General features: G+C 33.5%; 3 protein-coding genes, 1 long non-coding RNA gene and 2 pseudogenes across 10 annotated transcripts in view; 1 reads left to right on the forward strand and 5 right to left on the reverse strand.

Annotated features, from left to right (window-relative positions):
- Positions 1 to 2,199: 2,199 nt before the first annotated feature.
- Positions 2,200 to 39,070, forward strand: LOC134261475 (unconventional myosin-VI-like). 7 transcript variants are annotated; one of them, XM_062743909.1, is made up of 34 exons: positions 2,200 to 2,271; positions 5,561 to 5,693; positions 6,377 to 6,446; positions 6,955 to 7,028; positions 7,294 to 7,423; positions 7,984 to 8,148; positions 8,656 to 8,753; positions 9,120 to 9,146; positions 11,780 to 11,944; positions 12,498 to 12,578; positions 13,083 to 13,266; positions 18,328 to 18,472; positions 27,213 to 27,370; positions 27,671 to 27,762; positions 28,904 to 28,976; positions 29,239 to 29,366; positions 30,445 to 30,540; positions 30,764 to 30,955; positions 31,168 to 31,261; positions 31,459 to 31,589; positions 31,875 to 32,082; positions 32,326 to 32,416; positions 32,629 to 32,779; positions 32,998 to 33,138; positions 33,308 to 33,384; positions 33,728 to 33,806; positions 34,042 to 34,091; positions 34,209 to 34,281; positions 34,388 to 34,419; positions 35,672 to 35,689; positions 36,219 to 36,322; positions 36,451 to 36,585; positions 36,832 to 37,044; positions 37,261 to 39,070. In XM_062743909.1, the coding sequence occupies exons 2-34, from the start codon at positions 5,577 to 5,579 to the stop codon at positions 37,452 to 37,454; spliced, it is 3,786 nt and encodes a 1,261-aa protein (XP_062599893.1). In that variant the 5' UTR covers positions 2,200 to 2,271; positions 5,561 to 5,576; the 3' UTR covers positions 37,455 to 39,070. The 7 variants fall into 7 exon arrangements, with proteins under 7 accessions (XP_062599893.1, XP_062599892.1, XP_062599896.1 ...); XM_062743908.1 differs by lacking the exon at positions 34,388 to 34,419 and having other exon boundaries at positions 34,209 to 34,313; XM_062743912.1 differs by lacking the exon at positions 35,672 to 35,689.
- Positions 22,071 to 23,949, reverse strand: LOC134261476 (tripartite motif-containing protein 2-like). The gene is made up of 2 exons (XM_062743916.1): positions 23,900 to 23,949; positions 22,071 to 23,767 (listed from the first exon to the last, which is right to left on the reverse strand). The coding sequence occupies exon 2, from the start codon at positions 23,740 to 23,742 to the stop codon at positions 22,075 to 22,077; it is 1,668 nt and encodes a 555-aa protein (XP_062599900.1). The 5' UTR covers positions 23,743 to 23,767; positions 23,900 to 23,949; the 3' UTR covers positions 22,071 to 22,074.
- A 1,495-nt stretch (positions 39,071 to 40,565) lies between the features above and the next one.
- On the reverse strand, positions 40,566 to 41,435 carry LOC134261477 (uncharacterized). The gene has a single exon (XM_062743917.1). It carries the CDS (start codon positions 41,412 to 41,414, stop codon positions 40,566 to 40,568), a length of 849 nt encoding a protein of 282 aa, XP_062599901.1. The 5' UTR covers positions 41,415 to 41,435.
- A 6,509-nt stretch (positions 41,436 to 47,944) lies between these two features.
- Positions 47,945 to 52,914, reverse strand: LOC134261473 (uncharacterized; annotated as a pseudogene).
- Positions 52,915 to 55,509: 2,595 nt separating this feature from the next.
- On the reverse strand, positions 55,510 to 57,283 carry LOC134261470 (uncharacterized; annotated as a pseudogene).
- A 13,102-nt stretch (positions 57,284 to 70,385) lies between these two features.
- Positions 70,386 to 72,089, reverse strand: part of LOC134261471 (uncharacterized) — a 2,501-nt gene continuing 797 nt past the window's right edge. Inside the window, exons 2-3 of the long non-coding RNA XR_009990822.1 lie at positions 72,012 to 72,089; positions 70,386 to 70,841 (exon numbers count right to left, since the gene is read on the reverse strand). The exon at positions 72,012 to 72,089 is cut by the window's right edge and continues 24 nt beyond it. This is a non-coding gene — a long non-coding RNA (uncharacterized LOC134261471). The remainder of the gene's footprint in view (positions 70,842 to 72,011) is intronic.

Below are 72,089 nucleotides of genomic sequence, written 5' to 3' on the forward strand. Positions count from 1 at the left end.
GCAATCACAAATTCAAGGAAACAAAATTCTAATTGTAACTGAACAAAAAGTCTGTGCAATGAATGAAAAGAGGTTTCCGGTTTACTAAAAAAAAAAATAATGATAATAAATTGAGATATTTTTTTAGAAACAAATTCCAAGTTTTCCCACTTTGTTATATTTTAAGGGACCATCAACAATCATTTTATGATTTTTTTTAAAAAAACAAAAATGTTTTTGGTTAAAAAAATGAATAATTAATTTGCTTAGGAAAGAAAATGCTAGCACCGTTTCCCCTGAGAACCGCATCTGATCGTCTTCTCCCTTAATTTTTGATGCTAAAATGACTTATGCGACTTGTCATCCACTGTAATTGTATACTAAGATTATATAGGCTGCAAAGCAAAACAGGTAGGGGTTATGTTGACGAATATTAATAGAATCATAATTATAGGTGAACTTTGGGGAAAATTATAGCTCTGCATTACACAGCTTTGTGAAAGAGGTGACAAAATGATTTATTTGACAGTTGACGAAGAGGAAGGTTTTTTTTTTTTAATTTACAGTCAGAACTTAATAAAAAAAAATACTGGAAGTAAACTAGTTCTGAAAACTAGAGGATAACTGGTACATATAATAATTTAATACATGACTACATAATACATTTTATAATGAGAAAGCTATTACGTACATGTTTTTGTACAAAAAAAATTGAGCTGAGGAAAAAAATGTCATGAATCTGGGATACCAGTGCATGTAAAGGCTCAGTTTAATTAAAGAAAAATCATAATCCATGATCATTTATTTTGTCTATTTCCTTCATTTTACATTGTTATCATTTGTATTCTTTTATTTATTTATTTTTTCATTTTTATTTTTAAATAATCGTAATATGTCCTTTTTTTTAAGTAACCGGTACCATACCAGACATTAATATTGTTTTAGAACTGAATTAAGATGGCAGCACAATGGAAAAAAAAATGATGGAAAAGACTTTGAAAAGCAAAAATTCTATTTCGTGCTGGAAGGGGGGGGGGGGCGAGTATCCGTATATGGGTATATATAAAACCTTCTTTTATAACTAAATTTTATAAAATGTATTTACAAGTTAGTCTTTTAAATCTTACGAATCAGTACGAATGTACAATAAAAAAAATAATAATCCATACATTCAAAATCTTCAAAAAAGTCGATTAAAGAATTTAAGGAGATAATTTTTTTTAAAATAATAATTGATTAAGTCAGGGGCGTAGCAACAGGGGGGGGGGCACTTTTTTTTACCAACCTTACTTATACTATAGGAAATGTTTATTGAAAGCCTGTTTGCCCCCCCCCCCCCAACTTTTAGTGATGCACCGAAAATGTAGTATTAGAATAATTGGTAGTGAGAGTAGTAGACACTGAGAAAAAGTCTACTTACCCCCACCCCCACCACCCACCCCCCTCCCCCCTACCCCGAAATAGGATTTTCGACTTTTGGCAATTTTTTTTTTTTTTTTTTTTTTTTTTTTTTTTTGGTTTCTTGTTTGGCTCCGCCCCGGCCCCCCCCCTTTTTTTTTTGCCCCCCCCCCCCCCCCCCCCCCCCCCCCCCCCCCCCCCCCCCACTTTCAAAAACGATGTTACGCGCCTGTAAGTTCATAAACTTTATTATAATACACATTGGAAGAGTTAAGATACATATCACGGATCCAGGAACTTTTCTTGGGGGTCAACCCAGAATTTTCTTCACATGGAAAAGAATAATAAATTCGTTCCCCAAATTAATTTGAAACCCTCTTTCAAGGAGGGGACCGCTTTTTCATGACGACTAGAGATGTAAATTCTAGGGGGTGTAGGTGGACCCCGACCCCCTCTAGATCCGCGCTTCACAGTGTTAATTTGATGCCAGGTATTCAAAGATACCTATCAGTCCTATGTGGGAGCTTGGCAAGAACAAACATTCTGAATATATGTAAAATAAATAAATAAATAAATATGATATCACTAGAAATAAGTTTAACACTAAAAATTAGACCTAATGTATTTTGTAAAAAAAAAAATATAGAGAACTCATTGCAATATTAACTGTTATATGATATTCATCTCAATGATAAATGCTATTCATCTCAATCATAAGTATTTCCCCGTAATTTCCGTTTATTAGCTTTACCCATACCTGTTCAAGTCATTCGGTGCGCAACTGACTACGCAGGTCTATTTATAGAATGTCAATTCACCGGTACCTGTAACCGGAAGTCACACCTGAGGTTGGCTTAGACCTTTGAGACGACGAAATACCGTCCCTCAGGACAGGTGAGTGATTGTTTTTATGTATTGTCAGGTAGTTTTCCAAAGTAAGTCAGTTTCTTTTCAGGAATTACTCGCAGTCTCTCCGTTTGAGCGGGAACTCTGTTTTCCCATCAGACCTTGTTGATTTTTCGTTGAAGTGCATAACTGGATCCACCTATTTTTTGAAACTTTTTTTTTCTTCAGTCGCGATAAGCGGTTATACCCGCAGGGTATATGATTTGACATGTAATGATTGCAGATTAAATCATTTTATTGTGTTTTAAATGTTACGTAACAGGGGCTGGGATTTGATAATATGGACATTCCAATCCGTTGTTTCATGTTTGATAGTTGGGGCGGATCACCGTCCTTCGTATCTTATCTGGAAACTTTCAATCTTCAGGGTTAATGAGGGAGAAAATTTGCTGCCAGGTAATCTAATGTGCAGGCTGGCATGCAATGGGCTAATCGACAGCTAGTGCCGTCAAATACACATTAACATGATTAAAAAATTAAATAAACTGAAGAAGTTGACCAGTCAGTCCAGTGCATAAATAACATTGTCAATATGTTGGTTATACACTTGTTTATAATTTCACGTTTTATAAAAGATCTGAATAAATCATGGATTAATTAATTGCATTGATGTTTGAAGAAGTATACAACTATACATGCATGTAAAAATTCTGTATTCTTCATGTATGGTATAATGATAAATATTAATTATGTTTGTCAAATTTCTGTCATGACTGGTATAGATCAGAGAAAAAAATTAAAGGGAATGAAAATTGTCATGCACCAGCCCCCCCCCCCCCCCTATAAAAGGGGGGGGGGAAGCTTCATCTTTCCAAAATTATGATAAATGTCATGATTGTATTTTATTATACAAGAACTAAAGGCACTAAATTCAGGTCATAGCTGCATGTCTTTGATAGCATAGAGAAGAATGATGAGCCACTAATATATCATGACATATTGTGCACTACTGTACATTGTATTTAAGAGAAGTAAATTCTAAATCAATAGGAAAAAATATTAGCTTTCAGCTTTGCTTTCAAAACTCAGGTAGATATTGATATTTGTTTCCATGGTAACAGCTAGGAGAGACAGGTGTGTAATATTGCTGACTATAGATAAACCTCTCTGTACCCACACCACTTTACTGCATCAATGATTTATGTGTATGTACTATCAGTTACTGAAGATTTATAGAGCAGGTTATTTCCTGTGAAAGATTTTAAAGAAGAAATCTATTGATAAATGTTATCTATATATGACTATAGTAGAATGTACAGATGTAGATTATACATGTACATATATTTTTTGTAAAATTTGTTATATTTTAGGGTGAAACTATTATGCATGCACAGTTTACAAGATTTTCAATGATTTAAATAATTTTAACCTTCAGTAACTTTATATTCTTCTACATTCAAAATATTCTACATTTTCTCTCACGAGACTTTACCAATTGAAACAGCAAATATTCATTATAATATTTAAAAGTGCACATGTAAATAATAAATATAGGCCCAACCCTTTCACAAAGAATGTACAGAATTTTTATAAAAAGATTTATTTCATAAATATTTGTTATACTTACAGTAATGTTGTACATGTAATACAAGAGATCAAAAGAAAGAGGTGAAATTATTAATTCATTGGGAGACAATTCTATTAATTACGCTCCTACATTGTAACAGTACAGATTTATTGTATTGATTTAAGTGTAGGGCAGTAGGTGACAATACTATGTGGCTATTGTAATAGGATTACTTTAATTGAATAATGCTGTCTGACAGTCAATGTATGTTTTCTGAAAACATCTCAATATATACATGATATCAAAGGACTGGCCGCCATATCATAGGCTTGACGTATGGAATAGTTTGTTTTCATTTTTCTGCCACACGAGATTGAAAGACCATTCATATGGCAAATATACTTCATCTGTGGTATTGGTTAATTGTTTCCCTTTGATATTAAAAAAAAATCTTGCTTGAGAGAGGGTCTTGGTATTTACAAACAGCATGCATTCCCATTCATCTGTAAATAATTTAATATTCAAAATATTACCTTCATTAAATTAAAAACATAATTAATTTCAAATGTTGCTCCCCCCTTTTTTATATCTTCATGAAAATTATATTTTTTCTGCCAGTAAAAGTTAATTTGATTTTAATAATTGTAACCAACTTTAATTCATGTGCAAGATATATCTTCGAGTTTTGCGACAAACTTTCAGTCACAAATGTAAATCGTTGCGATTGATTTCTACCGAAATTGTTTATTGCAGTTAACATATGATGAAACATGTATATACAACATGTACAACTGAATTAAATGGTTTTTTGGTTTATTGATAGAAAACCTCATCTATATTTCATATATAGCAAATATGGTTACAATGGCTTTCATTAGTAATCATTTATTTTGCTCACACCATATGGACTGTACCTGCTTGTAAAACTATGTGCATGCAGTATAAACTAAACAAGGAAAAAGCCAGGATGAAGCTGTGTATTCTTGTGTATCCTGGCTTCCAACATTTAATTGATTATTGAATTTAATTATTGTAGAGCCTCAGCTATGTTATCATCTAATGTTTGGTTTAATTTTCCTCCAGTCTAGACGTTATCAAAGGGAGATAATTAGCAGACGTGATATTTTCTTTATTCTTTCTCTTGATATTTTGCCATTTGATAGAAGTTGGTGTCTTTTATCTTGATTTCATTTGTGAATAATGTCCAAAATTCAACAATTTGTTTTAATTTCACACACATGTAAATGCTGAAACAAAAAGTAAATTATGTTGATAAACAGACATCATTGACATTGTTTTAGATCTACAGCCTAACACTCTGACATACTAGCAGTCTTAAATGTCTAATTAAGTTTTATTACCATGATTACCAGTGTTTTTTTTTCAATTTATTTGTGATTGTACCTCTGTATGTTTTATAGAATGGTGTTTAAACTGGTTGATTAATAATAAATTTGTTCCACAATTTTTTCTTGAAAGCTCTCATTTCCGAAAATTTTAGATTCAGTCTCATTTGTACAGAGATGTAGGTTATATAAATTATAAATTTCCCATTGCAACTACTCTTCTCTGCAAATAATTTTTAGTTTGCAGATTATTCAATAATCAATTCACAAACCTGTAGTATTTTTGGATACAAACAGAACTCGATCGACATCATTTACAAGTACCAGGAAGTTGGTACTATTTTTTGCTATTATTACACTTCACGTTTAGCCTTGATTGATTGTTGTGAACAATAATCTCTGAAGAGTGATTTTTTTTTTTCAGATCTTGGTAGCTGACCATGGACGGGGGTAAGAAGGTTTGGGTGCCCCACCCGACTGAGGGGTTCAAACTGGGGCGTATCGTGGACATCGGGAGCGACAGTATCGCCATAGAACCATTTGATGCCCCCGGCACTGTAAGTCAACCTTACTATCACAGGACATTTTTGTGCATTGATCAAAAAATGTCATTGTTTTGTCTTTGTAAGTTAGTATTACAGGACAAGTCTGTACAATCATTAAAATCCTTCATTATATTGTGATGCGCCCATACCAGGGTAATTTAATAAAAATTGTATTTTTATCAAGCTCTGATTAGATGATGATATGAAATTAAATTAGCTGAACCAATAATTTTCTAAAGAATTGATTACCAAAAAATTAGAAAAAAGAACTTACCTTTTACAAATCATTCCTGTAGTCACATTTATTTAGCATTTAGTGGTAGTATCATCAAATCAACAGTATAATTAAAAAGTAATTCAGCATTGAAAGATGATTGAAATGACAATTTCTTCTGGAGTCCCAATAAAATAAATCCTTTATTACATTGCCCCAGGGACAGGAAATAGGAAACTAGTAATTATCTCCCTTTATTCAGAGTCTCTGGAAAGTTTTGGTAAAGATGCTTGGTTTATCCAATCTGCTCCTTTTCTTACTCTGTTAGTTTTATTTTCAAGCAGACCCTATTACTTATCAGTTTGAAATGTAAGATGATTCTATGACTTACAAAGTGCATTGTTTGTTTGTCTGTTTGTATATAATCAATGCTATATTTTACTATTTACGATCTACTTAGAGTGTGTTGATTTTTTTGTAGACAATAAATGCTATTTACGATCGGACGTTTCCTGCCGAGGAATATGATAACAAAGATGTGGATGACAACTGTAAGTTCTTATTGTTTTAAAGAAGATAGATGTAAATTAAAATTGAAATTTAGACTTAATTTAATTAATATCACCTTGTAAGCCACACTACCAACTCAGCTTAAGACAAGATTTTATAGATTTCACAGAGTAACGTACCACATATACTTTTAATATGATCAATTACTGTAAACGTATTATATTTGGCTGTGTATTCTTTTTAGCGGCTTTGGCGGAACGCAGCAACAGCTAAATTAAGTACAACGCTAAATGTCTTGCACATATACACATAAATAAGAATATGATAAAATGGGCTAAATCAAATCTACGCTAACTTATTAAAAAGCTAATTTCCGCCAAATAACGAACACGCTAAATTTAATACATTTACAGTATATTCCTGTACCATAACTTTTAATGTTATTTGATATACTGTGAATGTTCTACGTCAAGTCTTTAATTTTATTAAGATTATGAAAACTTACCCTATTTTTTTTCAATATCAATAAAGGTGTCTCTTGTTTTGTAGGTGCTCTTATGTACTTAAATGAAGCCACTCTCCTGAACAACTTGAGAATTCGATACATGAAAAACCAGATCTATGTAAGTCTCTAAGGTATTTCTTGTCAAATAAAGCTCCATGTGAAAAAAAAGATAATTATCCTATCATATTCATCATGCACTGAAATTTGTTGTTTGAGATTCATAAAATAAATAAAGAAGTATTATATTAAAGACTAGTTCTAAACAAATCAATCATGATTCCCTCTCCCTCAGCAAAGTTTTGAAGTTTTACAAACAATTCTGATTTGTTTATATTTGCACATGAATGCCATTATTTTGTTTGATTATTGATCATTACTTACAGACATACACTGCCAACATCCTGATCGCCATCAACCCGTACTATGAGATTCCTGACTTGTATACCTCGGCGACCATCAAAAAGTACAAAGGGAAGTCACTGGGGACACTTCCTCCTCATGTTTACGCAATAGGTACGTGTTCACAGTCCTTTGATAACTCTTTTCTGTTACAAACAAATTTTATTATATTTATTTCAAGTGTAAAGAATTCTGTTCAACACTCATTTCTGCCATCTATTTTAATTGTATTTCAATTGGATTATTTGATGCATTTTTAAAGTTATTTTTTATTTGAAAAAAATAGTGCACATGATGTGTTTGAGGCAATAGTAGTTTTTAGCTTTCAATTCTTGATGCAGGAAAGAATCATTGAGTTCACTATTGTATTCAAAATTAATGAAGGATTCTAGTCAACAAAAAGTTATTGATAAGAGTTATCTTTCTTGGAACACGTTGCATTTTCATTGACATTTAAATCAAGAATAAATTCCGATTTTTTAAATATTAAGCATGATTTTCTTTTTATTTATTTTTGTTTTCTAATGTAAATATATCAGATAGATAAATATTTAGTAACAGAACTTCTTGTTTGTACAGCAGTTGACAGGGTGTTCTGTAATTTCTTGTCAATCTAAGTAAATATATCAAAAAGATGAGATATTTGTTAACAAGGTTTCTATTTTTATCTACAGCTGACAAGGCGTTCCGCGACATGAAGGTGAATAAGATGAGTCAGTCCATCATTGTCTCGGGAGAGTCTGGGGCCGGGAAGACAGAGTCCACCAAGTACATTCTGAAATATCTCACTGAGTCCTGGGGGGCTCACATCAATCAACTCGAACAGAGGATACTCGAGTGTAAGTCAGTGTAAAACTCGAGTGTAAGTAAGTGTAGAACAGAGGATACTGGAGTGTAAGTCTAGAACTCTAGTGTGAGTTAGTGTGGAACTCACACACAAGTCAGTGTAGAACTGGTAAGTTAGTCTGGAGATTATTTAATCTCATGACATGTTCAAATCAGTGTATAGAGATTATTTATGTCATGACATTAAGAAGTCTAACATAAGATTACCTCGTTGATTGAGTTCAGGGATGAGGGACTCAAATTTATATAGTGGAGGAGGGGTAACTCAGATGTGACTTTGTCATATCAGAGTTTTACTGAATTCATTTCTGGATGTAAATAAGAGCTCTCAGATCTAAAAAGTGATTTAAGGGAAGAAACTGTGTATTAATTTATTTAAAAATACATGTATTCATACTTCTTTAAAACTGCTAAAGTCTTGAAAATGCTCATCTTTTAATTAAATTGACCTGCTTGAAAGTTGGTGTTTATTATATTGAACTTAACCTTTCCCTTTACAGCTAACCCTTTGCTGGAGGCCTTTGGTAATGCTAAGACTGTAAGAAACAACAACAGTAGTCGATTCGGAAAATTCATCGAAATTCATTTTGACAACAAGGTATGGTATTTATATACTTTTGGTGACTGAGAGACTGTGGTCTTCTTTTTATCAAACTAAGTAGTGAGTGAGAAGGATTGTTTAGGGTTGATTTGAAAAAAAAAAATCAAGAAAAAATTTTGTTGAACTTTGAAATGTTAAAAAAATGATGATTATTTATTAAAAAAATTAACATGATTTCGTAATAGATGTAGAAATAATGTTTTGACTTCTGGGAAATTTAACTGGTGTAAAAAAGTTCTAGCATCAAACTGTAAAAAAAAAATAAATGATTTAAAAAAAAAATGTTAAATGTGCTTCAATTAATTTGTAAATATATCTAAATTAACCACTGCAGCTTTTTTAGTACTACCTGTTATTTTTCAGGCCATGAAACAACAAGTATGTATTGGTGTGAAGGCTTGAGTTTCATACTTATATACTACTTTATATATTATATTATATCTAGTCTAATCTTTGGAGTGAACATGTATTATTTCTGTATTAATATATATAGGGACATCTTTGAATAAGGTTGATTTGACCTCTCCCAACCCAGGGTACAATTAATTCTTCAGTAGTTAGGTGGGAAAATTTTTTTCTTTCCAGAAAATATTAACTTATCTGTTGACAGGATAGGAGGGGGGAGGGGTGAATTAAAAGAGTCGGGGCATTTTTAGTTAGTCGGTTTGGAGAGGGCAACCTAACAATTTTTAAAGATGACCTAGTACATCATGTAGCATTTATATAGACATCAACATTAATAATTAGAGTTAAATTTTCTGGTGAAAGTGATTTCTCTTTACTCTCCTAGCAGTTGTACAAGGGTCATTCAAAAATTACACATGGACAAGCTGAATAGCAAGGCACATTTGACAGGGATAAAACAAGTTTATGATAGTAGAAGTTTAATAATGATAACATTTTATATTTGTAAATGTTTGTGAACATTTTTTTTTCATAAGCTCTGTTGTCATTTTAAAATAAACAACAGATTCTTTAGGATTTCATATAAATGATCAAATCATCAATTTCTTAACAAATGTGATGTTTTTCAGTTTGTCCTTTTACTCCATGGTACAAAATCAAGCTCAGGGTTTTTTGCTGGTCAAAGTTTTGCTTGACATGTCAATTGTTTCCTAGTCGCCCCTCCCACTTCAATACAGATTTTATGTTCTTAGTAATTTTTGAATGTCCTTTGTGCGTTACTAAGCTCAAGAATTATTTCAGTCTGTAGAGTTCAAAATTAGCAAGACAACATACATGTATAAATCAAATGTACATTTTTCAGTCAGGAAATTTATTTGATAGCTAGCTCAATACTTCAGCATTAGATCATTCTCCATAAAGGGGAATAACTCTTACACTGCTATAGTGAAAACAAGATCATTACTGGTACACATCATAGATATGTACTTTAGAATATATAGAAATACTCAATTCTTATCAAATAGGAGAATCAAAATAAGATGTTTTAGTTTACATCTAAAGGTTTACTGATAAAGTTTATTTAGAAATTGACTTATTTTTCATGCCTGGCATCTCTTTTAATAAAGTTGGTTGTAAGACTTTATGTGAATATTTTCTAACTGATATGTGTAATAATTTTATAAACAGTCATGTAAAGATGTAAGTATAGTTAAAGGATCGATCACCACTGAGTCACAGACAGGCATGGAGTGAATATTTGTGTCTGATTAACACACAGTTTTTGTCCTTCTTTGTACAAAATAATGAGAAATTAACCGAAAGTTAGATACATGTTCTATATAATATAAAAAAAACTGATTGATTTTTGATGTTTCTAGAGGCTGAAAATATGTTATAAATGTGTTTCTTAGTGTAGTTTGTTTCAGTTCACTTAACTGTGTTTTGCGTTGATTTAGGCACTTTTAGTAATACATGTATTCACATTCCGATATTTTACAAGCTATACATGTAAAAGAGGTGCAGTATTATGGTAGTTACTTGATAGTACACTCACTTTTCTTTTTTACATACCATGACTAACTTGAATTATTTCTAGTTAGATTTCTTTCTTTTTTTTAAATAGAAAAGTATTTTACAGTGTAAGCAGAAAATTTAGTGAGGATGTTGAGGTCACGAAAATGGATATGATTACATTGTTTCAATTAATTTTATTATCATGGAGGTAAACAGAAATATAAGGTATTAGTGGCACAGTAGTTAAAGCATCTGCTCTATGGTCGCAATATAAAGAGTTGATCCTTACATCACTGGTTCGAATCCCACTGTGGGACGTGGAGACCAGTCCCTCAGATAAGACCATATAAACTGAGCTCCTGTGTCACAATTGGGGATGGCAAGAAAAAGATCTCTCCCTGCTCAATGGTCCTGAGTGCCGAGTATAGGTTGAAATTTGCAGTTCTCCACCGGCAAACAATGACGTCTCCGTATGAGTGACATATTCTTGAGAAGGACAATAAACATTAACATACAAAAAAAACAATTTTTGGGATAATGAAATTACTAGAATGCTTCTTCATAAAAGAAAATGCATATTTATGGGGACAAATAGCTAAATTTGTTTTAAAAAATTCACTTGAAATGTATGGTTATTACAAGTAGCCTATAAATGAAAAGTAGCCATTGAAGATAAATATCCATTGCTTTGATTTCAGGAGATGAAGATTGTAATGGCAACATGTAGATATTTGTTGATGTTAATTAATACAGTGCATATAACAGTTCATATTACAATAGTATGAAAGCATGGGCATGCAATATATACATACGTCTGTACATATAATAAACAGAGTCTATCTTCAAATATAGCCTGATATAGCAATCTTAATTAAAATGGTTTTATCAGTCTTATTTCAGAACAGCTATAATGCAAATGAGTCTTAGATTATAACAATGCATTGATTTTAGGTCATATAAATTTAAATTCATTTTATGGAACAAATTTAGGCATATTCGTCAGCATTTCCAAGGTATCCTAAATTTTCTTTAATGTTTAAATTTGAATTTAATGATCCAGGAAGTTCATGTTAATTTTTCTGAAACTGTTTTTTTGTTTACAGAACTTGGTAGCCGGAGGATTTATCTCCCATTATCTACTGGAGAAGTCGCGCGTGATAAGTCAGAGTCGCGAGGAGCGGAATTACCACATCTTCTACCGACTCTGTGCCGGAGCTCCGGAGGATCTACGCAATCAACTAAAACTGGCCTCACCCGACCAATTCCATGTAAGATTGTAATTATGTGGTCTGTGTCCCCACTCCCAACTTAGAAATTTGATATTAGTTAAAATATGTTTACATTTGAATTTGCATGACCATGATAGAAGTTGAATGTCAAATACCCAATTGTTCAGTTTTTAATGAGTTTAAGAATCAAAAGCATATACATGTCCCTTTCAATAGAGAATCCCCCTACCAGTTATATATTATGATTGGTACTGTATCAATTTTTGACCATAGAAAGTCATTGATTTTTTTGTTATAGTAATTATGCAAAGTAAATATGTCAAAGTTGATAGGACAACCCCCACCCCCCAAAAATGTCATAAGTAACATGAAATAAAACAAGAATTTAAATCCTTCAAAGGCACTGTGAAAAAAATTTTGAAGTTTGTGATTTATTTAATATATATATTTTATAAGAAGGATGAATTTTGTATATTGTATTGTATCTGTGGGATGACCCTGCATTTCTCCATTGTAATATTTTACCATGGTTAGAATCATTGTACTGTATTATCCATGATGTTTGGTATTGTATATCCTTGTTTTGCTGTAGTATTTAAACAGAGGTTGTACACAGTACTTCTGTACCCGGGAAAACGACAAGAAACTGGGGAAGGACCGAAAAAGTCAGATGGTACGTACAAAGAGGAACACAATACGTTTGAAATGAAATTGTACACATTTATACAAAAAATTCAGTGTTTCTTACTCTCAGCTTTTTCAATTCAAAATGTTTGTAGTGGAAATATGAAAGAAAACATGAAATTTTGATACTGATTTTGTATATCGAGATGAAAAAATTATGAATATTTTTTTTAATTTGACAACAAACACTTTTACAAAATACATAATTTATATGTCGAATATATAGACTGAAGTAAAGTGAGAGTGAGATCCAAGGTGAGCTTGTCTAAATTTTATGACCCTGGAGCCAGGCATATGATATAGTAACCATGAGTTTCAATAATTATTTGTCTAGGACATGTAGTGGAAATTGATTACAAAACATTTACATATATAAGCAACCTCTTTCCTTTGACATTTTCCCCTTTACTTGACTGCAAATTAAGACTTAAGTTAGTTATAAGCCAGACTGTTTGACTGCGGTATGACATTTTACCCTTCCCTCTGTTTTCAGTACCTTAAGCAGGGCAGTCTCCACGACCCTGTCCTGGACGATGTCCGAGATTTCCAGGTGTGTGACAGCGCCATGACTCACCTGGGGGTCTCTAACGAGGACAAACACTCTATCTACACTCTAGTGGCCTCAGTCCTACACCTAGGGAACATCATGTTTGAGGAAAATATGGACGATACTAAAGGTGAGTAAACTTATTGGTTTAAATTCAATTTCATCTCTGCTCTTGCATACATTTAACCTATTGTGGGTACATGCAAGGGCAATTATCCTTCCTCTTCCTCTCGAAAAAGCAGGGCCATTATTAGTCATAGGAAATATATAAAAGCATTGTCCCTCATAAAGGTAGTGAAAAATCAAATTGTTAAAATCTCCATAGCATGAAGTCAAAATAGAAAAAAGCAAAATGTACAGGAAAAAATCTTAAAAATTTTCTCATCATGATCATTTTCTATAATGTCAATAAAAAAACAAAAGAAATTTTAGCTCACCTTGACTAAGTCAAGATAAGCTTATGCTATACCCCCGGTGGCGGTGTTGGCATTAGCATTGGTGTCCCTGTTAAAGTTTTAGGAGCAGGTCCACTCCCAAGTAACGATAAGCCCTACCTCGACCAAACTTGCATGGATGATGCATCTAGGGATGGACACTACCAGCCTTGCTTAGGATGCTGGATGTGACCTACATTTTCTAGATGAGTGACCAGGTTAGAGTTTTTGAAGCAGGTCCATTCTGAAGTAACTATAAGCCCTACTTGGACCAAACTTGCATGGCTGATACATCTAGGGTTGGGCACTAGCTACCAGACATGCTTCAGATGCTGGATCTGACCTACATTTTTGCAGATAAATGACCAGTTTAAAGTTTTAGGAGCAGGTCCATTCCCAAGTAACTATAAGCCCTACCCGGACCAAACTTGCATGGATGATGCATTTTGGGATTTACACTTCCAGACTTGCTTCGAATGCTGGATCTGACCTACAATTTACAGATGAGTTACCAGTTTAAAGTTTTAGGAGCAGGTCCATTCCAAAGTTACTACAAGTCCTACCCGAACCAAACCTGCTTGAATGATGCATGTAGGGATAGACACTACCAGACTTGCTTTGGATGCTTGATCTTACCTACATTTTCCAGATAATTGACCAGGTTCAAGATTTTGGAGCAGGTCCATTCCCAAGTAACTTTAAACCCTACCCAGACCAAACTTGCAAGGATGATGCATCTTGCAATGTACACTTCCAGACTTGCTTCTGATGCTGGTCTAACCTAAATTTTCCAGATGAGTGATCATGTTAAAGTTTTTGGAATAGATCAATCCAAATGAACTTTTAGACTATTTAAACAGAATATGGTTAAATATTGTTTTCAGAATAAATACTAACTGATAACAAAATATGATATGAGATTGGCATTTCTTAAACTGATAACCTTTGTCGAAGTGAGCTTTGATTCCATAAGTTTTTATTTAGCATTTATTCAATGATTAGCTGTGTGACGAAGTCATATGTACTGAATTTACAATGTAATGACCTTGACAGGTGGTTGTAAGGTGGGGTCATCATCAGAGACCTCTCTGTCCACGGCCTCCACACTGCTGGGTCTGAATTAATTATACCCCACGCAACTAGTTGCTGGAGGTATAATGTTTTTGACCCGTCCGTCAGTCAGTCAGTCAGTCAGTCCGTCAGTCAGTCAGTCCTCTTTTTTTGTCAGCGCAACTCCTCATAAACCGCTGGACAGAATTTCGTCAAACTTTGCAGGTATTTAGGACACAATGTGTAGATGTGCATATTACCAGGAAATTCCGATTCCATTATTTTTTCCGGGAATTTTAGCACTTTTTAACTTAGGCATTTGGCCATACCTTGAATATAGATATGAACAGTTTGTCAGCGCAACTCCTCATAAACCGCTGCACAGAATTTCGTCAAACTTTGCAGGTATTAAGGACACAATGTGTAGATGTGCATATTACCAGGAAATTCCGATTCCATTATTTTTTCCGGGAATTTCCGCACTTTTTAACTTAGGCATTTGGGCATACCTTGAATATAGAGATGAACAGTTTGTCAGCGCAACTCCTCATAAACCGCTGGACAGAATTTCGTCAAACTTTGCAGGTATTTAGGACACAATGTGTAGATGTGCATATTACCAGGAAATTCCGATTCCATTATTTTTTCCGGGAATTTTCTCACTTTTTAACTTAGGCATTTGGCCATACCTTGAATATAGAGATGAACAGTTTGTCAGCGCAACTCCTCATAAACCGCTGGACAGAATTTCGTCAAACTTTGCAGGTATTTAGGACACAATGTGTAGATGTGCATATTACCAGGAAATTCCGATTCCGTTATTTTTTCCGGGAATTTCCGCACTTTTTATCTTAGGCATTTGGCCATACCTTGAATATAGAGATGAACAGATTGTCAGCGCAACTCCTCAAAAACCGCTGCACAGAATTTCGTCAAACTTTGCAGGTATTTAGGACACAATGTGTAGATGTGCATATTACCAGGAAATTCCGATTCCATTATTTTTTCCGGGAATTTTCTCACTTTTTAACTTAGGCATTTGGCCATACCTTGAATATAGATATGAACAGTTTGTCAGCGCAACTCCTCATAAACCGCTGGACAGAATTTCGTCAAACTTTGCAGGTATTTAGGACACAATGTGTAGATGTGCATATTACCAGGAAATTCCGATTCCATTATTTTTCCGGGAATTTTCTCACTTTTTAACTTAGGCATTTGGCCATACCTTGAATATAGATATGAACAGATTGTCAGCGCAACTCCTCATAAACCGGCGCACAGAATTTCGTCAAACTTTGCAGGTATTTAGGACACAATGTGTAGATGTGCATATTACCAGGAAATTCCGATTCCATTATTTTTTCCGGGAATTTCCGCACTTTTTAACTTAGGCATTTGGCCATACCTTGAATATAGATATGAACAGATTGTCAGCGCAACTCCTCATAAACCGCTGCACAGAATTTCGTCAAACTTTGCAGGTATTTAGGACACAATGTGTAGATGTGCATATTACCAGGAAATTCCGATTCCATTATTTTTCCGGAAATTTCCACACTTTCCAACTTAGACTTTTTGGCCATATTTAGAATATAGAGATGAACAGTTTGTCAGTGCCACTCCTCTTAAACTGTTGTACATAGTTTATTTTATCCCAAAGAGTTTTGCCTATTATTCAAGAAAATTTCTCCCCCCCCCCCCCCCAACCACTTCAAATTAATGTTTGGATTTGTATAATGCCAAGAAATTTTGATTCCATTATTTATCTAGAACTTCATTCCACATTTAAATGCCCTCATATGTAAGACATTTTGATGTGAAGATTTTTTGCAATTATTGCCCTTTTTGATCTATACTATGTATTTAAAGTGCACTGTGCCCTTCATTATGTGCTTCACCGTCAAGTTTTGGGGGAGCGTGGGGTATGTGAGCTAGCTCACTTTTTCTTTCTTTGTATATTGTATGTTATACAACAGGTGGTTGTAAGGTGGGGTCATCTTCAGAGACCTCTCTGTCCACGGCCTCCACACTGCTGGGTCTGAATTAATTGTATATTGTATGTTATACAACAGGTGGTTGTAAGGTGGGGTCGTCATCAGAGACCTCTCTGTCCACGGCCTCCACACTGCTGGGTCTGAATTAATTGTATATTGTATGTTATACAACAGGTGGTTGTAAGGTGGGGTCATCATCAGAGACCTCTCTGTCCACGGCCTCCACACTGCTGGGTCTGAATTAATTGTATATTGTATGTTATACAACAGGTGGTTGTAAGGTGGGGTCATCATCAGAGACCTCTCTGTCCACGGCCTCCACACTGCTGGGTCTGAATTAATTGTATATTGTATGTTATACAACAGGTGGTTGTAAGGTGGGGTCCTCATCAGAGACCTCTCTGTCCACGGCCTCCACACTGCTGGGTCTGAATTAATTGTATACTGTATGTTATACAACAGGTGATTGTAAGGTGGGGTCGTCATCAGAGACCTCCCTGTCCACTGGCTCCACACTGCTGGGTCTGAATTAATTGTATATTGTATGTTATACAACAGGTGGTTGTAAGGTGGGGTCATCTTCAGAGACCTCTCTGTCCACGGCCTCCACACTGCTGGGTCTGAATTAATTGTATATTGTATGTTATACAACAGGTGGTTGTAAGGTGGGGTCATCTTCAGAGACCTCTCTGTCCACGGCCTCCACACTGCTGGGTCTGAATTAATTGTATATTGTATGTTATACAACAGGTGGTTGTAAGGTGGGGTCATCATCAGAGACCTCCCTGTCCACGGCCTCCACACTGCTGGGTCTGAATTAATTGTATATTGTATGTTATACAACAGGTGGTTGTAAGGTGGGGTCATCTTCAGAGACCTCCCTGTCCACGGCCTCCACACTGCTGGGTCTGAATTAATTGTATATTGTATGTTATACAACAGGTGGTTGTAAGGTGGGGTCATCTTCAGAGACCTCCCTGTCCACGGCCTCCACACTGCTGGGTCTGAATTAATTGTATATTGTATGTTATACAACAGGTGGTTGTAAGGTGGGGTCCTCATCAGAGACCTCTCTGTCCACGGCCTCCACACTGCTGGGTCTGAATTAATTGTATATTGTATGTTATACAACAGGTGGTTGTAAGGTGGGGTCATCTTCAGAGACCTCTCTGTCCACGGCCTCCACACTGCTGGGTCTGAATTAATTGTATATTGTATGTTATACAACAGGTGGTTGTAAGGTGGGGTCATCTTCAGAGACCTCTCTGTCCACGGCCTCCACACTGCTGGGTCTGAATTAATTGTATATTGTATGTTATACAACAGGTGGTTGTAAGGTGGGGTCATCTTCAGAGACCTCTCTGTCCACGGCCTCCACACTGCTGGGTCTGAATTAATTGTATATTGTATGTTATACAACAGGTGGTTGTAAGGTGGGGTCATCTTCAGAGACCTCTCTGTCCACGGCCTCCACACTGCTGGGTCTGAATTAATTGTATATTATATATTATACAACAGGTGGTTGTAAGGTGGGGTCCTCATCAGAGACCTCCCTGTCCACTGGCTCCACACTGCTGGGTCTGAATTAATTGTATATTATATATTATACAACAGGTGGTTGTAAGGTGGGGTCATCTTCAGAGACCTCTCTGTCCACGGCCTCCACACTGCTGGGTCTGAATTAATTGTATATTATATATTATACAACAGGTGGTTGTAAGGTGGGGTCATCATCAGAGACCTCTCTGTCCACGGCCTCCACACTGCTGGGTCTGAATAAGGAGGAGCTACAAGAAAGTCTGACCACTAGGATCATGCAGACAGCCAGGGGCGGATCTAAAGGCACAGCCATTAAGTAAGTCAAGACCAGTGTTTACTTCTTATACATGTTACAGTAAAACTCGGTTATAATGAAGTGACTGGGACTTGTGAAATTACTTTGCTTTATCCGTAATTGGTTAACCGGTTACAAGTTGCCTTCCTTAATAAAAAGTGATTTACAGAAAATACTGTACCAGGATCAGAAAAATCAAATTCAAATATTTCCAATTTCACATTGAGGTAATGATGGCATATGATTCTTTGTGAGTTTGAAATTGCCACAGTTTAGTATGATAAATTGTTTTGCTGAGAATGTTTCTGAATATTTGTGAAATCAGAAATCTGGCAGTGCATGAAATTTTTGATTTTGATTGATACATGGAATGCAAATATTTCCTTATAATTAAGCTGCTTAAAAATGCCTAGTAAGATTTTGTACTGGAAGTCAAGTTTAATTTTAGTTCACCAGAGCCAAAGGCTCATGTGAGCTTTTCTGATCACATTTTTTGTCCGTCGTCTGTCCGTCTGTCTGTCTGTAAACTTTTCACATTTTGACTTCTTCTCAAGAACCAAGGAGCCAATTTTAACCAAACTTGGTACAAAGCATCCTTGGGTGAAGGGGAGTTTAAATTGTGAAAATGAAGGGAGTACCCCCCTTACAAGGGGAGATAATCAAGAAAAGACAAAAATAGGGTGGGGTCATTAAAAAAATCTTCTCAAGAACCACTTGGCCAGGAAAGCTGAAACTTATGTGGAAGCATCCTTGGGTAGTGTAGATATTAAATTCTTAAAATCATGACCCCAGGGGTAGGGCGGGGCCACAATAGGAAATCCAATTTTAACATAGAAATATATAGAACAAATTTTAAAAAAAAATCTTCTTCTCAAGAACCACTGGGCCAGGAAAACTGAAACTTATGTGGAAGCATCCTTTGGTAGTGTAGATATTAAATTGTAAAAATCATGACCCCCGGGGGTAGGACAGGGCCACAATAGGGAATCCAAGTTTTACATAGAAATGTACAGATCAAATTTTTAAAAAATCTTCTTCTCTCGGGCCAGGAAAGCTGACACTTATGTGGAAGCATCCTTGGGGTGGTGTAGATTCCAAATTATTTAAATTATTAATGGAGAGGGGGTAGGGGGCACAATAGGTATAGCAAGAGGGGAAATCTGGTAAAGAACTGCATCACCCAAGTTACTCAGATGAGTAATGTGGCCCATGGGCCTCTTGTTATATATATTTCTGATTTAAGAAGATTGAATTTCTTTTTTTTTTGCTCACCTTAGCTCAAGTGAACTTTTCTGATCTTATTTTGCCTGGTGTCCATCTGTACGACAGTCTGTGGGTCCGTCTGTAAATTTCACATTTGGACTTCATCCCAAGAACCACTGGGCCTATTTCAAGCAAACTTGCCATTAAGTATCCATACGTAAAGAACATTAAAAAAACCATTAGTGACCATCACATGATCAACAAAGATATGTGACATCCCAAAAAAGCTTTAGTATAACAAGCATAATACCTGATTAAACTTTCATCACAAGTTTACAGTCAATTCTTGCATAGATTACATGTGGAAATTGAAATCAAGTTCAGAATAAAATGTAAAGAATGAATCTTTATAACTCTGCTTTCTCGCCCCTTTTCAATGCAGAATTTTACCTTTTCAAGTTATAACATTGTCATATTAATTAGCTAAAGTCCTCAAGTATAGTCTGTATAAATACTCATAAAAGATTTATTGGGAAAGAGACTTTCAATATATACATGATATTGAATAAATAAAATTATATACTTCACTGTAAAAACCCGCTTAGCCATTACAGCTTTGTAGGTCATTATATTATTTGAGAGGGCTGGGGTCTATCAAGCATGCGATTAGTGTGAATACATTAGTGTGTTCGAGATGTACTAAGCTTTATGAATAACTGACATGTAAAAACCCTCTTATTATGTGCTGGAGACCAAACAAAATAGTACAGTTGAGATTACATTAATATATTGCTTTGAACTAAATCCTGTTTATTCTTGCCAGAAAAGTTAATTTTGGTCTTCTTTATATATATGAATTCAATAATTGTTGAAATTCTTTTTTGTACTTTTTGATTTTAAGGATTTCCATCCCTAATGGGACCTAATTCCCTACCCTTAAATGTCTGTCAAGTATATAATACACTGATATTATATTAAAGGATCTTATAGCGGAAAAGGATTGCCAGCGAGAAAGTTTTAAAAATGTTATTAATTAAGCAGTTGTTAATCAACAAAGATTGCATTGAAGTCTATGGGGAAAAACGTTTTTTTTTTCAAAATAATTTGAATATCAATAAATCCTGTGGTGGAAAGATGCACTGAAACATTAAAAATAGAATGGCAATTAAAAACAATTTTTTTACGTCTAAATTTTTTTTAATTGATTTTTTTATTAATTAAAAAAGGGGCAGATAACTCTCACCAAAACTCAAGGTCATAAATTAGGACACATCCCAATATACATACTAATAGTAATAAATGGGAAATATGTCTAAATAAACTCAAACTGAGTATTCAATTGTGTAAATGTTTTCTTCTAGTGACTTTTTATCCGCTATATGTATGTCTTTTAGCGCTCCGTATTTCAATTTCTTCCCCTTAATGTTTCTCAACTGGAATTATGCATTTGTGCACTTGTACCAAATAGTTTATTTTCTAAAGATAAGATTAATAATATTAAGTGTTTTTCAAATGACGATCAATGAAATTTATGAAAGTTGTAACTGAAATAAAAATCTTTTTCTGTCTCTCAAGAGTCAATAAACATAGCACTGATGTATATTAGAGACAAAGGCATATTGTGAATGGTACCAAAATAAATCAAACAAAATCGACTGAAATAGCATTTAATAACAATTTAAAAATCTTAACATTTCTAAATAAAGAATTTCACCCAGAATTTTCAATAAGCCATCTGAAAATTATTTGACCATCCATAGCTCGCGGACACTTGTACACAATGTCGCATAAATGTGATGAAAGCGCGAAGGTGAATAGATTTGAGTCACGTGTTCAGTGCTTTGTTATTCATGAGGTCAAAGCAGGTTGAAATTTGTAAACAAGGTGCCTTTACTATAGAGACAACTATCCGTGAATTTAGACTTTTTTTGAAAATAATATATGAAAACAAGACTGTTTCAATTTCTTTCACGAATTGACTATTTTATCTCTTTACATTGAGCGTATTTACAGCAACTTGAAACATCCATGCGCTCATATAAAAATTTGGCGTAAAGTCTATGAGAAATCGATGTAAACAACATACCCCTGCTATATTAATCAGATAAATACCTAATTACAGCGCATGGAATTAAAAATTGAAATTTAAATCAATAAACTACAAAGTTTGATGGAAAGATTGAGGCAATTATATGTATAGGAAATCTTTTTAAATTATATTTTTTGTAAATTATCGAGGGGCCAGATTTGGACACTTAAACGATTCATTCTTTAAATGCATTTTAATCCTATAGACAGAATTAACAAAACTGCATGCATATTGAAGAAATCAATTGACAATTTTTATTTTTTGATATTTGGTGTTTTAAATATACATTCATGTATCATTTTCTGATTTTTTTTATTCGAAAATACATTGTCTACATGTATTTGATTTTCTTCACTTTACCACTGTAACACTCAGCCACAAAGAGGTTATCTCTGGTGTCCACACATAAACCCCATGGAGACTGTAGATCACAGTTATCAATGTAACGGAGGAACTGTCCGTCCTGATCTAGGATGTGGATACAGTTGTAAGAATGGTCGGCTATCAGGATCTGACTATGGCTGTCTGTTGTGATGCCGCGTGGATCAAAAATTCTCTTGGTAGTAGAGGGATGACCAGTGTATCGAAAACGGAGTTTTCCTGCCTGGTTAACCACCACTACTGCAGAAGCTCTCCAGTCAGCCACACAAATATCTAGGTTCCTGTTCTCACTGATGAATTTAATATAGTTACCAGATGAATACAAAGGTTTACCTTCACTATCAAACTGAATGGTTTGTTTCTCTGTGGAGCCAGAATAACGGACAGAGTAACAGATGACTTTTGATTGTTCTCCATCATCACTGTTCATGGTAACCAGGAAGTCACCTGAGGAGGTACTACAGACATTGTAAGGTCTCCACCCCTTTAGTCTGATCACTTCCTGTATCTGTTTATTCTTCACCATGTTCACAGTTCTTGTATTACAGTCAGTATAAACTAGATCTCCACTCCTTGTCACTGCTACGTCCTCTGGTGAGTTCCCAGACTTGGTTTTGATTGACTTCAGTAGTTTGCCCTGGAGGTTGTAGAGTTTCATGATTGTGGCATCTCCTTTTGTCAAGATTTCTTCATCACTGAGACAGGTAACACTGAATAGTCGGTCATACCCAGTGTCTATGATGGTGATGAGCTTTGGTTGATCAAGCAGTGGTTTGACTGGAGGACAGGATACAGCTACTGGTGTTTTCATTGCATAGCCATGTTTTTCTGTTGTAATGGATAATGCTGACAGAGAACCAAACATTTGATGGAGCTGTTTTGTGTTGATCTGATTAGGAGAGAAACTTGGTAATGATACGTTGACTTTAGGAGGTAAACTTCTGAATTCAGTATTCCTGGATTTGTATGCAGAGGTTAGGGAGATATCATTGGAGTCCAGTATTTTCTTCAGATCAACTATGCACTGTTTCACTTCAGAAGTAATTTTTTTTATTTCTTTTTCCTGTTCATTTAGAGCAGCCAGGTGTTTAGTTTTCATCTCATCAATTTCAGATTTCTGTTTGTTGACAATGATGTTAATTTCTCTGTGCCAGTCTTCTCCATGTTTGGTGACAGCTGTTGTCAGTTTCCCATACTTTCCATCAAGGACTGATTTTTCAGCAATCATTTCTGATGTAATCTCTTCATATCTAGGACATAAACACTTTTCTAATTCTTGAATATCATTTTTCATTTCTTCCTTTTTGTCATTAAATATCTGAACAATGCCCATGAATGTGTGTCCTTTATGTTTGTCTGATACACAAAGTGAACACACTGGGATGACACATTCCTTACAGTGAAGTTCACAAAGTTTTCCAGCATGGGTGGGACATATAGGTGTAGTTCCCTTTTGTTTGTATGGCACCACTTTATGTTCTTTAGATAAATCAGAGAGATGCTCCCCTACACAAGCCTTACAGAGTTTAACATGACAAAAGTCACAGTACATTGGAGGAACAGGAGTCTCACACAGGTCACAGCACAGGACATCTTGGGCACTGAGCCGTGGGTCCATTGGAGTTTTGATGTACCAAATTTCCCTAGAAAAATTGAATTATAAACCTCTCATTATAGCTCATATTTTTGATTGGGTAAATTTTTAAATCAGGAGTTAATTGGTATCATGAAAAAATAGATTAAGAAATTATAAAAAAAAAAAAAAAAAGCCTCACTTGGTACAGGTATGATGTAAATTCCAACTGTGTAGTCAACTCCTGTGCTGTTAACCCCTGTTATAAACTAAAGTCTTTGTGATCTATTTGTACATGGTATCTTTGGTGATCTAAAGGTGTTTAAAGGTTTAAAGTCTGCAGTTTGTATTGACTGAACAATGCATTAAAATGACTCTGACACAAAAAATCAATGCAACTCATTCAAATTTTTAACTTTATAAAAAATTACTCAACATTCACAGAGTAATAAAACAATGAGCAGACACTGATTTAATTTAAAAAATAGTTTATATTTAGACTGCTTTAAATGTTTGAATTGAAAAGGTTTACTAATTTATATCTTAAATATATTCCAATGTGATCATCTGATAACTTTATTTAATGTTCCACACTCCAAACGTGGTCATCAAACTTTATTTTAAGATAAACAGTGACAGTAAATTGTCTCTTGATTGTAATCGTTGTGGTTTTTTTATTTTGTTGAATTAGGACATTTCTTGAAAATTCATCAAATTATATACACACTGTCAGGTTGGTAATGATAAAAATGTGTCTAGTATTTCTTGGAAGGATTAAAATCTTATTGAATGATCACAACAAATTGACAAGCCATATTTGTGAGGCTCTAATGCACACTTATGATATTGAGGATTGTTGTTAAGGGACTCTGACCCTCAGCTAGGAAGGATAACTCTTTAATTTATTATTTAATTCAAAAAGTCTTTAAATGAAGTTTGAAAATTAAATATTTTTATGCAACAATTTTCATTATATGCCTCTCAATGTGCTTCACAGTTCTTTGAATTTCTCAGAAAGGTCTGATTAAAAGTAGAAATTTTATAGCATGAAAGCATTTTAATATACCAATGTTTATTTATTTAAAATGATATGAAATTAGAAGTGATTTCATGGAGCTTTGCAAAGAACCTTGAAGCACATTGAGAGGCATATGATGAAAATTATTGTCTGAAAAATTAGGGGGTTCAGGAATAAATTTTCGGTAAAATATTTTCAATTAAATATATTCTAGAACAAACATGGACACATTTAGAAATATAAAAAACTTTACTTGGTGAAAAAATTCCAAGTAGAACAGAAGTTATGAAATTATCAATGTTGTGAGTACTGCTATTTTATGTAAGAAAATTTCTATACATACGAGTACTAAATGATGGCACAATAAAAGAAAGAAAAACCCGTTAAATCTAGGTATTTTTTAAAGGATAGTGTCTAATTTTATCTAGAAGTAGGGCAAACTATATATTTTCGGAAAGGTCTATGCAAGCCCTAATTTTCTGTTTTCATGTCAGCTAAAAAATATCCAAGATGGCGGCAAAATATCCAATATGGCCGCCAATAGTAAAAATGGTCGATACAGTCTTATTAAAAACATACTTTCAAAATCAGGTGAGTTAAGAATAAATAATGAAATTTTATGAATTATTTACAATTTATTACTTTTAAAAGATTTATTAAAATAAGGATCGTAATAAAATATGGTCACTAAAAGTTAAGAGTTCTGTCTTGACATTGCAAAGAAGAAAGATGTCAATATTATGAAAATGGCAAAAAATGGGAAAAAAGAATTTACTACAATTAATTCACAACTTTATTTTTAAATTAACATAGATCTTTAAAATACATGATATCAAATTTCGGTTTCAATCAATCATTGTATATATTATCCATGCTTCCTTGAAAAGTTGAGTGTTAATTTCTCTCAGACTTCTGCTACTACCGGCCGCAGGCGGGTACCATAATCATGATATGGAATGATTCTAGCACTTTCCCGAAGTCTAACTGTATATACTCACTGAAAAAAAATTAAACCACAAAGTATCATGTTCACAAACAAAATTATAAATATTTCATAGTTATAAGTAAAACAATGAAGAAATATTTTCTTTTATCACATTTGAACTTCGGGTTATTCATTTATTATACAGACAGTATTTCAAAATTCAGAGGAAATCCAGGCTGCAGAATCAAATTTGTACATTAATTTTATATCAGGGATCGTTAACTAGCATATATATAGGTCCCTGTATATGTTATATAGTAGGAAATAATCACAGTTTTCATAGATTTTTTTTTCCAATGTCTAAAATTATTTAATCTCACGTTTTACGATACAAAAGTGTGCATGAATTTAAAGGTACTTAGAAACTGTTCAAAAGTTGCATCGGGTTGACGTCTTTTGAATGAAATCCGGGTGAATTATTTTCCGAGATGATTACAGAACCACAATATTGTGATAGGAAATTTTCTCAGCTTTCTAATAGTGTATGTTGCATAAAAATATTTCGATTACTTACCGTAGTAAAATTGACCTCTTTCCTTTGAAACGAACATACATAAACTTCTGCACATTGCATCAAGATGCAACAATAACAATGTTAATCTTCAAAATGTAAGCTTTCCTATGATAGGTCAATTTCGTTAATTCCTTAAAAATCGCCTCCCGGAAATCCAATCAAAATGACGCTATCAACGTCGCGGAGACAAAATTACAGTGCCATGTATAAAAGGGAAAACCCTGTATCCAATTTTAGCACAACTTCGACCCGGTAATTTTTTAATACAAACTTTTCAGAATGACATAAAACACACATCATACGAAAGTTAAAACAATGTAGAAAAAATCATTATATTTAATTTCTAGATAAATTATAAATAATAATGCAAAATTCACGTTTATAAACACCAATAAATTGCGTTTAAATGGCACAATTACATAGCAAAGTCGGGTTACCTGAACCCCCTAGAAAAATATAATTTCAAGCTTCATTTAAGGCTTTTTGAATTAAATTAGATAAATTAAAGAGTTGTCCTTCCTGGCTGAGAGTTGGAGTCCCTTAAGAGGTGAAAAAATTATAGTACCCAAACAAAAGTTTTGTTATATTGTATAAAGTATCATTGTCGCAAACCACAACCAAAATGTATGATTCTCTCCCATTCCAGCTGTGGTTGAAGAGAATACTTTTATACCTCATTAAAATATTGACCAATGTGAGAAAAGCATAGTCAAGAAATGAACTTTGACACAACCTTTCTTTACCCAGTCACTGTTTAACATATTTTTTGTTTACTGATGTCAATTGTTGATTTCAATATTGTTATTGGCTGAACATGATGTCACATCATAAGGGGCAAAAATATTCATGATTACAACACTTTGTTATCAAGCTGATAGGAGAGAGCTTTAGGAACTTATACGAAATATGGCTTGAGACGTTTCAAGGTATTCACGTCTTATTATGCATAATTATGTAATCATGTCTTATGCTTTAGATGATTGTTTGATTATTTCCAGAGTTCCACTAAAGTCTGGGGAAGCTGCGAGTGCTCGAGATGCCCTCGCTAAATCCATCTACAGTCGACTGTTTGATTACATTGTGGCCAGTGTCAACAAAGCTATTCCATTCTCATCCACTGTTAGCTACATAGGCCTGTTGGACATTGCTGGGTTCGGTAAGGAAATCTATTAGAACTGACATGAAAAATGGTTAAAACTTTATTTTAAGAAATTCAGATATTATCAAATTATTTTGACAAAATATACTAATAAATGATCTCCACTTTGATCTGTATTTAGAGTAATTAGATTTTGAAATGTTTTATGTCAAAATCTGCAAGAAAAATACTAATGAGTAAAATAGGAATTAAATAATTATATACTAAGTAATTGAAAGGGGTTTAATTTGAAAAGAAAATTTCTAACTTTTTTGTGTTGACATACTAGTGAATTAGAAATGATGTTGTGTTTTCTAGAGTATTTCCAAGTAAACAGCTTTGAGCAGTTCTGTATCAACTACTGTAATGAAAAACTTCAGCAATTCTTCAATGAGAGGATTCTTAAAGAGGTATAATAACTCCTTCATATTTGTTATCATAATTCTAACTGAATGTAGACAGTGAATTCATTTGATTATTTATTTCTTTTTAAATAACTTTTGGCTGAAAGTGTACTTTCAAAACTTCAGCTTTCATGACACACTCCACATAAAGGTAGCAAAAATTTTGTTGCATTTTTCTTTTTCAATAGCAGTTATTTAATGAAAAAATTCATAAGCTATTTAAAATGTCCATATGAGACACACCTTTTTATGCTTATTTTCATACATTATAACAAAAATTCAACAACCAAATTTTTACAAAAAGAAGTATACAATTTTAATAAATCATGCTTTTGTATGTATATCATTCTTTTTCACAATTGAAAACAATGTATGAATCTTAAGACTCTGAGATGGTCAAGGGGGTATTAAGCCTCCCTTCCTTTAAATTCCCCTTGGCTAAGTCTAAGATATTTAATTTCCTGAGTAAGATGTGCAAAAATGTTGACTTTTGATTCTTTTTGAATTATGCAATCTTTGTTAAATGTATGGGGATTTTAACATATAAAGTGAAGAAAATTAGAAACTTGCCTTTTTGTAAATTAAAAAAACTATATTATATCAAAGGTTGGACGCATTTGGACTCCTTTCTCTCCCCTTCCTCAGAATAAAATAAAAAGGAAATATTGCAGATTCATGCATGAACACATTGATTCATGCATGAATTCTTGTAAAAATATAAAAATTTTGCAAAAATATAAAGATTTTTCTAAGTACATGTAGCCTTTTGCATGTAAAACATTGCAGCTTTGTTATTGCTTAAGTTACTAGAAGATTTCACCTCTAAATTAATATCACCCAATTATCAGCTGCATTCACTGAAAGTTTAGATTTGATGTATAAAATAAACATTGTAAAAGAGTGTTCCCTCTTCAAGTTGACAAATATTATCACCAGAAATGAATGTCCTTCTCTAAGTTTACAAGATGGCTCTATATGATTAAAAATACTGGAATGGGACATAAGAAAAAAATGCTTACAATCAATCAAGAAATGAGAAACACCATGTATAATTGAGATCAAGGTGTACATGTATTGAGTGAATGGTCCTACTTTGATGTGTCTAACTGTTCTAAAATTTATGTTGAATTGAAATATGTTTTTCTAGGAACAAGTTCTTTATGAGAAGGAAGGTCTAAATGTCAAGAAAATCACATGGACAGACAACCAGGACTGTATAGGTATAGTTATTAATAAGTTATAATAGGAATTATATTACAAATATTTATACTAGTCAGTAAAATGAACTTGTATATGAAACCATCATCATTTGACAAAAAAGGAGGAATTGAAAAAAGTATTTTAGCTAATGAAGATTTCATTAATTTCTTTTGAAAATAAATTCCTTGATTGCAGCCAAAGCCCCATGCACTGGATAATGATCTTGATCAGTTTGGCATAAAAAATCTTATACATATATTTTGTTTTCTTTTGCTTAAAAAGACTTGATAGAGACAAAGGCCAATGGTATTTTTGATCTCCTTGATGAGGAAAGTAAACTGCCAACCCCCAAACCAGAGCACTTCACAATGGAGGTCCACAACCGCAACAAGTCCCACTTCAGACTCAGTGTAAGTTCATGTCAACAAGTCACACTTCAGACTCAGTGTAAGTTCATGTCAACAAGTCACACTTCAGACTCAGTGTAAGTTCATGTAACATTGTGTGTGTTTGTCAACAAGTTAACTTCAGATTGAGTGTAAGTTCTTGTAACAAGTCACACTTCGGACATATTGTAAGTTCATGTCAACAAGTCATACTTCAGATTCAGTGTAAGTTCATGGCTGTCAACAAGTCACAGTTCAGACTCAGTGTAAGTTCGTGTCAACAAATCCCACTTCAGATTCTCTGTAAGTTCATGTAACATTATGTGTGTTTGTCAACAAGTCCCACTTAAGACTTAGTGTAAGTTCTTGTAACAAGTCACACTTTGGACTTATTGTAAGTTCATGTCAATAAGTCACACTTCAGACTCAGTGTAAGTTCATGTAACATTGTGTGTGCTTGTCAACAAGTCACACTTAAGACTCAGTGTAAGTTCTTGTAACAAGTCAAACTTTGGACTTATTGTAAGTTCATGTCAACAAGTCACACTTCAGATTCAGTGTAAGTTCATGTCTGTCAACTCACACTTCAGATTCAGTGTAAGTTCATGTAGCATTCTATGTATCTGTCAACAAGTTACAATTAGACTTCATGTATGTTCTTGTAGCATTTCATATTTCTAGATCTGTCTTAAAGTTGATAACATGCGTAGCATGAACACTACTTAATTAAAGATGAAACAGCTAATTAAAATGTCATATCTCAAACACTTTAATCTTGAATACTGCAACACTTGGTTATAATGAAGTCACTGGGACCTCTGAAATTGCTTCACTATATCCGTTATTTGATATAACCGTATAAGAAATTCATTAAATTTATATAGCTGGGGAACCAAGATGACTTCGTTATATCCTTGAATTTGCAATATCCGTGTTCGTACTAAACGAGTTTTGCTGCACTAGAAATGTGTCTCATTGGCAGCTAATTTTTTATGCTTACTACCTTCATAATCTTGATTCCTCAGGTATCTCAGAGTTTAATTTTGGTCCCTTTGAGAGTTTTAGATAATAAGGTTTGACAGTATAAACTTGTTCCTTTCAGTTGCCCAGGAAGTCCAAGTTAAAAATCCACCGTGATGTAAGAGATGACGAGGGATTCCTGATCCGCCATTTTGCTGGAGCTGTCTGTTATCACACGGTATGTATTATGTTTAAAGATAAAGTTTTGTTCTGTATTTAGAATTGCATTTCATATTTATATGACTGTCTAAAAGATGAAAATGATCTTGAAGGCATCAAAAGTGAATTTGAAAAAAAAATTTTCTAATAGGCTTCAATTATTGTTTATGAAATTATGTACTGATTTTGTGTTCAGGTTTTGTATTTTGCTGTTCATTAATTTGTTGCTCTGTTCTTTACAGAATTTGTTCATAGAGAAAAACAACGATGCCCTTCACGCTTCACTGGAGTTCCTTATACAGACGAGTTCTAATAAGATGTTGAAGACGATGTTTGAGGGAATCCAGGTCTCCTCTGGCAAACTCAACTTCATCAGCGTGGGAAGCAAGTTCAGATCTCAGCTACAAACCCTGATGGAGAAACTCAAGAGTACGGTGAGTGAATGGTGTTAGGGAGGCAACTCCAAAATCTTGTATCTATAGGGTATATGGTGAGTCTATGGTAAAAAGGGGGCAACTCCAAAATATTATATAAAAAATACGATATGTTTACAGTGTATGGGAGGCAACTCCTAAATCTTTTACACTTTATGGAGTTTAATATGATGACTTTCTCCTGAAATTCATTTGTTTATTCTTTGAATTAGGGAACAAATTTCATCAGATGTATTAAACCCAATGTAAAGATGGTTGACCATCTGTTTGAAGGAGGGCAGATTTTAAGTCAGCTTGAATGCTCAGGTAAGAAATTATAGGACAACTTCTCATTTTTCTAGACAAGCAATATTTTTTTTTTAAACTTTTCAATTAAGTAAGCTTCTTTTTCTTGTCTTGAAGAAAAAATTACATTTTTTTATTACAGGCAAATTTTAACTTAATTAGCTACTGCTTGCCTTAACATGAAGAATTGTTCTGTAATATTTATCAATGTATTACAGGTATGGGTTCAGTGTTGGAGCTGATGCAGCAGGGGTTCCCCTCTCGTACACAGTTTGCTGATCTCTACAATATGTACAAAAAGTACATGCCTGCTGATATAGCTCGCCTGGACCCTAGACTTTTCTGTAAAGTATGTATGCAATGATATAGCTCGCCTTGACCCTAGACTTTTAAGTAAAGTATGTACACAAAAGTGTTTTAAAGAAGCAAAAATTTAGAATTACAGGTTTTTTAATGCTATGCAATTATACTTGTATGAATGCTATGCCTTGATTGCCCACCAGCTCATTTGGACAAAATGATCCAATGATTCAAATATTTTTTATTTTTGTATGTGTCAGCCTATTGATTCAGAACAGTACATGACTTATTGTATATTATGACACAATTCCTTAATGATTGTTTTTTTTTTCAGGCCCTATTTAAAGCTTTAGGATTGAATGAAAACGAATTCAAATTCGGTCTCACAAAAGTCTTTTTCCGACCTGGAAAATTTGCTGAGTTTGACCAGATTATGAAGAGTGACCCAGAAAATCTGGCCATGTTAGTGAAAAAGGTCAAACGGTGGCTGCTGTGTTCTCGCTGGAAGAAAGCTCAGTGGTGTGCCCTATCTGTCATCAAATGTAAGTCAGAAGTCAGTCATGAACAGTACTTTAAATTCTGTCATTCTGATTAGTTCAGTGGTCATATTTATACACCATGACAAATTATCAATTTTTCCGTGATCATGTTTGTTTTCATGCAAGGGGAAAATGAAATAAAACTTTTCTAACGAAGCATATAACACTATATGACAAAGGAAGTCTTATTGTGGCTGCTTTTGCTATGTATATTGGTTAAGGGGGAGTGTGGTTTTGATTTTTCAGTGAAGAACAAGATTCTGTGGAGAAGAACTCAGATCATCACGTTACAGAAGTCAGTCAGAATGTGGAGGGATGTCAGGAGATTCAGACCCAAGTAAGTTATTATAGAGATGTCAGGAGGTTCAGAGCCAAGTAAGTTATTATAGAGATGTCAGGAGGTTCAGAACCCAAGTAAGTTATGGTGCTGGAAAAGAGGCTAAAATGGCACCTTTCTCAACAATTATTCAAGAGAAAACATCATCATCGTATCTCATCTATTGTGATTTATTTTGGATATGTCAGGTATAATTGAGTGTTACTTCACAGGTATGAGATGATAGTACAGGTTAGACAGTCCCAGGCTCAGCTCTCACAGATGGAGGAGATCATCAGTCAACTAAAGAAGGAGAAAGAGAAGGCAACCAAGCAGGCCAAGGAAATCGAAAAGGCCTTTCTGGACTTTGTCCATAAAATCAGGGTAAGTGTCAAATTGTAGGGGAGAACAGCAAAACATTTCTTGTATACAAAGATGCCTTAATAGGAGACTATTGATTATTATAATTAAGGTTTTCTTGAAGTGGCCATTGTCTAAAAATTATTTTTTTAACAATATAAACTTTAGGTGTGTACAGTGTAATGTTAATGATTATCAGACAACATTTAGTTGAGTGAGTTGATGTGTGTTAATGATTTCAGACAACCAACATCACCCCTGAAGAGATGCAGAGGACGATGAACCACCTTCTGAGTCAGATGGACCAGACGTTCCAAGATCTGAGGAAGAAACTGGAGGACGAGAAGATCAAGGCCGAACAGGAGAGACTCAGGAAAATACAGGTATCTCTTAATATCATAGGGTAATTCTTAATATCATATAGGCACAAAAGAGGCCCCGAAAGATACAGGTATCTCACAAAAGTTAGGTCTATGTATAGAGTTGTATCAAAATGTGAAAATGGTTTGAATGTATCATTATTGTTTTACATTGCTTTTTTCCACTTTGTAGGAGGAAATGGAGAGAGAGAAGAAACGAAAGGAAGAAGAAGAAAGAAGGAAGAAACAGGAGGAAGAAGAAAGAAAGCTGTAGGTGTCTTATGATCTCAGTTTAAATTAAATCACTGGGTTTTAAAAGTATCATAGTTTTGGTATAATGTAAAGGAGAAGTTTTTAACTTGACCCCGCGGAAAAAACTACGTCTACAGTATTTGATGTTTAAGTGCTTCTACAACTTATGTTCTACTAATGTGAACAATTAGGAAATTCAGAAATGTTTTGCATTATCGTTTTTGCCTTCCAGAAAAGCAGTAGTATGGTATTAAGAAGTTGCAATTTTCTATTCTTAAAGAATATTTTGCACCAATGTGGTATGGTAGAACAAATTTCTACAATTTGATAAAAATTAACATTTCTATCTATGGAATTCCAGAAAAGCAGAAATGGAGGCTAAACGTAAGAAGGAAGAAGAGGAAAGAAAGAAGAGAGAGGAAGAAGAAAAGAAACAGAAGGTAGTCAATTTAGAAAACAAAATATCTATTATAGTTTGTTACTGCTGACCAGTTGGTCTCATAACATGCAGGTGTTAGTATCCTAAAGTAGAAAATAATCAGATACATGTAAACACAAATTGTGCATTGCAGTGAAAAATATTCTGACTAACTTCGTGTATATGTCTCATGCTATAAATATTATGAAAACTTTCTTGCAAATTCTTTATATCAATCTTAAATTGTTTAATCTCAGGCCCTGATGGCAGAACAGTTAGCAAAGGAGAGAGAAGAGAACAAGAGAAGGTGGGCCATATTATATAAGGAGGCAACCTCATTATCTATGATGTAGTCAAGTTTATAATTGATTGATTTGAATGATAAGACTTCACTGTCTAATTGCTCTCTATTGTTGATAATCAGACAGGAGATCCTTGAGCAAGAGAGACGTGACAGAGAGCTGGCTCTACGTCTGGCGTCTGAGGATCAGAACGAGGTGGAAGATGTCGTGGTACCTCCTCTACAGAGGTAAGCTCGTAGTTAATAAAACAGCTCAGAGAACTCACAGATATAGTGAGAAAGAGGCAGAGAATCAGAACGAGGTTGAAGATGTGGTGGTACCTCCTCTACAGAGGTAAGCTTCACAGAATAAACAGCTTAAAGACATAGATAGCATGCAAATCCTCTACAGAGGTAAGCTTAAAGAGGTCAAAGAAATGGGTGGAAGATGTGGTGGTACCAACTCTACAGAGGTAAGATTATAGACCTCACAGAAAAAAAGGAGCTTAAGCACAAATATTAGTCTAAAGTAATTATAACTTTACTAAAGGGAAATAATCTCAAAAACAGTGAGTTCAGAGACAGAGGATCAAAGTGAGGTGGAAAATACTGTAAATCACTTTTTATTCGCGAGAACTTTATTTTGGTGTAACTACGCGAGACTGTGTGCCTGCAAAAACTTATTTCTCGCGTATAGTGGTATTCTTTAGGATTATATTGTGCATTAACCATAATTCGTGAAAATATTGTCTCGCTAATCAAGAGTAAATGACTATCTCGCGAAAATAAGGAGTCGCGAAAATTAAGTGATCTACAGTATAGAGTATGCTTACAGAAATAGTGAGCTCAGACATTGATAGCATTGTAATACTGTATACAGGGAAATGTTTCGTCCACTCCATGATAGGGCGAATTAAAAATTTAGGCAAATTCAAAGAACACAGCATAATTTCTTAAACAGAACTATGAATGGCCGATTTTTACAAAGGGCAAAATTATTCACAAGTTCAAAAGGGCGAAATAACACAGAGCAAAAATAACCCTGTATGCTGTAATTCCTTCACCACATAAGTAAGCTCAGAGAGTAAGGTCACAGAAACAGTGAGTTCGGACAAAGACAACAGACATATAGGACCATCAGTAAGGCTCAAAAACAAGTTTGAACTTGTAGTCAGATATAACTTAGTGTTCAAACTTCAAAGACAGAAACAGGTTGTGTAATATTGCAAACAATGTTAACAGCAGCTTGTTGAAGGACAGAACCAATATGTAGTACTGTGGTTTCATCAATATTCGTTGGGCACCAATTTTCGTGGATTTCGTTGTTGAGCCGATCCACGAATTCAAATGTTCATTGAATTACGAAATAGGACATACATTTGTATAGGCAATGCTTTTGTCCACGAAATTACGTATCCTCGAAAATGTCTGTTTTACAAAATCCACGAAAATTGATGCCGATGAAAATTGATGAAACCACAGTATTCATCTAATGGCTCTAAAGTTGTGTTGAGAAATTTTGAAATCTTACTTTTCAGCATTATTTTGAAGATTTCCATTCAATGTTAGTATACTTGTAATATATGATGTTAACTTTTCATATACAGCACTGATGATGGTAGAAAGTAAGATCTTTTTGTATCTAGTTCAGAATTTTAAATACCGCTGATTGATACATGTATAATCAGAGAATATTTAAAAAAAGAATTTCTATAAATATGAAAGCTGAGTCTACTGTTAATTGATTTTCTGATATATGAAATGATTTTTCTTCTATGTGTTGCCAAAAATGTTACCGAGCACTCAATTTCTTTTCCTTTTAGCCCAATGCTAGACAAGTCAATGCTCTTTATGTTTATTGCAGCTATGAATACCAGGCAGAATATGTTAAACATAATGATTACAATCAATTCATTAAACAATCATGCATAAAATAATTTTTACTAAATATATTTTACATTATTCTTGTTAAAAAAACTGAAATTTAGTGATTCAATATAAATATAGAAAATTCAAAATGCAAGCTTTTCCATTGCATCGTTTTATATCGATATACCCTGCTTCCTGCACTCAGATCTGATCAGCATCTTGCTTAACATTGTGCTGCACACACACAGAATTATTTGTTATGAGAGCTATCATTTCTATTTATAGATCCGAGGAAGTTCGGGCGTCACGAGCAGCAGCTCTTCAGAAGAAATACGATCTGTCCAAGTGGAAGTACGCAGAGCTCAGAGATGCCATCAACACATCGTGTGGTCAGTTAATATTTTAAGTTAAAAAATCATTGTTTGAAATGTATTTATGGGTATGTTTACTTTGAACAATGAAAAAAAAACCCTTTTTTGTGGCATGAGTCCTCAAACCACTTCTGTCTTTATTGCAGACATTGAGTTGTTAGATGCCTGCAGGGAAGAGTTCCACAGGCGACTGAAAGTGTACCACTCCTGGAAACAAAAGAACAAGAAGAAAACAGGGGCTAAAGAGGACGAAAGGGCCCCAGAAAGTGTTCTCTCCAATGGTGAGTCAAAAAGAGGAAAAAACATTACAAAAATTGTATTACACTGTAGATTTGGAATTTTATTCTTGTTAAACTAATTTTGTAAATTGATCAATACATTCTTTCCAAGCTTCAATTTGATATTAATTTTGCAGCTTTGAAGAAATAAATGGTTTTCTACACACTACTAACACTCACCTATACCCCCCCCCCTCCCCCCCACACACACACAAGAATAGGAACATTATAATATTCTTCCTTTTACAGCTGATGAGCCACAGGTGGCACCACAACAAACCAAACCAGCTGTGGAGAACCAGCAGAGATTTTTCCGTATTCCGTTTGCACGCCCAGCCGATGAATTTCGTGACGACCCCACCCACAAGAAACATGGTCAGTGGTACGCCCACTTTGATGGTCAGTACATTGCTCGCCAGATGGAGCTTTACCCAGACAAACAACCACTCCTGCTAGTCGCTGGTGAGATGGGAAGACCAAAAATTTTAAACAATTTTACCTATCTGTCAAGTATACAAAAAATCAACTTTCAAGACATTGTAATTAGTAAATAATGATCTGAGTTGGATATCTTCATAAATATTTAATATTGCTGAATATTGCAATTGTTTATTTTTACCTTCCTCTCAAACAGAATTTTTTAAATTTTCTCTTTAAACTTTATTTTATATATTTCAGGAGTTCATGATCTACAGATGTGTGAGCTGAGTTTAGAGGAGACCGGACTTACTCGTAAAAAAGGAGCAGAAATCCTCGGCAAGGACTTTGAAACCGAGTGGAACAAAAATGGCGGTCGGGATCTTCTGACCAAGAACGCTAACAAAGTCTCCTCTGCGTTTCTTAAAAAACGGCTAGGTGTTGTAAGACGGTGAACGATAGGCTTATAATTACAACTGGGGACCAATAGTTTTAGCTAGAATAGATTTTTATTTATTGAGTGGAAGTTTATCTACACAACAAAGAAATGTTTTCTTTTAAAGCTATTTTTATACAAGAGTATTTAGTAGGATGTTGAAATGGAAACCTACACAGGGTTATTTTCCCTCAGATTTTGTAGTCAGTCTAATTTTTGTGTGTTGAAATTTTTCTTACAAATTTTTGTCTTGTAAAATTGTTTGCTTGTATGTTGAGTATTTGTATGCATTTAACAGTTGTTAAAATGAAATATATGTAAGCACCATTAAATTACTTACTTGTTGAATATTTCTCATAAAGGTATCATAATGGTATAGTTTGTATGTATATCGTGAGAAAGAATACAAAGTATAGAATTCTACAAATACAACTGAAAAGTTTTATATCTTCTAACATATGTAGTAGAGAAAAGTATGAAATGTGTATAATATGTATACACATGTACATGATTTTGTGCACTTTAAATTACAATACTTGAAATGGTGAAGGCAAAGTTGAGACTTAGATTTGTAATATTTCAATTGTTGTGAAATGTACATGTGGATGGTTTCTTTTGGATTGTTTGTAGTAGGTAAAAGATCTAATAAATTCGTTAAAAAAACATGAACATGAAAAACATTTCACAAATGTACCCTTGAGTATCAACTAATTATATATACAAAACTGTATTGAACCACTCGAGTATACAGAAATAACAGAAATCTGAAACCAGAGAAACAACACACTGAACATAAATATACAGATGAACTGAAAGAAAAAAAAATTAGTGAAAATACACATTTATTGTGATAGATTACTTGACAACTTATGTAATGTTGAATAGCAGCTGGTCTGAAGTTGTGATCTTTTTTAGTTTTTTTTGCACAATATTGTTTGCATTTTTTTTATTTATGCAGGCTAGGTGGATTTGAATATTTTTAGCTTTATTTTCGGGAACAGCCTTTATTTGGTAAATGCTATTTTGAAAACGGGTTATTTTTTTCATTACAGAATTAATAGATCTTGTATACAGATAATGATAGATGTATGTACATGTATATGGAGCCATCTGATAGGTTTATAACTTTCTTTTATTAAAATAAGGCCACTTTGCCATTATAAATTGTTTGCAATTGCAGTCATCAAAATCTTAATTTTGAAAAAAAAAAGATTCTCCAAATGATATATACATGAAGGAAGAGAACTTTATTATAAACATTAATGTTAAATAAAAAATTAGATATTGCTGGTGCTGAGAAAATGTCTGATAAACATTTCAAATAAAACAATTTCAGAAAACGTTTAACAGATATTGTTACAGAATATACAACATCTAGATTAAGACATGTTTCACTGTAAATTAAAATCTCCTAGAAAAAAGTATTTACACAATGTATTACACAATTTGAACATTTATAAGTGACATTTGTTTCCTATGACCAGCTTGGCCTGGTTATGATGTTGTGAGTGATTGTAATACAAGCACAGCTCTGGTGCTTCTCATTCATCAAAGATTACTGTGATGGATTCGCCTGAATTTATATGTTGTCTATTTTCATGTAAAAGAAACTTGGGCCAATAAATGTGTGCATCTAAAAAATCAAATTTGTTGTATACTTCTTCTGAGATTAATCTCTCTCTTTACACTAAATATAGTGGTGCAAGATCTATACAAGGTGACCTTTGCTCTCCCTACTGATGTCCCCCTACTGATGTACAATATAAGGTGACCTCTGGTCCCCCTACTGATATACAATATTACTTGTTCTCTGGTCACCTTACTGTTGTCCCCAACTGATGTGTACTATAACGTTACATGGAATACAATCATAGGGTGTCCCCTACTGATGTGTACTATAACGGTACATGGAATAAAATCATAGGGGAGACCACAGGTCACCTAACGTAATCCATAAATGTTAAACGCTTATATATCATATATCGCATAAAATTGCAGTTAATGTTGCTCAGCACCCACCCTCCACCCCCTCTATCTTTTCTAACACCCATCAGATGGTTATTCCTTTTTAAAATTTGTTTGTTTTACACTTTAAAGGCTTCACAGTATTACGATTTATTCTATTGTCACTTTACGTATGCAACACACTACATTTTGTAGCGGAGCTCAGGTCCTAGTTCAGCGTACGTTTTATCCTTCTGCGTTTAAGCTTGAGCGCTGAACTTTTTACCAAAGTTGGAGGACATGTTTCCATTGTGCACATGGGTTGTCGAATTTTCCGGAAGTGCCTATTATGGAAGCTCGGTAGAGGTCGAAATTTAGGAACCAGGAGTTATTTTTCGAGACATTTTGTATCAAATCTTTTAAAGTATAATTATTTTGTTAAAACATATTGAGCAATATTTGTACAGAATGACAGGATCTTTAATTTGATATCAAGAAAAAAGTTCTTACTCATCACATTAGGGGCCGAGAGGGACCAAAAGTCTTTATTCGATAACTCTGTAACAGTCAATATTTTGTTTATCTCAACCTAAAACTATATAGTGTGATTTGAATGTCGTATGAAACATAATTAGGGGCCACAAAGGGCCAAAATGCTAAATCTTTGACGCTTTAAATCTCAAAAATGGGAAATATTTTGATAAGTAATATTGAACAAAAGATGTTCAAAATAATGCTCTGAACAATATGCAACCTTTCATTTCTTGCTAAATGTCCCTACTAAGAGTTGAAGGGCTGGCCCCTAAATATTTCTTTTGCAAATTACTCGAACACGAAAAAGAATCTCTGAATAGTTGTTGAACAAAAAGTGTTCAAATTCCTGAGAGCTTTAAGGTAAAATGAAGAAAAAGGTGTTGGGTACTCAAACTAAGGACCGAGAGGGGCCAAAAGTCTTCTATCGATAACTCTTTAACAGTCAATATTTTGTTATACATTACTGAAGCAAAATTGTTTATCTCAACAATCGACAACTATATATTTTGGTTTTAATCATGTTAATGTCGTATGGTACATTCTTCATGTAACTGTGTGTATATAAAAGAAATTAATTGACAATTGCTGTTGTTTTGAAATTGGTGTTTAAAATGTATCATGTTCTGATTCCTTTTGTTTAAAAACAATTTGTTTACATGTATTTAATTTTCTTCACTTGACCACTGAACTGCTCAGTCACAAAGAGGTTGTCTCTGGAGTCTACACATATACCCCGTGGATACTGTAAATCACAGTTATCAATGTAATGGAGGAAATGTCCAGCCTGATCCAGGATGTGGATACGGTGGTTGTTATAGTCTGCCGTCAGGATGTGACTCTGGCTGTCTGTGGTGATGCCAACTGGTCTAAATGAATCCTTGTCAGTATAGGGATGACCAGTGTATGTAAATCGGAGTTTTCCTGCCTGATTAACCACCACTACTGCACTGGCTCCATTGTCAGCCACACAGATATCCAGGTTCCTGTTCTCAGTGACGTATTTACTGAAGACACTAGTTGAATACAGGGGGTTACCCTCACTATCAAACTGAATGCTTTGTTTTACTGTTGTGCCAGAGTAACGGACAACTTTTGTTTGTTCTTCATAATCACCGACCATGATAACCAGGAGGTCACCAGAGGAGGTACTACAGACATATTTAGGTTTCCACCCCTGTAGTCTGATTACTTCCTGTATCTGTTTATTTTTCACTATGTTCACTGTTCTTGTATCAAGGTCAGTATAAACTAGATCTCCACTCTTTATCACTGCTATGTCATATGGTGTGTTCCCTGACTTGGTTTGAATTGACTTTCGTAGTTTCCCCTGGAGGTTGTAGAGTTTCATGATTTTGTCAAATCCACATGTCCAGATTTTTTCATCACTGAGACAGGTAACACTATATAGTTCCTTATACCCAGTATCAATGGTTGTGATCAGTTCTGGTTCATCAAGCAGTGGTTTGACTGGAGAACAGGATACATCTTCTGGTGTCTTCATTGTGTAACTATCTTCTTCTGTTCTAATTATGTCTAGGAAGGTGTGCCCCTTATGTATGTCTGATACACAAAAGGAACACACTGGGATGTCACACTCCTTACAGTGAAGTTCACAGAGTTTTCCAGCATGGGTGGGACAAATAGGTTTAGTGCTCTTTTGTTTGTATGGTACCACTTTATGTTCTTTAGATAAATCAGAGAGATGTTCCCCTTCACAGGCCTTACAGAGTTTGACATGACAAAAGTCACAGTACATTGGGGGAACAGGAGTCTCACAAAGGTTACAGCGCAGGACATCCTGGGCACTGAACACTGGGTCCATTGGGTTTTTAACAAAATTCCTGTAGAAAGATTGAATTTTAAACGTTCCATTATAATTCATATTTTTGCTTGGGTAAATTTATAAATCAGGAGTCAATTGATAATCATGAAAAAAAATAGATTAAGAAATTATAAAAAAAAAAATTAAGCCTTACTTAGTACAGGTTTGACGTAAATACCAACGGTGTATTCAACTCCTGTGCTGTTAATCCCTGTTTTAAACTAAGGTTTTTGTGATCTATTTGAATGTACATTGTATTTTTGGTCATCTAAAGGCGTTTTAAAGTTTAAAGTGTGCATTTTGCATTGACTGAACAATGCATTTAAATGACTCAGACACAAAAAATCGATGCAACTCATTGAATTTTTAATTCCAAAAAATTACACAACATTCACGGGGTAATAAAACAATGAGCAGACACTGAATTGATTAAAAAATAGTTTATATTTAGACTGCTTTAAATGTTTGAATTCAAAAAGGTTTACTAATTTGTATCTTAAATATATTGCAATGTGATCATATAATAACTTTTTGTTAAGATATGTATGCCGTGTTAAACAGTATTTTTGCAGAGCTGAAACCGAACAAAAATTTTCGGAGTATGATAAGCTACCAAAAATGAAGCATTCTTGCAAATTCGATGAAATTTTATTCGGTATTGACAAAGTACTGGTCAGGAAAAGAACACGATATTCTCATGCATATTTATAAAGGATTGACGTTTAACCTGGATCTGCGCATGTGCGCGGGAAAAGCATCGCGAGAATCATCAGGTCGAGGAAAATATTTTTTGTGACGTCTGTTCAGTGAGGGACACAAATAGACCAATCAGCTGAATGAGTTGCATTTAATGCATTTATGGGTTACTAGATAAAATACTACATGTGTTTTTTAAAAAGGCTAGTTTTTTTAAATCGCTCTCAGAAAGACTTGATGCATTGTGTACATTATTATCTACTAATCCCATGCTCATATTTGCATACAAATGATTAACAATGATGAAAATTTCCCCACTCCATTGTACAGGTCCGTTTGCTTAGAGTTTCCCCGTGCTGTACTGCTAGTGGACATTTTCGGTTGGGTGGACACTTACGGATCTTCAGTATGGAGCGCATTATGCGCCAAAAATATTTTATTTCAATTACAATGTATGGAAAGTAATTTTAACTGCTATGTTTACTCCCTGAATGGGATATCGTCTATTATCCCTTTTGGTTTTTTAATATGAACTACATAACATATGTAGATGAAACTTACATACCATACATCTTGCCTTCTTAGAAATATAGTTGGGCTAATAAAATAAAATTGGTCAAGGAATTCCAGGCCTTTAAAAACTATTCCAGTTTGAGGGCACAACCAAGCATTTCGATGAACACCATTAAGAAAAATTAATTCAGGTATATGTAGCATCGGGTTTTTTTTTTAAAGTGGGTGGAGGGATAGAACAGTTAGAATAAAAATCAACTAGCTCGACAAAATCTGACAAGTAAAATACTGTGAAATCACTAATTTTCGTGGGGTTTAATTTTCGTTGTTTTCGCGAGATGAAGAGACCCACAAATTTATATCCATCTCGAAATGTAAATTTTCATGTGCACAAGTACTGAAAAGTTCTTCATCCACGAAATCAAATCCCCACGAACCAACAATTTTTCCTCAAACCAAAAATATGTGATTTTCAGTAGGTTCCAATATCTTTCTTTACTAAATTTTATTCAATCACTACAATTTACTGCCAACTTTAAATTTCACTTTCGAATTAGCCCGAGCCAATGCTGATAACCTACTTGCAAGATTTTTTTGGTTCATATGTAAAGTGTATGTATGTATATGTACTGTGGTTCATATGTAAAGAATATATTTGTATGATGTAGAAGTATTCTTGTTTTGGCATTCGGTATATTGTGCAGATTTATACATGATATTCTGTGGAATACTTTTTGTTGTTTTGAACCATTAAGAAATGCAGAATCGAATGTATCTTATAACCATTTTGATTGATTAAATTATATCATTTGTTTGTATTAGTTATTTCATTTTGGAACAACATGGTTTCCACACTTCTTTATCCATAGTTTGCATTTTTTTTTTATTTACGCAGGCTAGGTGGATTTGAATATATTTAGCTTTATTTTCTGGAACTGCCTTTATTTGGTAAATGCTATTTTGAAAACAGAATTAATAGATCATGTATACAGATAATGATAGTTGTATGTACATGCATATGGAGCCATCTGATAGGTTTATAACTTTCTTTTATTAAAATAGGCCACTTTGCCATTATAAAATGTCATCAAAATCTTAATTTTGAAAAAAAGATTCTCCAAATGATATATACATAAAGGAAGAGAACTTCATTATAAACATTATTGTTAAATTAAAAATTAGATATCGCTGGTGCTGAAAAAATGTCTGATAAACATTTCAGATAAAACAAAATTTCAGAAAATGTTTAACAGATATTGTTATAGAATATACAACATCTAGATTAAGACATGTTTCACTGTAAATTAAAATCTCCTAGAAAAAGTATTTACACATTGTATTACACAATGTGAACAGTTATAAGTGACATTTGTTTCCTATGATCAGCTTGGCCTGGTTATGATGTTGTGAGTGATTGTAATACAAGCACAGTTCTGGTGCTTCTCATTCATCAATGGTTACTGTGATGGATTCGCCTGAATTTATATGTTGTCTATTTTCATGTAAAAGAAACTTGGGCCAATAAATGTGTGCATCTAAAAAATCAAATTTGTTGTATACTTCTTCTGAGATTAATCTCTCTCTTTACGCTAAATATAGTGGTGCAAGATCCTGGAGGCAACACTTTCGAGATTCTGACGATGTCTTAATCTTCCTAAAAGGAAACTGGGATAAGAAGAAAAATGTACATTTCAAGGTTTAACTGTCTATGTTGATGCATCGGTTTGTTGCTTACCTTTTATTTTTTTTTATGCCACTGAGTGGCGCAGTGGTTAGATCATTTGCTACAGATTCGCAAAGTAAGGAGTTGAACTTCACTTCGTGGGTTCAAATTCCAAAGCCAGACAGAGTTTACAAGTTTATTAGCATTAATGTGGAGATCGGAAATTTAGATGAAACTGTATTAACTGAGAGCCTGTGTGAAAGAAGGTGCTCTGATGAAAAGAGACCGCACTGCTTAATGGCCTTATACTGTGACAGTCTGAGAAAAGGTAAAAATTTGCAGTCCTCTGAAACGTCAATTGGTGGCTTCTCAGTATGATTGCAACGTTTTCGAATGAACATTGAGCACAAACAAAAAACAAACATATATTCTTTAATGCTCTTCATGAACTTGGAAGGTCGGGTATTTATCTCCCATTAACTTCTTTTCTGGAGAAATCACTAGTTACAAGTCAGAGTCACAAGGAATGGAATTACCATACCCTCGACCTACTTCACATGGTTTGGTACATCTTTTAAAGTGTAGTTTACACTACAAGTCTATTTAATTTTTAAATTCTAAGTAGAAAATATTCGAAGAATTATTCTCTTTTCTAAACCTGTGACACGATATTAAATCTCGCCCTAAGAAACAAATCATTTATTTCATCGGCCCTTGAGGAATTTCCACCCTCACAATTTTATAGGTTCAAAATACAAAAACTGCATTTTTATTCAACATACTTCAAACTTCCCGTTTATGGCAAAAAATTTATAGGTCACCATATTATTTAAAGCCATATATGGTGTATTTACACTAAAAATTTTTAGACTAAGATTATAAGAACTTATTAATTGTATCTTTATTGCTTTATATAAAGATAGAACTTTTCCGTAAATTACAACATTTAAGTCAATTGCGTTTTAAAGATATTACAATTTAATTTGGATTCTCGGAATTTTCTCCGACTCGGAAGAAAATACAAAAGATTTAAATTTCACAATACAGAGAAGATAAAATCGAATTTTTAGATGAAACGAGGTGTTCTCCGTGTTCAGAATTGTATGAAAAGTTTTAATGTAAATGTATTAACTATATTTCTTTACTTAATTTTGTATTTTTAATTTTTTTTTTGACCAGTTACGCCATATATGGCTTTAAGATGCGAAACATAAATAAACAGAGGTGTATATCAACATAAAAAAATTGTTCATTTTTTGTAAACAGTATTGCTAAAAATAAGTAAAAACTGGTTAAAATGCATAATTCTAATGCTGAGTGTTCCTAAATACTTCCTACTTAAAAGATACTTTTGAATTGTGAATATCAGGTAAACTATTTTAGAGAAAAGCAAATGCCTGAATGAAGAGACCTTAGAAGGAGTAACTGCCCTTGTAAACATTTTTTAAAGATTGAACAATTTATTAAATATAGAAAATATGAATTTTTTGAATTCTTTAATTCAACAATATTTATCATTACACCTATTGTAAAGCACTCTTCCAAAAGATATTTTCCAATAAGGTATGAATTTAAAAGAATTACAGTTTTTGCAAAAAGCTATGACATCATAGGAGGGTGGAAATACCTTAAGCTCAAATTGTACGTTACGGTAAATATAGGGATGTCAAAATTATCAATTATTGATATTCGATTATATAAATACATTTTCAATTGCTTAATAAAATGTATATTTTCACTCTCCTGTCAACCAGTATAGGTTTTATGTCATTATTTTGAAATGATATTTCACTTAGAGTTTTGTAAATGTACAGTAATTATATATCTAAAAATTTTACAGAATATATGAACAGTATACATCCAAAATGTAATGATTTTTTTTAATTTAAAAGACTCTTTAGTAATGTTTAAGATAATTAATCGTCTTACCAAAGTCTACACCAGTTACTCCTACAAATGTTTCCACGCAATTACATGTACATGTATCAGCTGAAGGAAAATTAAAATTAGTTAATTTTAGATAATTTATTTCCTGATAATTATTTTAATGATATATACTTAAACAAGGGATCCATGTGTTTTCTGTGAAACTGTGTCCTTACAACCATACAAACTGATTGTAAGGACTTGGCACTCTGACTGTTATGCCACTAAGTAAATGATAAAAGAATAATTAATTCTAATAGTTACACTTCTCTTTTAAAGTAATCCAACGGGAATTTCTTTTTATTTTTTGTTCAAATAAAATCTAATTCCTAGTCAATGGTATGAACTTGTAATTTTTAATAAAACTTTTTCTCTCTATTAAATGCTTGTTTGCTTAAAACAGGAATATTCTAATCATATATTTAGATTAGAATATCAACGCATCGAATGGATATTCGAATATTCATTGACATTTCTGATTAAATTTGAAAATGTCTGACCTCCAAATAATGACTAGAGAAATGTACATATAAAAAAGACAATAAGGAATTAGTCATAAGAATTGAACATCAAACATCAAAACAAAATTGCATACATGAAGGATATGGAAATAACGAACAGTATTTAATCTCAACGTCCATTAAACAAATATACAAAATAAGAGCAGAGCAAACAAGGACCTCCGAAACATCAGAGGTGGGACCATACAATATATTTATCATATAAAGACGGACATGCAGGCTGGAATGGTTGATGGCGGGAAAATAATTTTTTTATTTATCAGATAAACATGATTGTAGGAATATAATTCCTACATAATAATATTTGCAGTTAAAATGTTCGGTTCATATGCCTCATCTTTAGAAAGACAGTGATGATTATCCTGAGAGTTATCGAAGTATGCATTTTATAAATGACAAAACACTGCTAAAATATCAGATTTGTGTTATTTGCAAGACACACCAGAACTTATTGAAGTTCATATACATAAAAGTAAAAAAAAACTGTCAATTGCTGTTGTTTAAAATAGATGCTTACATAAAAATATTTTCTGTTTCCTTTTGATAAAAAGAACACTTTCCACAGGTTAGCAAATTGTTTACCTGTATTTGATATTCTTCACTTTACCAGTTCCACTGACAGCATCAAAGAGATTGTCTCTGGTGTCTACACATACACCATATGGATCCTGTATATTACAGTTATCAATGTAACGGAGGAACTGTCCGTCCTGATCTAGGATGTGGATGCGACAAGTCTTGGAGTCTGCAGTCAGTACATGGCCCTGGCTGTATGTTGCGATTCCGACTGGACAAAATGGTCCCATTTGAATGAAGTATTGATAGAATGATTTCTTGTTCATGTTGCTAGTAAAGGGATGATAGTCTATCTAAATCGGAGTATTCCTGCTTTAATAACAAACCACTACTGCACGGGCTCCATAGTCTGCCACACAGATATCCAGGTTCCTGTTTTCACTGATGTAATTCATGAAGTCGTGAGACGAATAAAGAGGTTTATTTTCACTATCAAACTGAATGGTTTGTTTTTCAATGAAGCCAGAGTAGCAGACAACTTTTGATTGACTACAATCATTACTGCCCATGGTTACCAGGAGGTCATCAGAAGAGGTACTGCAGATATAGCAGGGTTTCCATCTCCATGGTCTGATCACTTCCTGTATCTGTCTATCCTTTACGATGTTCATAATTCCAATATCAGGGTCAGTATAAACTAGTTCTCCACTCATCATTTCGTAAGTTCTATGGTCGATACAATGACCTTATCCGCAAATACAATTTATCATTGGGTCAAATGCTGTCTGAAGTTTTTCATACCGATTGTTAGTCCATTATTTATACACATACTGAATTGAGGACGGAATTCTGTTATTTCCTGATCATGACAAGGAGCACACGACGGGTGTGACCGGTCGGCAGGGGATGCTCACTCCTCCATGACACCTGAGCCCACATCTGATGTTTTCGTGTTTGCTCTGCTCTTGTTTTGTATACTTTTTGGCCTTCGAGACTGAATACTGTTCGTTATCTCAATATCCTTCCTTGTCACTACTATATCACGTTGACAATCCCATGACCTGGCCTGGATTCGATTTCCGTTAGTAGTGTGCCCTAGAGGTTGTAGAGTCTCAACAGACGAATTTAAATTTGACAATCCCATATGTCCCACATGTCCAGATTCCTTCAGGACTGAAAAAAAGTAACATAGATTACACTATCATACCCAATGCCTATGGAAGGTATTATCTGTGGTTTCTTAAACATTGTCAATACTGAAGGATATACTAGTATATTGTGTAGTTATGTTGTTGAAATGGATAATGCTTACAGAGAACCAAACATTTGAGAGAGCTGTTCTGTGTTGATCTGATAAGGGGAGAAATTTGTTATGGAAACATTGACTTTAGGAGGTAAACTAATAAATTCAGCATTCCTGGATTTGTATGCAAAGGTACTGATCAGAGAGACATCCTTGGATTCCAGCTCTTACTCCAGATCAGGAATACGCTGTTTGAGTTCAGATATAATCTGTTTAATTTCCATTTTCCGGTATAGAACAGCCACGTGTTTTATCTTTTATATCATTAATTTCCGATTTTCGTTGTTGACAATGATGTAAATTTCTCGGTGCCAGTGTTCTCCTTGTTTGGTTACAGCTGTTTTTAGTTTCTAATACTTTCCGTCGAGGAGTTGTTTTTTTCTGCAACTATTTCTGATGCAATCTTTTCAAATGTAGGACGTAAAGGATTTTCCAATTCTTGAATTTAACGTAAAACCTATACGTCGTATGACATAATATGTTTAGCCTGTGTAGATCCATTATGACGTCATAATCAATTCGATGTTGTTGGGTTTTTTTTTTTTTGGAATGCGTACTTTACAGCTTCAATAGAAATTGAAATAAATAGACCTACCGTAAAATACGTAAAGCATTTTAAATTCATGTAATTCATTTTAAAATCATGCTGAAATACTCTTAATACTTAAAATCAATTGATATATTTTTACTTATAAAACTGAATGACTTAATGCATTTCGCTAAATAGAGAAACATGTAGGCACCGGTCAATTACTAAAGATCTTGACATAATTAAAGTGGACAAATTCAAGACCGTGTACTAATAAAATTACAATGTAATAATTTGTGAATGGTATTTTGAAGGAATGCAAAAACCCTAAAAATTAAATATGCGATTGCCAACTAATTTATTCGAAATACGATCATTGTTGTTGATATCAAGTAATTTACCTTCAAAATTGAAAACGTGTAATACATATACTTCCAGTAACTATAAAGGTAGAACTTCGATGATCTGATCTGCAAATTCCGGATTTTATTTACTTTCTATCTCTCGAACTGCTTGATCTCTTGAACTTTTTTTGAGGTTTGTTGAACTTCGAGAGATTGAGAGTCACCTCTACTGTAATTTTCGTTTGATGTATGCATTGTTTTAATAGGAATAAGATGCTAAAATACTCCGTTTGTTTTATTTGAATTAAGACTAAAATAAACTTTATCATTGTGTATCAATGAGATTGCAATACCACGGTTAATTTCATGAACGTTTACTTGTGTACAGGAGTTCTATTGTATTTCCATGCGTGAAAAACCAAAACGTCAAATACAGTTATAAATAAATAAAAACAAAAACAAAATTGACATCAAATTTATATATTTAAATGACAAGTGCAAGCGCTTAAATTTATTTCCGTCAATGTATTCCCACGTGTGTTTGCGCTAAAATACATGTGCACCAAATTTTCTCATTTTACAGTGTATCATGTTCTGATTCTTTTTATTCAAAAACTTATTTTTTACATGTATTTGATTTTCTTCACTTTACCACTGAAATACTCGGCCACGAAGATGTTGTTTTGCACATAAACCCAATGTATCCTGTAGATCACAGTTATCAATATAACGGAGGAACTGTCCGTCCTGATCTAGAATGTGGATACAGTCGTTACCAAAGTCTGATGTCAGGATCTGACTCTGGCTGTCTGTTGTGATGCATCGAGGATAGAATGATCCCTTGTTAGAAGAGGGATGACCGAGATCAAATGATCTGTTGGTAATAGAAGGAGTGTATCTAAATCGGAGTTTTCCAGCTTGATTTACCACCACTACTGCACGGGGTCCATAGTCAGCTACACAGAAACCAGGTTCCTGTTCTCATTGATGTATTCAAAAACATCAGATGAATACAGAGGTTTACCTTCACTATCAAACTGAATGGTTTTTTTTCTCTGTGGGGCCAGAGTAACGGACAACTTTTGATTGTTTATCACTGACCATGATTACAAGGAGGTCACCAGAAGAGGTACTACAGACACCGTAAGGTTTCCACCCCTGTAGTCTGATCACTTCCTGTATCTGGTCATTCCTCATTTTCTTTACAGTTACTGTTTCAAGGCCAGTATAAACTAGATCTCCACTCCTTGTCACTGCTATGTCACGAGGCCAGTTCCCTGACTTGGTTTGGATTGACTTCAGTAGTTTACCCTAGAGGTTGTAGAGTTTCATGATTTCGTCATTCTCACTTGTCCAGATTTCTTCATCACTGAGACAGGTAACACTGGTTAGAAAGTCAAACCCGTGTCTATGGTAGCAATGAGCTCTGGTTCATCAAGCAGTGGTTTGACTAGAGGGGAGGATACAGCTTCTGGTGTCTTCATTGTGTAGCCATGTTCTTCTGTTGTAATGGATAATGCTGACAAAGAACCAAACAATTGATGAAGCTGTTATATGTTGATCTGATGAGGTGAGAAAAATGGTAATGAAGCATTGACCTTAGGAGGTAAACTTCTGAATTCAGCATTTCTGGATTTGTACGCTATGGTTATGGAAATATCATTGGAGTCCATTAATTTCTTCAGATCATGTATGTTCCGTTTTACATGAGAAGTAATCTGTTTGATTTCATTTTTCTGTTTATTTAGAGCAGCCAGGTGTTTAATTTTCATCTCATCGATTTCAGATTTCTGCTTGTTGACAACAATGTTAATTTCTCTGTGACAATCTTCTCTTTGGTTTGAGACAGCTGTCAATTTCCCAAACGTTCTATCAAGACCCGATTTTTCTGCATCTATTTCTGATGCAATCTCTTCATAACTAGAATAAATATACACTGGACAAAATTGCTAACGCACCACCAAATGAAAGTGATATTTTACTTTTCAATATTTGTTTAAGATGTATTTGATATATAATTATGAAGCATAATCAATAAATAAATCATTTAAATGTCTTTATTAATAAATAACTACAATGTTAACCGAAGCGTGACAATTTATTTGAAAACGTGAAAATGTTATCAATACTAATTTGGAGGGATAAATTTCTAACTTTTTCTTTTCATTTTTGTTCTTTATGACCGTACTAATTAGAAAATCAGAAAAAATTATACCGTATGCGGCATTTTAATCCAAGAAGAGCGTGATAAAACAGAGAGTATGGTGTCTGCAGGGGGGTCCTTTGGGAAGATTTGAAAAAAAAATTAAACAATGATACCAACATTTATTCTTCTAGTGAAAGAATGTTGCAAATAGATTAGTAAACATAAAAATGTTCACTCTAGACAGCGAAGCCATTAAGTAAACACCTCACCACGATTTCAATCTCGTTCCACAAAATTGGGGCAACCGGAAGTTGAGTGGACTGGGTATTGGTACCAATGCATTGGATGTTTAGCAAGTGATATAAAAGTCAATACCTGCATATTATTTGCTTTTTATTACTGGGAGATTGTCTCTGGTGTAAACTCAGGGACCATCATCGGTAATCAGCGACGCATATTTCTAGGCAAAAGAGGGGTACGCAATGCATGACGGTAAAAATGTTTTTGGACAAGAAAGTCATTTTGTTGTGTTGTTCTTACCCCAAGACATTTGCAAATCCCATTGTATTGGAAAAAATAGCGTATTATGTACACTTATATCAATTAGGTAAATGTTCAATTCGCAACGAAGAATTTTAAGTGGTGCGTTAGCAATTTTGTCTAGTGTACATGTCTAATTCTTGAAGATCATTTTTTATTTCTTCCTTTTTGTCACTGAATATCTTCATAATGTTTAGGAAGGTGTGTTGTTTATGTTTGTTTGATAAACAAAGGGAGCACACTGGAATGTCACATTCTTTACAGTGAAGTTCACAAAGTTTTCCAGCATGGGTGGGACATTTAGGTGTGGTTCCCTTTTGTTTGAGTGGGACAACACTATATTCTTTAGATAAATCAGAGAGATGCTCCACTACAAAGGCCTTACAGAGTTTGACATGACAAAAGTCACAGTACATTGGAGGAACAGGAGTATCACACAAGTCACAGCGCAGGACATCATGGGCACTGAACACTGGGTCCATTGGAGTTTTAATGTACCAAAATTCTCTAGAAAGATTGAATTATAAACTTTCCTTTATATTTAATATTTTTGATTGGATAATTTTTTTAATCAAGAGTTAATTGATATCATGAAAAAATAGATTAAGAAATTAAAAAAAATGAAACCTTACTTGGTACAGGTATGATGTAAATTCCAACTGTGTTTTCAATTCCTGTGCTGTTAACCCCTGTTTTTAACAAGTGTTTGTGATCTACCGTATAAGTGGAAATTTTAGCGAGACGCAAAGTTAGCGATTTGTCCTTAAAAATTGGTAATTTATTTTTAGCTAGGTGTAATTTTAGCGATTTTAAAATGCACATTAAATAAGCTATTTCAAATAAAACGCAGTTAATTTTTAAGGATATTCAATTTTAGCAATCTCGGCATCCTCGCTAATAATGCCAAAATTAGATCCTCGCTAAAAATTTAACTTATACGGTATTTGTACATGGTATCTTTGGTGATCTATAGGTGTTTAAAGGTTTAAAGTCTGCAGTTTTCATTAACTGAACAATGCATTGAAATGACTCAGACACAAAAAAAAATCAATGCAACTCATTCAAATACTTAACTAAAAATATACACAACATTTACAGAGCTATAAAACAATGAGCAGACACTGATTAAATTTTAAAAATAGCTTAAATCTAGACTGCTTTAAATGTTTGAATTGATAAAAGGTTTACTTATTTGTATCTTAAATATATTGCAATATTATCATCTGATAACTCATTAATGTTCCACACACTCAAAACGTGTTCATCAAACTTTATTTTAAGATTAACAATGACAGTATATTGCCTCTTGATTGTAATAATTTGTGAACTGTCATGGCTGCTGAAAATTGCAGCTGGGAAAGACACAGATTTATTTTACATGGTTTTCGAGATTAACAGGCTATGTTGTTGACAGTGAAGAAAGTTTAATGTAAAAATGATTTATTTTTCCTCCAATCACTCGTATCAAAAAATATATTTGCATCATTACAGAGATGCGATGGAATTGTAGCCCTCTCCAGAAAATCTCAGATAAAAAAAATAGAGAAGGCTACATTATTGCAACCAGAATGTTACGTGTAGATCGCCAAGTACACGTAAGTCAAAACTTATAGCTTATAATTCTTTAAGTGCTGTTTATTTTTCAGAAAGTGTGCCTTTTTCTTAAACCTGAATATTCAATGCAAATACTGATAAAAGAACAGAACGTCAGTAATTGAAAAACATTTAATTTATTGGGAGTTAAAATCACAACGTCTAGATTATCGAAACAGTCTTTGACCGATTAAAAATATAAGAAATCTGTACAAAGTTTTTCTCATATTTATGTTAAATGGTGATATACGTATTAAATTCATTGCTTTTGTGGATGATTTTTAAATGTAAACCACTTTAACATTTAAAAAATTACAAGTACAGGTTATACTCTGCTATACAAGAAAAAAAATGACGTGTACCTGTATATCTAATTTGTAGTTCTCACGTACACGTACAAGTAAGCTTATTAATCCTCTCTTATAGACAACATTCATTTTGCTTTCCATCAACCCTTGCCAGTACATGTACATTGTACTTTCCGCATATAAATTAATCCGGTCATTCAATTTTCACTATCATCAGCAATGTTGTGACTTTTAAAACTTGGTAAATGAAGAGCTTCCCAACTTCGAATTCGCTGCAAAAGAGCCGCAGTCAGGTACATGTAGATAAGCACAAGGTAATTGTGTTACTAATGGAGTTTTTTGAAGAGACTTACTTTAATTTACATTCGTCAGCTGAATTATACATTTTAAGTAATGGAGTTGGCATATGTTTAAATTGTAGAAGTCAGTAGTCGAATCTAAAAGTAAGTCTCCTTATAAAACTCCATTATAAGTACTGCCATAAGAGTGAAATTAAAGGTTGTTTTTATAAGAATGTTTCAATCATTAGTAGTGTTATGAAGTCTGAAAATTTGTATAAATGTTTTGATTTGAATCTATTAAAGGAATGTCAAAAGTTTTACCTTTATCTGACAAACAATAATGATGTAGAGAATTACTCATATGTTATACCAAAGTTAGAATTATTTAGTTCAATATTTGAGAAATGAAGCTAATTTCAACTTATGTTATAACCTGGGGCAGTTTACGCTTTATAAACCGCGAAGTGGTTTATAAAAAAGCGTAAATTTCCTCAAGTTTTGTTATATCATATAACATACATTGAAACTAGCTTCATTCCTTATAATTTAATTTCATTACAGACAAAAAGACAATTTTTTCTGCAGAATAAGGCTCCAATTTGAGCATTATTTTAAAAGTTATGTCAAGCGGAGTAATACGTTTTTGACGTAACTCATTGTGACGTAGGCAAGTTATGTTATCCAAAATATTATATGTTCCTCTGAATGATTCAGCCAATGAAATAGCTTGATACAAGTGAAATTAAATTATTAACTGATATTGCAAATGAAATTTGTACCTTATCTCAAGTAATTTATCCTAAATTGAATATAGTCAATTAGACATAGTTAATGGTAAATACACCTTCTACAATCATTTCTCAAATTTATTCTTTGTGCCGGAAACATCAAACATATTTATATACCAGTTATAATATTACACTTGCTGTTGTTTGAAATACACCCTCTCTTCTTTTATACATCTAATTAAAACACTTTCCCCATGTTGAAATAGAGTTTATATGTATTTGATTTTCTTCACTTTACCATTTTCACACTCAGCCACAAAGAGGTTGTCTCTGGTGTCTACACATAAACCACATGGATACTTCAGACCACAATTATCAATGTAACGGAGGAAATGTCCGTCCTGATCTAAAATGTGAACAGTAATTGCTATTATAATTTGTGGTCAGGATCTGACTCTGGCTGTCTGTGGTGATGCCAAATGGATAGAATGATCCACTGTTTGTGGAGGGATGACCAGTGTATCGAAATCGGAGTTTTCCTTCCTTATTAACCACTACTACAGCATGGGCTCCATTGTCAGCCACACAGATATCCAGGTTCCTGTTCTCATTTACATGCTTACTGTATATACCAGAAGAATACAAAGGTTTTTCTTCACTATCGAACTGAATGGTTTGTTTCTCTGTGGAGCCAAAGTAACGTACAACCTTTGATTGTGTTTCATCATCATTGACCATGGTAACCAGGAGGTCACCAGAGGAGGTACTACAGATATAAAGAGGTGTCCACCTCTCTAGTTTGATCACTTCCAGTATCTGGTCATTCTTGACCATGTTTACAGATCTTTTGTCGGAGTCAGTATAAACTAGATCTCCATTCCTTGTCACTGCTATGTCATTTGGTGTGTTTCCAGACTTGGTTTGGGTTGACTTCTGTAGTTGGACATGTAAGTTGCAAAGTTTCATAATTTTGTCATCTCCACTTGTCCAAATTTCTTCCTCGCTGAGGCACGAAACACTGTATAGATTAATATACCCTGTCTCAATGGTTGTGATGATCACTGGTTCAAAACGCTGTGGTTTGACTGGAGGACAGGATACAGCTTCTGGTGTCTTCATTGTGTAGCCATGTTCTTCTGTTGTAATGGATAATGCTGACAGAGAACCAAACATTTGATGGAGCTGTTCGGTGTTGATCTGATGAGGAGAGAAACTTGGTAATGAAACATTGATTTTAGGAGGTAAACTTCTGAATTCAGCATTCCTGGATTTGTATGCAGATGTTAAGGTGACATCATGATCATTGGAGCCAAGTATTTTCTTTAGATCAAGAATACTCTGTTTTACATCAGAAGTAATCTGTTTAATTTCATTTCCGTGTTTTTTGAGAGCAGCCAAGTGTTTAGTTTTCATTTCATCAATTTCAAATTTCTGTTTGTTGACAATGGTGTTTATTTCTCTGTGCCAGTCTTCTTCATGTTTGGTGACAGCTGTTGTCAGTTTCCCATACTTTCTTTCAAGACGTGCCTTTTCAACATCTATTTCCAATGTCATTTCTGTATATCTAGGATATAAACAGTTTTCCAATTCTTGGAGGTCATTTTTCATTTCTTCCTTTCTGGCAATAAAATTCTGACTTATGTCAAAGAATGTGTGCCCTTTATGTTTGTCTGATACACAAAGAGTACATACATGGATATCACAATTCTCACAATGGAGTTCACAAGGCTTGCTTTTGTGTGCAGAACATTTCTGGAAATTCAATGTGTTTCCCTTTTGTTTGTATGACACCACTTTATGTTCTTTAGATATATCAGAGAGATGCTCCCCTACACAGGCCTTACAGAGTTTAACATGACATAAGTCACAGTACATTGGAGGAACAGGAGTCTCACACAGGTCACAGCGTAGGACATCCTGGGCACTGAACCGCGGATCCATTGTTTTTTTAACAGCACATTAAATGAATATCCTGTCAATATAGAGAAAATTAAAACTCACTTATTAGTGCTACTCTTTTATAGATAATCATTTATAAGTTCACATTTATAATTTCACCTTATCCTTGAATAATTGAAGATATTAATATTTAATAATAATAATAGAAATCATCAGTGGATCCCGCTTACTTTATCATGAAACGACACATAATGTTATCACTTGCTCGGTAAATCACTTTTTGAAAAAAAAAAATAAATACAAATACGTCTTTGACAATGAGATTAATAAAAGGTCAAAAACTACAACCAGTCTTACTAAGTAAAGATTGGATGAAAATCCCCCCAAATAAACTAAACAAATAATTATCACCCATGTTGGCTACATACCTAATTCTTCAGTAATTAAAGTTGAATTTTAAGTCTATTTGTGCGATATCGATGGGTATTTAAAGTTGGGATTAACTGAACTTTGTATTTAAACAACAAAGACAATAAGGGTACAAATGAATGTCATTCATTTCATTAAAACTATCAGGGCATATATTCTAGTCTGATCAAGTCGTTACTTGATGAAGACGGGTCAGTCAAAAAGGTAGCTCATATAAATCAAAGTACTCAGAAGTACTGCAAGCCGGGCTCATTTACAGGGTAATGAACAAGGACCGCAATGACAGTTTAAAAACAAGCTGATTCAGACATTGAAAAGATGATTATATATCTATATATTTCATATATAGCATTCAAAAGCTTAAAAATTCCTTAAAATGTGGCTAGAATTTAACAGCGTAAATATTTGTCACATGTATCATTTCGGGGTTTTACATACCAACAGAAGTAAATAAACGCTGATGCAGGAAGATTATTTAAGGTCAAACAATTAGCCACTGATGGGTCCTCAGCGGGGAGTTTTGCATCAAAGCCTACATCAAGTCATTAATGGTGTTCCCCGCATTTGTATAAGCCTGATAGTACACCCTTTATTAATAGAATATGACGTAGACAGGGATACCTGATGAAAACCTTTCGCATATTTTAACCAAATGATTAATCATCGAAAACGATATAAAGTATTTTATAATAATAATTATTTTTGACAATTTCAGAAAACTATGAAAATAATTCAGTGTTTGTATTGCTTCAAAGGTGATTGCGCAGACGTACTATATTCTAACTCGTAAATTTAATTTGGCGGTGAAGAAGCAGCATTTTCTGTTGCTCACCGTCGCAATAGCCGGGCATTTCTCTACGAGAAATGAGCCCGGCTAAAAATTGTTTAAATGTTTGTCCATTTCTATCGTTAATTTATTGTACTGGCAACTTCTGATGACATTTTGATATTGTCCAATCTACAAGAAGTTATCAAAGCGTTCGTGGACTAGCTCCATAAAATTTAAAATGCTTTTGGTACATCGCAGAATTTTAAATTATACACTAAGCATAATATTTTTTTATCTATAGAGTGAATTACATATCCTTAGTTTTTTTTTAAATGAATTAATATTGATTTATAAGCAATTGTATAGTTGTGTGGACCCTGCGGTCCACGCAGGAAATATATAAGCGAAGTTAAACAGGATGCCATAGGCATACGACAGGCTACGCATGCGCAAAAATACTGAAGAGTTTGCAATCGCATTATCTCGGGTCTTTCCGTCAGAGGTCGGAAAAACAACTTAGTCAGTGGGAAAAGCCCGAGAATGTGCAATTGGGAGAGTTCGCCCCTTGCTAAGAATTCGCCCTATTCCAGAATACACCTTGTTCATTGGCAAATTTCGCTTTTAAACCTGCAGATCGTTTTTATTTATTTGATTATATGACAGATGCATTTTAAAAGTAGGAAGAACTTGACTTTATCTAAATTGGTTTGTGCATCAAGGCTCGCAAAAATAATTCGATATACAGCAACCCAAGTATAGCGTGATACTGGCCTGTAGCAAGAGTTTTCCATATGAAGAAAATGGGGGGGGGCTGAAAAAAAATCTACGTACATGTGCTACACGTATACAATCAGATGTATTTTTCAAATTATAGATTTATTCCGTATAACTATAAATCCAGAACAGATGTCAAGTCCCAGCCATTTTGGGGTATATGTATCATTTCAAAGTGCCGGATCCAGGAATTTCGTAAGAGGGGGACGAGATGTTTTTGCCTTGATTTTAGGATAATGGACGTATACTTACAAAAATTTCAAACGGGGAGGGGGGAGGGGCGCACGCCCGGCGCGCTGTACCTGGATCCTCCTTCGATCAATATAGCCCAATTCGTAAAAAATGGAGATAACAATTTTGCCATGAAAGTACTGTCAGTCAAAGTAGGCAGATCATAAAAGAAACTGTGATCAAACCTACAAGAATATTCACTAAACCTAGAAATTGTCTTGAATTGACTGAATTTCGGTCAGAAACACATGCATATGGTCCACGTATTGTAGTCCTTTTTTAAAGGACAGCAACTTGTTATCTATTATTGGCGGCACGGCTGGTCAACATTACCGCTACATAGCCAAACATTTCAACTCATTACCGCTACATTTTTTCAAAATTTCGACCGATCATTTTTCAGTAATTTAATGTAATACTTAGTCCATGATTTGCTGTATCTCACTGACTCTACATATTTTGGAGTCGCGTGTGAATGGGAGATTTTGTACTTCAAGATACGGGTCTTATTCAAGTATATGTTGTACTTATATCAATATGAACACACACAAGTGACTGGTTAAAGAAATAGGCAATGTAGAGGTGATGTATGCTTTTATAAGCAGCGGTAATGTAACTTTTTTGTAGCGGTAATGACTACACTAGACAAAATTGCTAACGCACCACTTGTAAATTTTCATTGTCTATTGAATATTTTCCGGATCAGTTCTAGTGTATATGATATGCCATGATTTCAAAAGCAGTGAGAGTGACAAATTTCTTGGCATCATGAACAAAACCACGAAAACCCGTCTTGTCCGAAAACCAATTTCCAGCTGTGTACTGCGCACCAAATTTGCACATGTATAAAATTCTTGATCACTTAAGGGGTCTGTGAGATTGACCTACATTGTAGGAGTAGTCCTCACTTAAAAATCAAATTACAAACAGTCATTGACTCTCATATCTCCTAGTAATCATCTGATACCTTAGTGACCATACCAAATCCACTCCACTTCCGGTCTACCCAGTTTTGTGGAACATTTTTAAATTTCTTTTATGCTGCAAGCTTAATGCCGTGATTATTTATAGTAAATATTTTTATGTTTGTTAATCTATTCGGAATAATTTTTAAGAGTGGAATTCATAACCTTTCTATTGTTTTTATTTTTTACAAAATTTTCTAAAGAAACCCCTCTGCAGACGCCATCCTGTCTGCGTTTGCATGCTCTTCTAGTGTCAAAGGCCGCATACGGTGTACTTTTCCCCTGTTTTTTAAATTAGTACAAATGTAAAGAACATAAAACCAAAGAAAAAATTGAAATCGTTTTCTTCAAAAATGGAATAGACACGATTATATCTTTTTCTACGAATTGGTCACACTTCAATAAATATTGTAGTTATTTATAAGGTTTAGCATTAATAAGCCTTATTTTTTGTTAAAGTAACATATTTATATATCAAATACATAATAAACAAGTTTTTAAAAGTAAAATATTAATTTTCTTAGGTGGTGCGTTAGCAATTTTGTCCAGTGTATGTAGCGGTAATTAAATTTTGTAAATGTAGCGGTAATGCATGATACACACTCGGCGGCATAACATCGAATAGCTGAAGGTTCAAGCGAGCTTTCTGACCTAATTTTGTCTGTTATCAGGCGTTGTCGTTGTTGTTGGCGTTGTTGTAAGCATTTTACATTTTCAACCTCTCCTCCAGAACCACTGAGACAATTTCAACCTAACTTTCCACAAGGTATTCTTGGTTGTAGATCGAGATTAGGTTGTACAAAACGTAACATGACCTCTTCCAAGGAGAGATATTTATGAACTAGCAAAAACATTATGTCAGATTTCAAAATTTTTCTACTCAGGAAATACTAGACCAGGTATGTGTCTAGTAGCGAAGATTCAGATTTGTTCAAATCTTTACCCCCCCCCCCCCCCCGGCCCCCGGATCTATCGAAGTACGAGTATTTGGCAATATTTTTGTTGTATATGGGGCATACTGAAATTATTTATACTTTTATTTTTCTTTAAAATTAAAAGTAGAATTTTAGGTTCTGAAAACTTTAATTTTTCTAAAACCTTATACTTTAAGGAATTGAACAAAATTTACTTTGGTCATGCAAAAATTCTACATTTGTCAATTTTCCCCTTTGTGTGTCACAGTGTCTCATTTAATATAACTGAATACTAGTATACGGTATGCAGAGACATAAATTATTTATGTTTCTGACGGTATGTTATTAATTCATTTTTTTTTGTTTGGTTATTTGCTCATCTTCGTATCAGGCTATTTGCCTCAGTCCTGATAATAAGTCTTCATGCATGTACCGGTCCAGGATTACATTTTCATGGGATCAAAGGGTTGGAAATTAGGGCTGCGCAATAAATAAATCCAACCCTGAAATTCCTTTTTGAAAAACCCATTCGAGATTTGAGAGTTCGCGTTTTGTTTGTTTGTTGTTTTGTTTTTGTTGTTGTTTTTTTTTTTTAAAGTGGGGGGGGGGGGGGGGTCAAAAGTCTAATTATTGATTTTTCTTGCCTATAGTACTATTATCTTTTTTAAATCTACAAATCCGAAGGAGACATACATGCATGATGTATATTAATAAATATGATCCATCCGCTTGTCATTTGGGGGGGGGGGGGGGAGGGGGGGTTCGTGCAGACATAGTGGTCGCACTGACTCGCAAATTATTAGGGACAAGGTTTTTGCTTTATATTAAAGGTTATTGATGAATCTACAATTATTTGAATCATACCATTGTTTATTTATTAATACAAGCCATGCATGTTAACAGTTTACTGCATCAACTTGTTGTTTACGTTAGCTGAGTATTCCGGATATCATCCCTGTACCTTTTAGGTGTTACTTCGTCCCGTCGCTATAGAAGTGATTATGACGCTACTGAATAATAACTTCACACGCCAAATAACACTGCACTCTGGGTTTTAAATCTCCTTTTTTATATCGATTTGTTTGATTTCCAGTGTTTGATAATCAGGATTACTGCACTTGTAACACCGTTAGTTTGGTTAGCAACCCAGAACACCAGAAAATCTGTACCTAAAGCAGGGGAAACGAGAGTCAAACGGACGGGAAATGCCGACAGCCTTGGACCAAAGGCCGGATGAAATAGGGTTCCCCCATCTCCAGTCATTTAACCCGAACCCGAAAACTCTAACGTGGGAGCGTCTGGAGAACAAACGCCTGAGCAAACTTGGACTGGGATCTAAGCGATATTCTCGCCATTTTCAGCGATTTCAGAAGGAATCCACCACCATGTCGGATCCGCTCCCCGGGCCAATAATAAAAGAAGGAGGGCAGAGCTATGTTATCATCGGGGGAGAGAAAGTGAAAATGAACTCGATTGCCCCGTTTTATACGGAGGAGAAGCCTACATGCGGATATTTCTTCAGTCGCCAAACTAACAATAAGAAGAAGAAGTTCGGAATTCCACCCAGTGATCTTGTTAAGTGGAGGTCATTCGTGCAGTAATTGGATCCGCTCCCTGAGAAATATAAAAACTTAACAAAAATGATTATTAGAACATAATTCTTGCTTCTTATCTATGCGGATTCTGCCTACTTTTAGAGCAGATTTTATTTATTTTCCTAGGAGTGCATTCTCTGTGAATACCTGGTTCATTTTGCTTTATTTTTTCTTGATGTGTGGAAATACAATTCTTGTTGAAACAAATGTGCACAATATTTTGAAAGGAGCTGCTCAAGTGAGATTCTGAATGTTAATAAGTGCTTGTTCCTATTGATTGGAGTTTAAAGCGAAAGTATTAAATCTAATTTTGTGTGTTTTATAACGTGTTTCCAATTTCTTGTTATTGGCCATTGATTATCTAACAGTATTACAATTTTTGCTCGAAACTTGCATTTGTTTTTGTTTTTGTTTACAAATTCTATTTATATACTAACCATGTTATTTGTTTATATTGTCAGTATTACCCCACGCGTGCTTCTATGTACACCCTTTTGCCATTTTTTACACCCTTTTTTCATGTTTATAAAATTATTTTATACTGTATTGCAAAGTATTATTATAAACACCCTATTTTCTGTGATATAGTTGTACATATAATTAATGATTTGACTGAATTTCACCTCAAAGCTTAAATAGTCAGAGTGTATTTTTTTTATTATCATAGCAAACATCTATGTTTCTGAAGAATGTTTAAAGCAATAAAATTAATTTTGCATAATATTTCTCTGCTTTTTGTCCTTCTTGTTCATACAGGAATGCTTAGGTTATCATTAAAAAAATTTGTTTAATGTACACTGACCCACATTTTTTCAAAGTAGACATTTACATGTTAAAGGGTTCATTCATTTATTTCTTGAATTAATGTATTAATTTATTTTTGGCTATCTGATAAATCAAAATTGAAGAACCTGCAGTCTTAGCATTGAAGTATTCAATATACATGTATATACTTTGGATGAGGCTTTTATTGAGGCCAGATTAAATATTTATTGTGATAAAAATGTTCATTGAAAATTCTTTTTTATGAAATTATAAATGTTTTAAATAACACATTATCATGACAATGTCTTTTTCCCCAGAAACTAAACAAGAAAAAGATTAAAGTACTGAAAAAAATAATTGGGTAGGGACAATCTTGATCGCTGGGTCCATCAGAGTACATCAAACAAACTATTTTTTATTGTTGGCCTAATTTTTTTCATTGTATTTAATATGTTCCATTGAGGAGTTCCTTCATGGATACATAAGTAATATTTAGAGTACGAGTTTCCTACTGTATCAGAGATACAGGGCGGGGCTTGAGGCGAGAGCTATAGCTCGAGCCGGGCCCCGCCCTGTATCTCTGATACAGTAGGAAACGAGTATTCTAAATGACTTGTGACATGACCTTTTTAATGACCTCACCATATTTGGGTACATATCTCTCAACCAATCAGATGATTTTTACAGAAAGTTGATTTAGTATCCCATTTTAATTAAGCATTCGCAACTGATATGCCGAGTGAGGTGGACGTGCAGGTATTTATCATTTTAATTATTTAGGGGATGCATTATATAATTTGTTTTCCAAAAAAATAAATTTAAATTTGATTGCTTAGGTTTTTTTCTCTATTCATCTGTTGCCAACTTCGTTTTTTTTTTAAATTTAAGCTACGATTAAATGCAAAACATTTTAATATTTAAGAATCATGTGGGGATGTTTTTGAAACAAAAATTTATTGTACTTCCGGGAAAACGTATTCTGAGAGAAATGTCCGACAATGTCCTATACCTGTCGTAATATAAAAAAAATAACGAAATAAACAGATGAAATGAAAGCGGGGGGGGGGGGGTATTTTACCTTCATGATTTTAATAAAATGTAGAGTAATCAAAGGATATCCAAGCACTCATTGGTGCCCCGCTCAACCCTCCTGTGAGTTTTTTACTTTTTCGCTTTCGTAAATGATTTAATATTTTGCTAAACTTGTATACATGTACTTACGCTTTTTAATTTATCAACAAGAAACGATAGCACCACATTGTGTCTTGGTTGGCTATAGTTCTACCCCCTCCCCGAGTGTAATATACATGTACGAGTTTCCTTATTTTTTTTTCGGGGGGGGGGGGGGGGGGGCATAGTAATCATTTGTGAACTGTCCCACTCCCTCCTTTCTAAAATTTTTGAATTCCACACTAATAACTTTTTAGTTAAAATTTTTATTCTTAATTCACCTCAAATTTTGAGTAAATACTAAGAGTGTTTTCATGGGAATTGAACGATTCTTGTGTTACAGATTCAGCTTTCCCTCATCGCTAAAAATAAACCGTATTGTATCGTTGATATTTTGCAGATACAGTACAGTTTCTGTTCATTTGCATAAGAAACGCCCACCAAAAGTGTTCTGTATCGCAGTTACAGTATGCTTGACTTCAAAGGAAAACTCGCCGGGTCATGTCACAATTATCAATCAATTGGACAATTCATAACTTGTGTTGAAAGTGAAATTTGAATATCTGAATCTTGAAATGTCTTAGTTAGGATGAATTGTATATGCCTTTTTAAGAGTCATTCTCTGTAAAAACCAAAGAATCCAAGGGGGCCGTAAAAACGAATGTCTCCGAAATACGTAATTTTTTGTATTTAGAGTGTACTCAGGTGTCTAACTGAGAAAACCACCATAGTTCATGTTTCGGGGTGTCCGTTGCCATGGCAACCGTAACTAACACAAATATGGCCATTTTGACAGGTTCTATTTCCCAGGTAGCACAAAACATTTTCAAAACATTTTATTGGTGTTGTAAAAAGGTTTTTTCGAAACATTTCAGACTAAACATTTTGAAAACATTTTTAAAACATTTCCTCTTCTCTTTATAACATTTTAAAAACATTTTAAAAATGTTTTCAAGAAGAGTATGATTAAATCCTTTTGGAACATTTTTCTAAAATATTTTTGAAACGTTTTTAAAATGTTTCAAAAGGTATGATTAGCTTTCAAATATCAAAGATTTTTATATTACGTTTTAAAAACGTTCTAAAAACATGAAATGAAACATTCCTTTTCCATAAATCTGAAACATTGCATGAATACGTTTCTGAAACATTTGGAAGGAACGTTGTCAAAATGTTTTTGAAAAATTCTTAATTCATTTAAGGAACATTTTTCTTAAAATTATTCTAAGGGTATGTATAGCTTCCAAATATTAAAGATCTTATGAAACGTTTTAAAAACGTTCTTAAAACATGAAATGAAACATTCTTTTTCTGTAAAACGGAAACATTGCCTATACGTTTCTGAAAAAAATTGTAAGGAACATTTTAAAAATATTTTTAAAACATTCTTAATATCGCTGTTAGTTATAAACATTAAATCCGGATATTTTTCGGCCTAGGCAGGGAAAATGTTTATTTAAAACATTAACTAAAATAACTATTTTCACTACAATTGAAACATTTATAGTTTTTGTAACATTTTTTGGAAACATTTTCAAAATGTTTCTGAAACATTTATGTAATTGCGGCACAATTTAAATTCATTTATTAACTTTAAGAATATGTTGTGAGAATAATTTTAGAACATTCAATTTAATGTTTTTTCCCTTTTTAAAGACTTCATTTTTTATTGCTGCAACATTTTTAAATGTAATTTTCAAAATGTTCTTAAAACATACAAATAATGTTTGATTGCGATTTTCCTAAAATTTAGTTTATGAAGAAAAAAAAGGAAATTTATAGAAAAAATAGTGTTGAAATGAGGAATTGTAGTAATTTTTTAATTGAAAGATTTTTCCGGTATTTTATAATGATTTCTAGTTTTGGCTTATTGATTAAGCAGACATATATAAAGTCCTTTAATTAAAACAAATCAAAAAATCAATAAATGAAAGGATAGGCAAACACAAAATTTAAAATATAAATAAATGTAAAAAATCATTTAAGCATTTGATAAAACTCTTAATGTATTTTTTAGAAATGTTCTTAATCAAATCTGTGATCCACTCCCAGGATTTTACTCTGAGGCATAAGATAGGGATTGGCACACTGGTCAGTTCCAGTGTCATGATAACCTATTATGCAATTTTCCTGCTGGGCAGCGCGTTACAGAGTATAGTGGTTTGCAGCTTATCTAGGCCAAATTTTGAATTCTGGTAAACAAGATGTGCGCGCTTACTCCGTGCCGATTTGAATGAGAAGACTTTGCACCACAAAACAACAATAATAACCTCGGGATTTATTAACTTTGAATGGTAAGAATTATTCCTTTATCATAGACTTTAAAAGATCATTTAAAAATGACTTTTATACTACCAGTGCATGATCAATAACTTTGTACAAATGTATGTAGCATTAAGAAATGACACAGCGTTAAGGTTATACACATGTACTGAGTATTTGATTTGAATATTTCATTCTTAAGTCAACACAATTATATCCTTGATTCAAGTATTCGTTGTCTTTGTGGAATGTTTTAAAATCATCAAACAATATTTTGATTTAAAAATGAAATTTCTTTACAGCATGGTGTTGATTGTTGCATCATCCGTATTTTCAAATTCCCCCATTCAAAAGACCCGCCTTTGGTGAAGGCAAAGGTGTACGTAAATACTATTACTCTTCAATAATATTGTCATAGTAATTATTTTTCTGCTTTTTTCAATGCAAATGAGGAAAGAACTTAAATTTGATATAATTATTTAAAATATTTTTTGTATATTTTCATTGATCATCTTAAGATACATTAGATGTAGAACGCTGATACAAACACAACTTTCCTTATCTTTACAGGTTGTGCTATTCGTTCCGAGGGGCGGATTCCTTATCAGCCTTTTCAGTGTATGTGATTCTAACAGTCTTATAGATCCGCCGCTCTGTTCTACCTATACTGTGAACATAGGATTTCTGTGATTCTGTTCTTTTAAAATTCAGTGAATGGATTAGACGCCGTTTTCACCCTTTAAAAACCCGGTGACTTGAAAGAAAATAAATTAAAACTTGTACCCAGAATGGAATTTAAATGTGATTAACATATTGAATATGGGTTTGTATTAAAGGTTCAAAAATTAATATAATTTGTGTTTATTTCTTTTAAAATATAAATATATCATTATTTAATGAGAAAAGTAAAATTTAGTAAAAATACTTTTGTAACCTCGACGTGAATGTTTTGAAAACGTTTTAAAAACCAAACAAATTAAACGTGAAAAAAACATTTTGAAAATGTTTTTGTTACATTTTATAACAATGTTATGATAACATTTGTTGAAATATTTTGTAAAATGTTTTAAAAACATTTAAAAAAAACCATACAAAATCACGCGATTACAACATTGTTCAAAAATCTTTTCGTAACATTTTAAGAAAATGTTCCAGAAACATTTGTTGAAATATTTCACTAAAATGTTTTAAAAACGTTTAAAAAACCATACAAATTCACGTGATTAAAACATTATTGAAAATGTTTTTGCAATATTTTAAGAAAATGTTCTGACGATATTTTGCTGAAATATTTCACTAAAATGTTTTAAAAACGTTTAAAAAACCATACAAAATCACGTGATTAAAACATTTTTAAAAATGTTTTCGCAACATTTTGAAAATGTTTTAAAAACATTTTTAAAATGTTTTTGTGTTAGCTGGGTTCATGAAATATAGCATTTTTTACCCCAATATTTCCTTTAAACACGAAAAATATGACCACTTTCAATTATATAATTTACTTTATGCATTCTTATATAATTAAAATAATTAAGAATTAAATTTTTTGCCTGAGGCGTTTCAAGCTGATAGAAGGCTAAAAATATCAAATTTCATGATTTTTTCAAAATGCAGAAAAATCCATTTTACCCTCTATTTCAATTACTTTTATCTTTAAATTCCAAGATAGGTTTTTTAAACTTCTTGTTTATTCCAAATATCTATACTATTGTCTTTCATTTCATATAGATTCCAAACATGTGTTTTTCAGATAACTCGGGAAATATCAAAATGAAAATAACCCATAATCCCGAATTTCCTCAGATTTGGATTGGAAAACTGTGTTATACATTGTATATGGTATATTTTGTAGAGTTTGTTTTTCTCTTTTGAGGACATTGTTTATGTAAAACAACCTTAACAGAGAATTAAATGATAAAAATGAATGAAAATGTATCATTTTAGGGGCGGATAGCAACATAGCAGTGATTAACAGGGCTCATAGGATTTTTTTTCATTTCATGTTTTTATCGGTTCAAAATCACTTTTGTGGTTAAATTTTAACAATACTGATGTGTATATTAATCATGCTACTAATCAATTCTTTAAATGAAATGTAGATATATTGAAGATATAAAAGTAATACACAGATATTTCATTTTAACCCCCCCCCCCCCTCTTTTTTAATGAGGAAAAGGCTGGGGATTAATGATACCTGTTCTATGACTCAAATTTTATCTTCTTCAGCTATTAAACGTATTTGTTACAAATTTAGCTGAAAAAAAAAAGAGTCGATGAAAATTTAATTTATTTGCTCTATCACACATAAGGCTAAGGTCAAGAGTTCAAAGTTAACTGAAGAATATATACATGTAGTATAATTGCTTCTCCACATTTTCAGAGAAACAGAATGCTATAAAGTACAACATGTTTAATCCAAAATGGTTTAAATGGACTAAATAAACAATTGATAACTGAAAATAAATCTGAAAATTAAAATATTATTATTTATTATTTTTTCAAAGAAAATATAAAAGATTATGGTGTGCAGAGATAGTTCGGGCTAATTATTTTTTTTAAAATAACTTTTTCAATTATCAATTTATATTAAAGCTCAAACATTATTTCAAATACTTGTAATTGATTGATACACAATGAAGAATTTCAAAAATATGTATGCATACTGTTGAACACAAACCATTCACAGCAACATATCTAAATAATTTGATTATTGAGCTCATAAAATTATAATACCAGCAGAATAAGGACAACAAAAGTCAATTGAGGCCATACATGTAAGTAATAAGAGTTCCTGTCATTCAGATTTTCAAGGCTCGTAAGAGGCAATTTCAGTTGGAAGAGGAGGGGGGGGGGGCAAAACCATACATTCTCAGTGAAAACTACCAAAAATTTCTAGAAAGCAAAATAAGGACAAAAGATCATTAGACGTATTTTCTGAGGGGGCACAAGCATGGAGTAGCTATGTTTATTATAGAAGTATAATATTATAGAATTCTATATATTGGCAAAATATTAGGGGGGGGGGGGCAAATGTTGGTCATATTGTGAAAAATAATTATATATTTTCTATGAAATACCCAAGAGCCATTAGCAGGAATAGTAGGGCAATGACATACTTCAGTGAATAACTACATAGATGTACAATAGGTGGTTTTTCACTTTTACCAGTTAATATTTTTGTCATCCAAGTAAACGTTATCCTTAAGCCTTGAAAATAATAATAGACACTTTTGACATAGATTTCTTCAATTTTTTTGTCAATTTTATAAAAATTCAATAATTGTAACAAAGAATGGAATTATCATTTTACATGCAATGAGACTACTGTTTATACACTTTTTATCTTTTATTTAAGAATGTACATTATTAAAATCTTTTTTTTTTATTATTTGAAGCATATTCATAGTAGTGCATAGTGGACCCATGTTATTATGCATGAATAACTTCAGGATAAGTGGTCAAAACTTCCCTCAGGTATAATACTAGGCAAGACTAGGATTTTCTTCAGATACTGTAAGACTTCACTATTTCTTTGATGTTCTTTGGGAGAATAACAGCAATGTTTGTCATTATATTGTTGTAGTATAATTTATCAGGCTTAGTGAAGGTGTCCCGACGGTATCTCCCATTCTCTGAAAACTCTCACTAATTTTCATCAGATACTCATTCATTTGCTGAATGTCATGACTGGTCATGACTAAATGTAAAACTCTGGCTTCTTGAGTTCTGTAATAGACAATACAAGTATTTAGATTTACCAGGTAGATAATACAAGACTTAAGTTAACCAGAAATCTCTGTCAAGACTGTAGCTCTACTGGTTTGTATTTATAATAAAGAAAGAGTAAACTAGCAGTTGGGACATTTACAAAAGCAATCAATAGAATAATGACAAAAACAGATACACAGAATTATTTATCTTAGTGTACTTTACTAGTGTGCCAAGTTATATTGAAATCAAACCAAAACTGTAGGAGGAGTAGCATTTTGAAAAACTGTTTACAGACGGACAGACATACAGACAGACAAACAGACGACGGACACATTACTATCGCATAAGCTCTTCTGGTCTTTGACCAGTAGAGCTAAAAATGATTAAAGGAACCAATTGGATCATGAAAACAGTTACACTTGTACGTTTAATAGGTCATACATCCTCTCTACACCAGTGTAAAATGATTTTTGGACTTTGTGAAAATTATATTGAATAAAGATGTAAATAATAAGCTTCTCTATTTCATTTTCAATACATGATACATGGCATTTAACCCCAGGAAAAAATGTTCAAACACAACACAGTATCAGTAGAAATGATTGCTATTTACTTCTATGGAGAAGATACATGTAAACAACATATTCATAATTTAGAATTTAAACTATCTTGCCCTTTTCAAATGTTAAGAATACTTGATTTGATTATAAACTGAGTAATATAGTGTAAATGTATATCTATTGGCATTTAAATCTAAGGGCAGATAAATAGAACAGAATCGTAACTCTTTAGCGTTCAGTGTAGAGAGGTTTCTTAAGGAAAGTGGTAGAAACTCTTGTCAAAATTTTTGAAAATTACAACTTGGGTCATGTTTTAATGAATAAAATGAATAAGTTTTACAGTGTAGTTTTTTTTTAAATTTCTTATTCAAAGTTGCGCAAAAATTGAATTTGAAGTAAAATATATTTGTATAGAATAATTAGGATGATTTCAGATGGGTAGAAATTGGAACATCACAGAATGTTTACATGCCTTGAAAAGTGGGTCAATAATAGTAGTTAATGTATATATGGAACATGAAAGCTGTATCCTCTATCCTTCAAAATTTATTACCAATGTCTAATTTCTTGAAAGATATAGAAGTCAAGGCTATTGGGTCAAAATTATAGTACATGGACACTATACCTCTTTATAATTTGGTTTTAATACGATGTTGAAGGCTCCATGAATGATCTAAATATCTTCCCCTTCCTTGTGATGCCC

This window comes from Saccostrea cucullata, unplaced genomic scaffold (assembly GCF_032062105.1).
Source record: "Saccostrea cucullata isolate Sc308-1 unplaced genomic scaffold, CSIRO_AGI_Scuc_v1 ctg2616, whole genome shotgun sequence".
NCBI lineage: Eukaryota > Metazoa > Mollusca > Bivalvia > Ostreida > Ostreidae > Saccostrea > Saccostrea cuccullata.

What these genes read in the sequence shown, in the direction of transcription:
- LOC134261477 (XM_062743917.1), bottom strand. Translation starts at nt 41,414, where the DNA reads ATGAAGACACCAGAAGATGTATCCTGTTCTCCAGTCAAACCACTGCTT.
- LOC134261476 (XM_062743916.1), bottom strand. Translation starts at nt 23,742, where the DNA reads ATGGACCCACGGCTCAGTGCCCAAGATGTCCTGTGCTGTGACCTGTGT.
- LOC134261475 (XM_062743908.1), top strand. Translation starts at nt 5,577, where the DNA reads ATGGACGGGGGTAAGAAGGTTTGGGTGCCCCACCCGACTGAGGGGTTC. An exon ending in AGGACCGAAAAAGTCAGATG is followed by an intron (nt 12,579 to 13,082) that starts GTACGTACAAAG and finishes CTCTGTTTTCAG; the next exon opens with TACCTTAAGCAGGGCAGTCT. An exon ending in AGACAACCAGGACTGTATAG is followed by an intron (nt 28,977 to 29,238) that starts GTATAGTTATTA and finishes TTGCTTAAAAAG; the next exon opens with ACTTGATAGAGACAAAGGCC.